Source organism: Mauremys reevesii, linkage group 2 (assembly GCF_016161935.1).
Source record: "Mauremys reevesii isolate NIE-2019 linkage group 2, ASM1616193v1, whole genome shotgun sequence".
Classification (NCBI taxonomy): domain Eukaryota; kingdom Metazoa; phylum Chordata; order Testudines; family Geoemydidae; genus Mauremys; species Mauremys reevesii.
Window position 1 is genome coordinate 164,696,308 of NC_052624.1, and position 72,089 is coordinate 164,768,396.

The following is a 72,089-nucleotide window of genomic DNA, read 5'->3' on the forward strand; positions in this document are numbered from 1 at the left end:
TAAGGTGCATGGCTATATAGAGAAAAGGTAACAAGCCTGATTCTCTTCTTGCTTAAATGGATTTACAACTGTAACTTCACTGACTTCAGAGGAGATACCGTTGTGTAAAATAGAAATAAATGAAAAGAGAATCTGACCCTATGCATTCAGAACTGGTGTGTATGTGAGAGGGAATGGGAGTTATGGGAGTAGTGGACAGTTATTTTTTGTTTGAGCAAGAATAGAGAGCTCACACTATGTTTAAACTGGAACTGGAATAAGAGGAGGAGATATTGGTTCCTGAAGGAGTTTTCAGTTACTACCAACACGGAACAGTGCTTACCCCACACCACAGAGCACTGATTCATGGGCAGTGAAACTAACATTAATATTTCAGCTTGTTGCTGACAGAGCGGCTTCCCCTGGAACTGGGGGCCCTTTTGTAGTTTTTGGTTTGGATGAATAGTCTGAACCAGCCTGGCAATATAAACTTTCAATTTTAGGCTGCAGACATTGTCTCTTGTCTCCAAATGTTCTTGTTTCTTCCCCCAGTATAAATTCTTCATGGAAGAGACCAGACCATCTTTTTGTTATATGTCTGCACAGGGTCTAGCACGATGGAGGTTGGGGCTGCAATGCAAATAACAAATAATAAAATTTGCACCCTTTGCAGTCATTTAGCTGTGCAAAGTGGATGTAAAATGCTATTATTCTAAGTGTAGGTCATATAGCAGTCATGGGATGTGACTGCAGCTGACGTAGACATAGCTGAGCTAGCATTAATCTAGACAGCTTGGGTCTCAGAGTAGTGAAGCTGCTGCATCAGTGTGCACTTCACTGTGGGCTAGCCCCTTGAGCAATTACCCATGGTTCTGGGTGGGTTTGTACAGCATGCACTACAACACCTTTAGTGCTCTGGTACTTGAGCTAGCTGGATTAATACTAGCTCAGATACTACTACTTGAGCTGCAGTCACACCCCATGACTGCAGTGTTTGACATACCCTGAGCATTCTGCATTCCCTTTATATGGTTGTAAACGACTGTCCTGGGGCAAGCCAATGGAGAATCAGGTCCATATTATTATTATTATTTAAAAAAAACAGACTTTTCCAAATACCTCTTCCCTTTGAGTGAACTGCATATCTCTTTCTGTGTGATTTACATTTCATTCCACTAGGATCAAAGTGAACTTTGGAAGTTTCGTTCCTCTTTAATTATCATTACACACTGCCTGCCTGCAAAATAGAAACATGTCCCAAATGTTTTACCTGAAGGAAAACAAAATCACTGAATAATTCAATTGTCTGAGCTGGCAAAAAATTTGAGCTGTTATATTTCAGCAAATAGATAGTCTCCAGGAATAAGTACTTTGTCATGCCTCACAAACCTTTACCAAACATGTACCTTTGTGTATGTTTAATATAGATTCATATATTCATGCTTGGCCCACCCAGGAGAAAGAAATGTGGTAGAAATAGACATCTCTTAACTCTCTCCTTTTCAATTCTGTTGCTTTCACTACAGCCATTTTTAATACCAAACATGAACTGCTGCATATGCCTAAAACAAAATCATGAACTCATGGTTAGGAGTGTTATAAGGAACCTATCATTCCCTTCCTGTTCCTCCTTAATGCTTAATTATGCTGGCCTTACTGTCAGTGGGATGAAAGGTAACAATATTTTTTCTATACAACCAGGCATTAAAAGAAGAGAAATACACAACACTCTCCCACGTGTGTTTTTTTTTTATGGAGCTGCTACTTGGGTTATATTTAGTAGAGACACTTTAGGATGGATTCTTCATCCCTTACTTTGAATAGTATATTATTCTTTCCTGTGAATAAGCACATTGAAGTTAATGGGACAAGCCACAGGAATCAATTACAAAGCATCAATAATGGTTAAAGAACTGGATCCTTTGGTAGAGATTGGACAGGTGGGGGGGGCTATTTTATATATTTTACTTTACAGATTAACACCTGGTCAGTGAAAAATCAGTAGGCTAGTGACAGAGCCTGGACTAGAACCTATGTCTTCTGAGTTTTGGTTTATTTCTCTATCCACTAGGTCACACTATTCTGAAGAAAAGCCAGAAAGATGTAGACTTCTAATAGCTAGACTTCCTGCAACTTTGAGGTCTTCAGACTCTGTCATGAGTGCCTCAGCCCTTCTTTGTTCTATGTTGCTTATTGTGCATGAGATTTTTAAACTTTTTTTTTTTTTTTTTTGCTCTTCATGGACAGTAAAGATCCTATAGCATAGCATTTTTTGTAAGGGCAAAAATTCCCTGCCCCTCCACCAGCATGTATTGTGCCATTTCATTACTCCGTGCATATGGATTGTTATTCACCTTTGGACAAAGGTGTTAAAGTAAACTACACACTTTTATAAATGTAAATTGTTTATAATAAGGGTCTCCTAATTTGTGTTTCTGAGGCAGAAATAAGTACTCTCTGTACTTTCCTTCTCTCTTTTCCTCAGGCATATCAGAAAAGTCATCATGACTCTAATGCAGTAAGAATTTATAAGCGTGTTTCCCTCTCCTCTAATGCTAGATTATTCATCTGTAGGCCAAATATCCCTCAGTGGCTAGTAAAAAGGCTGTTTTAATTTCTGTTGGTGAGTGCTGAACTTGAAATACGAGATATGTTTTCACTGTCAGATTAAATATTTGAATCTTTGTTTGCTTTAGCAGATGGGAGTATGCCAGAGATACTCTACAGTTTCTCAGGTGCAGTTAAGTAATGGTCCACTTCTACTACATGTAGTACTGAGAAAAGGATACTTTGCTGGCTGCTGACCTCGCTCCAGTGAAGCTCTTCACCACAAGAAATAGCCTTACTTTGGAACTGGAAGACCCAAGATACTTGAGGCTTTGGTACAAACAGAGTGGGAAAATCCTGCTTAAGATGCCAGAAAATTCAGGGCTTCCCTATCTAAGCTGAAAGATCATGGCACTCTAGGCTTGATCCTACAAGGATTTGAGCAGCTGCAAGCACTGCTGAGAACTTTCAACTCCTACTGGAAATCATGTTGATTTTATTTCTTGTTTGATAGGGAACTCCATTAGAATACCAGGACATAGAACTTAAGGATGTCCTTGCACAACAAATGTTGTGATGATATTTCCCAGTAATCTACACAGAGTATCTAAAACAAGTAAAAAGGAGTAACTTTTGAATACCGAGTCCTCAAGGAGGACATAGAGAGTGAATGAGTGAATATTGGGGTGTTTTTTGAGTTTGCATTAGGATGGGAGAGTCTGAACTATTGTCTGAGGTTCCCATTACTCTGCCAAGGAGAGAAAAAAACAACAGCATTCATAATACGGAATGTAACAAAAGGCAGTTGAACTCTGTGTATGTGTTTTGAGTTTAGTGTAAATTCTGCAGACTCTAAAGTAGAGCATGAAATTATGCACAACACACATTTTTCCATTGAATTTGGCCCTTTTACACCTACTATTGAACCAAATAACATTTTCCTGAAGTTGTTGGTTGTTCCTGATTGTTCAACAAAGATTGATAGAGCCTACAGAGGATTGCAAACTTTTCCCAGAGGTGTTCCTTTGTCTGTTTCTTGTTCAGAATTAAGTATGTAGTTTGTCATTTAAGTCACATGGTATAGTTTCTGTTTTCTGCCTGGGTACCCTAAATTTTAGATGTAGGATGTGTTCTTGAACAAATCACTGGAGCTTTGAAAAATTCAGAAGAATGACCTTGCTATAGAATGAGAGAGAGGAACTTCTCCTGTTCTCCTTTGTATGAGAAAATGCATTATATTTTGCTACATTGTGGAGCTCAAATGTTATGGTTGCTGGGTTTCTTTCTGAGAAAAGCGGGGGAGGGAGGTAAAAAGATTTCACACTGATTAATTGGCTATATAGCAGACTTTACATTCACTTTTCTCATGTAACTCTGAGACCAAGTAATTGTGAGAGCATATATATCTGTGAGGTGCTATTTCTGAAAGTTAAAGCTAGATCTTTGCGTGGCTCATTTAATTGTTTGAGTACTAGAGATCTGCATTGGTAGAATTTCCGAGCAAATGTCTGTGTATTTCTACATGCAATTTCCAACAACACATCTGCCAAGTGCATGGACTGGAATTCATTGGATTCCATTTCATATTATGCTGTTATTCACCTACCACTCCATCGCTGCAGTCATTATTCAAATTTGTGTGTGATTCTATTTGCAAAGGGTGCATTCACAGCACCTTGTCCATCAAACACTATTAAATATGCTTAGTTTTAGCCAATTCTCTGACCCGTAGTTTTAAGAAGTACCGAAGTGATAGTGTTCTACCCTATAACTACCATATTTCACATATCTGCCAACTGAATCAATTTTAAAATTATTTGTATTTATTTCACATCCTTACTCTTCACAAAAAACTACTTTCTGCCTCCTAACCTACAGAGGGGTTTTTAAATGGCTATGGTGAATATTAGGAGGAATAAAATTTCAAAATATCCACCTCTGATGAACTTTAAAGCAGCTATTGGAAAAATGCGGCAGAAAAACAAATAGGATCCAATGAATGACAGCCAGATGAACTTACTGGTTTTATTCAGTAGGATGTTTTCAGATTCTTTTTTATAATTATCCACGAAGTTCTGCTAAATGGCAAGACCTTTAAGTTACTTATTTAGTATAAATTATGCATACATTAGTCTTATAAATGTGCATAGTTTTCTATATGAAAACAATTTATTTCTTCTCATTTCTTAAGATTCATTTAATGCATCAGAGATAATACTGCACCTTCCACTTCTCCTAGACATTAGCAAGGAACTTTATATAGGCACCAAACTCCCTGAATTTTTAAGCTGTGGCTCAAATGATTTTCAGCTCAATAAAAGGAAAAAAAAGAAAAATGACAGCCATGCAGAGGTTCTAATTCCACACACCAGTTTGTCCCACATTCTACACACCAGCCTGTCCTACTCACTCTGATGCCTGCTGCTTAGGAACAGACATGGAAGAGTAGTGAGTGTTAGCTTTCAGTATAGATGACAGCTTGTGTGTGTGCCCCCCGCACCTCATCCCCAGTTTCTGACTTGCAAGTTCTGTATTCATTAGTTCTGTTGCTGAATATTAGCTCCTACCTAGGCGTGCCTCCACCCAGACTTTAGTTAAGGTTGGCAGGTTTTGGGCCCAACCCTTTTAGTAGCTGATCTGCTGACAACTTATATAATCAGAAAAAAAGAGAAAGTAAAAGCACTAATCTTCAAAGGAGTAGTTTAATTTGAAGATCCAGTAAGTTTTAGGATTTCCTTTCATGCTAGCCTACATCAAAATTAGGCCTGGTCTACAATAAAAAGTTAGGCCGACCCAGCTTTATCTCTGGGGTGTGAAAAAGCCAGTCCAACTCCAGATGTAGGCAGAGCTAGATTGACAGAAGAATTCTTCCATCAATTCTCAGGGTGGTGGATTACCTATGCTGATGGGAAGACTCCTCCCATTGGTGTAGGTATTGTCTACACTGAAGCCCTCTGGTGGCATGGCTGCAGCACTGCAGCTTGCCACTGTAGTGCTTAAAGGGTAGACAAACCCACAGTCTTACAAGGAAAGAAAAGGAAAAGGAACTAACTAGTTGTACTAAAGTCAAGAATTGCATTTGTCCTTGGAATCTCTGGTGATTATATGGTGTGGTATATATTGGGGGGAAAAGGAGCATGGAAAATAAAAGCAAGTTAGTTATCTTTTAAAGTTTACTTTTTAAAAGTGTCTCATAGAGTCATAGATTCTAGAACTGGAAGGGACATCAAGAGGTCATCGAGTCCAGTCCCCTGCCCTCATGGCAGGATCAAATCCCGGATAGACCATCCCGGATAGACATTTATCTAACCTACTCTTAAATATCTCCAGAGATGTAGATTCCACAACCTCCCTAGGCAATTTATTCCAGTCTTTAACCACCCTGACAGTTAGGAACTTTTTCCTAATGTCCAACCTAAACCTCCCTTGCTGCAGTTTAAGCCCATTGCTTCTTGTTCTATCCTTAGAGGCTAAGGTGAACAAGTTTTCTCCCTCCTCCTGATGACACCCTTTTAGATACCTGAAAACTGCTATCATGTCCCCTCTCAGTCTTCTCTTTTCCAAACTAAACAAACCCAATTCTTTCAGCCTTCCTTCACAGGTCATGTTCTCAAGACCTTTAATCATTCGTGTTTCTCTTCTCTGGATCCTCTCTAATTTCTCCACATCTTTTTTGAAATGTGGTGCCCAGAACTGGACACAATACTCTAGTTGAGGCCTAACCAGCGCAGAGTAGAGTGGAAGAATGACTTCTCGTGTCTTGCTCACAACACACCTGTTAATGCATCCCAGAATCATGTTTGCTTTTTTTGCAATAGCATCACACAGTTGAATCATATTAGCTTGTGGTCCACTATAACCCCTAGATCCCTTTCTGCCGTACTCCTTCCTAGACAGTCTCTTCCCATTCTGTATGTGTGAAACTGATTGTTCCTTCCTAAGTGGAGCACTTTGCATTTGTCTTTGTTAAACTTCATCCTGTTTACCTCAGACCATTTCTCCAATTTGTCCAGATCATTTTGAATTATGACCCTATCCTCCAAAGCAGTTGCAATCCCTCCCAGTTTGGTATCATCTGCAAACTTAATAAGCGTACTTTCTATGCCAATATCTAAGTCATTGATGAAGATATTGAACAGACCCAGTCCCAAAACAGACCCCTGTGGAACCCCACTTGTTATACCTTTCCAGCAGGATTGGGAACCATTAATAACTACTCTCTGTGTATGGTTATTCAGCCAGTTATGCACTCACCTTATAGTAGCCCCATCTAAGTTGTATTTGCCTAGATTACTGATAAGAATATCATGCGAGACCGTATCAAATGCCTTACTAAAGTCTATGTATACCACATCCACTGCTTCTCCCTTATCCACAAGACTCATTATCCTATCAAAGATTAGTTTGACATGATTTGTTCTTTACAAATCCATGCTGGCTATTCCATATCACTTTACCACCTTCCACGTGTTTGAAGATGATTTCCTTAATTACTTATTCCATTATCTTCCCTGGCACAGAAGTTAAACTAACTGGTCTGTAGTTTCCTAGGTTGTTCTTATTTCCCTTTTTATAGATGGGCACTATATTTGCCCTTTTCCAATCTTCTGGAATCTCTCCTGTCTCCCATGATTTTCCAAAGATAATAGCTAGAGGCTCAGACACCACCTCTATTAGCTCCTTGAGTAAACTCAGATGCATTTCATCAGGCCCTGGTGACTTGCAGGCATTTAACTTTTCTAAGTGATTTTTAACTTATTTTTTTATTTTATCTTCTAAACCTACCCCCTTCCCATAAGCATTCACTATGTTAGGCATTCCTTCAGACTTCTCGGTGAAGACCGAAACAAAGAAGTCATTAAACATCTCTGCCATTTTCAAGTTTCCTGTTACTGTTTCTCCCTCCTCACTGAGCAGTGGGCCTACCCTATCCTTTGTCTTCCTCTTGCTTCTAATGTATTGATAAAATGTCTTCTTGTTTCCCTTTATTCCTGTAGCTAGTTTGAGCTCATTTTGTGCCTTTGCCTTTCTAATCTTGCCCCTGCATTCCTGTGTTCTTTGCCTATATTCATCCCTTGTAATCTGTCCTAGTTTCTATTTTTATATGACTCATTTAATTATGAGTTCCTTGGTTTAATCAAGAGTTCCTTGGTTTTTAAACTTGTCTACACAGGCATGCACAGGAAAATTAATCTGAATTGTCTTTTAAAGTGGATTAGTCAAATTCCATTAACCCTCTGTGTAGATACCCTTATTCAGAAGCTATACTTCTATTTAGCTTAATTTACTCTGGAAGTGAATTAGACTAAATCAGATTAAGCCCAGTTCTGAATATGAGTATCCACACATGGGTTTAATGTGGTTTAATTAACCCATTTTCAATTCAAACTCTTAAGGGATTTCCCTTCACCCTCCCCTGCTTCTTGTCATGCAGACAGAAAGCAGAAGACCCGAAATGCAGGCAATGCAATGCTTATTGGGGTTAATCAAGCAAGCATATCCATAGCTCTGAATGCCAGTAGAGCCTTTTTTCCCATGTCCCCCTTTCCCCTTCCTTAGAAGGCATAATTATACCTGTAGTGCACACCCTTATTCCAACCCCTTACAATTTATGGCCATGTTCCGTTTTGGAGGGTCTTTGGTCTGGGGTCTTCAGTACCACCTCTTTTGTATCGCATGGGAGGGGTAAGGAGCGAGGTTGTGCTTCGGTCAGGGACAGGCGTTTCTTTGGCTTTTAGTGTTTGCCATACCTTCCCCTCCATCCCCCTCGCCCCTCCTGGCTGGTTGTTTGACCTTCTCTCGGGAGAGGAGTTGAGGCAGGACTTTCTGTCCTTCAAGTGTACACTAGTATATTAAATTCCTACTCTACCCAGCAACACTTTAGCTCTATCTCTTATCTCTTTTCATCCCATCTTTTTGTGGGCAAATATAACACACAGTGTCTTTGTTCTTTGTTCACACTTATTAGTAAGCATTTAAAAATATCCAAAGTCAAATGGGAAAACAAGACCCAAAATTCTATCTCAGGCAAATATACAGGCCTGAATACTGCATTGTCATCACTATCACTCCTAACACAAATCTTTTGTTATTTCGGGTTAACTTTTTTTTGTGTCTCTGTATAGACAAGCCCTTAGATTCTAATAGCTTTTACTCCATTCTTTTGTGTCATCTGACACTTTGGTTCATTATCATTCAGCTTACCAATACCAACAAATGCAAACATAATAGTTTCTCCATACTTTCAGCCCATCTGGTGTGTTATTCCTAGTGGATAATATGTTCAATTATAGTTACACCTAATCAGAGCTGTTACTGATCCTGTTTGTGTTGGAATAATCAAACAGTGGGCTCAATCCTGAGAAGAGTGTTCAGTCCCATTGACAGGACACTCAGCATCTTTCAGGAATACTCACAACTCAGGCTACTGTGTTTAGATGTAAGACTGTTAAGTGCTATATAAATTAGAGCTGTGCAAAAACTGGTTTTCCTATCCCATGAGACTTCATGAGCTTTTTTGAAAACATTTCAAAACATTTTCAGGATGAAAAGCTGAAATCTCAACTGAACTGAACTGACTATCCAAAAAGGAAAAAAGAAATGTGCCAGGTCATTTAAATGTTTTTAATAATTTCAAAATGTTTTACTTCAACTGTGACATTTTTATTTTTACTATTTTCTTACCATACATTAACTTAATTTTTTGAACAAAAAGTAATTTTGACCTCAACAAGTTTTTTTTATTTTTAAAATGGCACAATTTGACAATGTCAATGTTGTTGTTTTTTTTAATTGACATGGGAAATTCATCAAAACTGTCTCTGTCCCATCAGTAGTTTCAGATTTTGACGAACAGACATTTTTCCCAAAGAAAAAAAAATGTTTAAGCAAAAACTTCATGGTCAGCTTTAATATAAATGCCCAAAGGTTTTGGCAGACAGGCTGATTGTCTGGTATATTTCTTGTTGTTATTATCACCTTATCTTCCTTTATTTTTTTTTAAAAAATCAATTTTAGGTTTAAAGACTCATAAAAATAATTTAAAATGATGCAGTTGTTTCTATTCATTATAAAACTTGAGAAACAATAGCTGTATAATCACCATTCACTATGTTTCATTAGCATTAGCCAGTGTTTCCAAGTCTCACAATTGTATCATGAATCTCACAACAGTTGTAGTTTTTCTTCACGCTCATGCTCCTGAAATCATTGTGATTACATGAAAATCAAAGCTTTAATGGGGCGGGGGGTAAATTTCTAACCTTCACAGTTGCAGAGAAAAGCTTTAAAATGTGACCCCTGTATATCCTACTGACTCAGCAAACAAAAAGCAAATTAATTATAATTAAATGTTTTTATTATATTTTTAAATCTCATTATTATTAAACCAGTTTCATGATTTCTGAACAGGTGGTGTTGGGACTACTGAATAAGTGATGCAGGAATCAGGCAGAAATGTAAGAAAGAGAGAACATGATTGAATATGCTGAAAGGTCAGTGTTACATGTCTGTTTGCAGCCAGCCCCAGATTTACATTTGCTACCATGTGGTTCCTTGCCAATATAGAGCCTTTCTAAAATATTAGCCTCTTTCTTCAGTTCCTCTCATCACACAACACCCAAGACTTTTCATTTTATAACCATTTTGTATTTGACCTTAACATTTATTTAAGAGTTTATGGTGCTGATCATTACAAATGACAAATGCAGAACTGCCTGATACATTTTGGTACATTTAATTAACATGAACAAAAACAAGGTTTCCAAAATAAATCTTTCTTCTTTTAAGAAAGTAGATTTTAACCAAGAACCTGGGTGACTTTTCTGGAGTTTCACCCATTGACACCAGCTGAATATCTGTCCTATTGTGTTTGTCATTTCCTTTATATTAAAATGCTGACATCCTGCAAAAATAGCAGATACTTCAACAAGTACTGCAAATAACCAAGCTTTTAAACTGGAATGTTTATTGAATCGTCTCATAAACAAGTGTACAAATAAAAATAAAAATCAGTGAACCCTGGGGTTAGAATTACCTAGTTTGCGATTAGCATTAAGTGATCTGAGATCCTGACTGAAAAACACAGATCTTCAATAAGATTACACTGGGGGATAAATTTGGCCCTTATCATTAAAGTGTGAAATCAAAAAGACTCTAGATACTTTTATATGCATCACTGGGGGAAGAAGTGTACTTTGCACTTTTATCACCCAGTGCTGTGATTCTGTCAGATCTCACAAGCTAAGTATAACTGAACGAGGGCAGCGCTGGATAAGCTGCACCGGTCAACACCTAGGATCTGCAGGAATGGTTTTGCTAGTTTCCTCCAATCCTGATATCAAGGCCACACCCTTCATTATAGAAGCAAGGTAAAATCATTCTAATTTCAAAAGCCTTCCCTAAGATGTGTCTGCTTTTTCCAGTGCTACATCTTTCAAAACAATAAGCTCCTCTCCCGACACGTACTTATTATTCACTGTATGAAGCAGGGGCCTTGCAGGTTGGTTCGGTTCCCCATTGGAGAAGAATTCAGTTATGTGAAGTTGGGGATTTTCATAGTGTAACTTTTACCTGTTCTTGAACTCAAGTGGTCACAAACAATACAGAAACAACACCTCTTTCAGGGATCTCAACCAAAATACCACTACTTGCATCACAAGGAGCAACTCTGACTCAAGAATTGATTCTAAAAAATAAAGGTTAATGTCCTGCTGCTTGTAACATCTCCCCCAAAGAGATTTTTATGTTTCAAAACTAACAGCAGTATTGGTCTTCTTTAAAAACTGTTCACTGCTCACATGCTAAGAAAAATAACTTGTAAGACATTGTGTATACTTGCACCATCTGGTGACTTCTGCCAGAACAAAACCTAGATAGATAAGAGTAATATGTTGCTGGACTTGCCTTTGGAATGCAGCACAAGACAGATTAACTGGTTCACTGACCATTATAATACTTTTTGCATGAGTAGAATTCTTGGCTTTGGTATGCCAGCTAACTTGGTTAATTATTTTCCAACTATTTAAAATCCTTCCTACAGAATCTATTGGATATTATTATTGCTTATTATGCAATTCCTATCTTAAAATATTGTGCACTGTTGCAGAGTTGCCTTATTTTACAAATGTGAATTTATTTCCCTGGTGGAGAACCCTCTGTAAATTCCATGTGTTGTTTTGCTAGTGTGAGAAGAGTTTTCTGAAAAGCTTTTTTTTGGTAAGTTATGGGTGGTCCCACAATTTTGTTTGAAACACAGAATTTCTCATCAGTCCATCCTGAAGATGTGAAAGATTCCAAACTATATTCATATATAATGCAATATCATGAAAGGTGCTTCTCCGTCACCCTGCAGTCTAGGAATGAGAGAACCTGGAGATGTTTTGTGTTGACTAAAATCTGTAGAGCATTTATTAAGTTTGGATTTCACTAATCTGTTTAGAGTTGAGCAAAATATTTTCATCTAATGTTCTTAAGGAATTATTATTTTTCTTTCTCTGTGGTTTAGACATCATAGCCAGTAATGCATATTCTGTAACTGAAATTCAAGTAGCAATTCTGATGATACACAAAACAGAATAGAACAGGCTAACACTCCCTTTGGTCTGTTAGCTAAAACAAGTAAAACAAGTAAAAAGCAATAGAAATCTATTTTACATTGAAGTGATCAAATATAATCCAAGCAGTAGCTCTGTTGACTCAGAAAGTGCCATTTTTACACGGTCACTTCTCTGATTATTATGGTTAAGTATAGACACAGAAAAAAGGAGTTATTGAACGCAAGAGGATACATTGAACTCCAGGAAACTTGTATGCAGTTAGCCTCTGGAAATCAAAATGTGATATATTTATAACCCTGCCATTGCAATAACCTGTATTTTAACTGAAATATTTGGTTCATAGTGGCTTTTACTTTACCCTGAAAACAGCTTGTGTTGGTGTTAATTAAGTCCTCAGTTCATTCCCTAATGAAAGGGTGTCAGAAATGTATGTAGTTTGTTTACAATTTAATTAAAGTAAACCTTTATTAATTTATTCAGACAATTTACTACAGTTTAAGTACAATCAGCATGGGATAATACGAAACAAACAGACAGATTTAAGAAAGAGGAAAAAAAGACCAAAGGAAAAAAATATAAAGAAATAATGAGCAATTAAATTAATACCATAAGCTAAATTCTACTCTCACTCACTGGAATTATCCTGATGTGGCTGAGGTCACAATTTGGCCATATTTCAAGTTCTGACCTCGCTTCTCCCCATCATCACCATCATCATCTCTTCATCACTCCTCCTCCCAAGTACCCTCCTTGAGGTCAGCTCTCAGTTTTGATAAAAGGGCGTCAGAGTCTTTACTGACGGTTTAAGTTTAGTGATGTCCTTCTTTTTCTTATTTTTTTTCTTTCTTTTTTTTCTGGGCAGTTACAAACAGCCATAGAGTTCCTGTTAGTTCATGAAAAACTCACTAGTTATGGGCCTGATGCAAGTCCCATGGAAGTAAATGGGAAGAGTCTCACCTACTTCACTGCGCTTTGGATGAAGGTCTCTTAGGGTATGGCTACACTTGCGAGTTGCAGCACTGGTGGAGGCTTTCCAGCGCTGCAATTAGTAAGTGTCCACACCTGCAGGGCACATCCAGTGCTGCAACTCCCTGGCTGCAGCGCTGGCCGTACACCTGGCTCTGCATGGGGAATAAGTATTGCAGCGCTGGTGCTGCAGCGCTGGTCGTAAAGTGTGGCCACACACCAGCGCTGTTATTGGCCTCCAGGGTATTAGGATATATCCCAGAATGCCTGTTCAGCCACTCTGCTCATCAGCTCAGACTCTACTGCCCTGGCCTCAGGTGACCCGCCCTTTAAATGCCCCGGGAATTTTAAAAATCCACTTCCTGTTTGCTGAGCCAGGTGTGGAGTGCAATCAGTGAATCTTTCCAGGTGACCATGCCTCCACGTGGCAAATGAGCCCCAGCATGGAGCAATGGCGAGCTGATGGACCTCATCAGTGTTTTTGGTGAGGAATCTGTGCAGGCACAGCTGTGCTCTAGCCGTAAGAATTATGATACCTTTGCCCAGGTATCAAAAGACATGCTGGAAAGGGGCCATGACCGGGATTCACTGCAGTGCAGGGTTAAAGTAAAGGAGCTGCGGAGTGCCTATTGCAAAGCATGTGAAGGAAACCGCCGCTCCAGCGCTGCCCCCACGACCTGCCGTTTTTACAAGGAGCTGGACGCAATTTATGGGGGTGACCCCTCTGTAAATCCGAGGACCACGATGGACAGTTCAGAGCAGGGAGAGGAGAGGGAGGGGGAGGGGGAGATTGAAACAGAGAGTGAGGGTACTGTGGTGGGGGGAGACACCCCGGAGTCCCAGGAGGCATGCAGTCAGGAGCTCTTCTCAAGCCAGGAGGAAGCTAGCCAGTCGCAGCACCTGGAACTTGGTGCAGAAGAATCACAGGAGCAGGTCACAGGTAAGCAGCTTTTATTGCAATGCAAATGTTTTGGGAGAGGAGGGGGGAGGGGTATAGCTGCATGCTTGCATGCCTAGACGTGGAATATCCCATTGATGTGGTCTATGATGTCGCAGTAATCGCCCTCTGTAATCTCTTCAAAAGTTTCAGCAAGAGCATAGGCAATGCGCTTGAGCAAGTTTAAAGGGAGAGCCAGTGTGGTCCATGTCCCAGTCAGGCTAACGCGTCCGCGCCACTGTTCCAGGAGGGGTGGGGGTACCATTGCTGCACACAGGCAAGCTGCCTGGGGGCCAGGGCAGAATCCACATTGTTGTAGGAGACCCTCCCTTTCTTCCCAGGTAACCCGCAGCAGGGAGATAGCTTCAAGTTTTAACTCCTGTGGGAAATGGAGGGAGGGACACTGTTTCATTGCAGGTCCCAACAGCAGCTTTCTGCTTTTCCCAAAGCCCACAAACACCAGTGCACCCATGAACCAATAAGCCCCCCTGCCCAGGCAACCCGCAGCAGGAACATGTCTCCCAGGTTTTATTAACTTCTACTCTACTCTCTTCCCCTCACTTACCATATGTCTGCGAGGCTGTGAATTCTCTAGTTGTGTTTGAAATGTCTGACGAATGCTACAGTGTGAGACTTGAAACTAAAGTCACTGAGATTATACACAATGCAGGCTCTCTTAAAATGTATCATTTGCTTTATTTTTTTAGTGTCCTTGACTAGTCCTGGACCGACCTTATCAGAGACTGAAAAAAAGCTTCAAAACCTAAGGAGGAAACCTAAAAAAAGCAAGGAAGACTTGGTGAAGGCAGTTATGAATCAGTGTGCAAGAGACAATAAAATTATGCAGGAATGGAGAGGCAAACTTCAGCACTGGAAGGAAACACAAAGCAGGAGAAAGGAGTTGTCGCTGAAGAAAACCACGAGGCAGCTTATGAACCTCATGGCGCGCCAAACAGACTGTATCCAGTCACTGGTAGCTATGCAGGCAGAGCACTACCGTGCCAACTGCTCCCGCTCCCAAACCTCTTTCCCTTGTGCACCAATGTCAGCTCCAAACCCCGTTCCCCAGCATCCAGGTTCTTACCTACACCACCACCAGCTGCCTCCGACACCTGTACGGTCACCTATGAGCCCAGAGAACTACGACCCTTACCCTCTGCACTCAACCCCCATCAACATGCAGCATTATAATCCTGAAGTGCACAGCACTCCTGGCAGTACATATACAAACCTATGTACAGTTCAACAACCAACCCCCCTGCCCTTTTACTTACATTTTTTTTTTAATAAATGATTTCTTTGATTATGAAACAGTTTTTATTATTGCATAAAGTGAAAGATAACAAACCCCAAGGAAAACACAGGTAACAAACCCCAAGGAAAACACAGGCACTTAAAAGCATTGTAACCAGTGCACTTCACTCCCGGTCAAGGCAAAAACCATTACTGTTGGCTTTCAGCCTCAAATTCCTCCCTCAAGGCATCCCTAATCCTTGTAGCCCTGTTGTGGGCATCTCTAGTAGCCCTGCTCTCTGGCTGTGCAAATTCAGCCTGCAGGACTTGTACCTCGTTGGTCCATGCCTGGCTGAATGTTTCACCCTTCCCTTCACAAATATTATGGAGGGTGCAGCACACGGATATAACCGCAGGGATGCTGCTTTCCCCCAAGTCTAGCTTCCCATAAAGCGCTCGCCAGCGTCCTTTTAAACGCCTGAAAGCACACTCCACAGTCATTCGGCACCGGCTCAGCCTGTAGTTGAAACGGTCCTTGCTCCTGTCCAGCTTCCCTGTATAGGGTTTCATGAGCCACGGCATTACCGGGTAAGCGGGGTCCCCAAGGATCACAATGGGCATTTCAACGTCCCCTACTGTGATCTTCCGGTCTGGGAAAAATGTCCCGTCCTGCAGCTTCCTGAACAGGTCACTGTTCCGAAAGATGTGTGCATCATGCACCTTTCCAGGCCAGCCTATGTAAATGTCAATGAAATGCCCATGGTGATCCACAAGCGCCTGGAGAACCATAGAGAAATACCCCTTCCAATTAATGTACTCGGAGGCTAGGTGGGGTGGTGTCAGAATAGGAATATGAGTCCCATCTATTGCCCCTCCACAGTTAGGGAAACCCATTTCTGCAAAGCCATCCACAATGTCCTGCACGTTCCCCACAGTCACGGTTCTCCTTAGCAGGATGCGATTAATGGCCCTACAAACTTGCATCAAAACGATTCCCACGGTCGACTTTCCCACTCCAAACTGGTTCGCGACTGATCGGTAGCTGTCTGGAGTTGCCAGCTTCCAGATTGCAATAGCCACACGCTTCTCCACCGTCAGGGCAGAACCATGGTTCTCAATCTCGTGTCCTTGCGCCGCAGGGTGGGGGCGAGCTCAGCACACAGTCCCATGAAAGTGGCTTTTCTCATGCGAAAGTTCTGCAGCCATTGCTCGTCATCCCAGACTTCCATGACAATGTGATCCCACCACTCAGTGCTTGTTTCATGAGCCCAAAAGCGGCGTTCCACGGTGCTGAGCATTTCCGTTACCGCCACAAGCAATTTCATGTCACACGCGTCAGGCAAATCCAGATCATCGTCGGACCCCTCACTGTCACTTTGGAGCTGAAGGAATAGCTCAACTGCCAAACGTGATGTGCTGGCGACAGTCATCAGCAAAGTCCTCAGCAGCTCAGGCTCCATTTCACACAGAAAGCGTGCTGCACTCACAATGGCAAGAAACGTGGACGGGAAAACTGTGACTGCTGGGAAGTGAAGCGATGCACCACGGGGTGTTGGGACAGGAAGCGGAATGACCCACACACTTCCTTCCCCTTCCCACAATACTCAGCGCCAAAATGGGATGAGGTGCTCTGTGGGATAGCTGCCCACAATGCACCTCTCACTACAGCGCTTCAAATGCTGTAAATGTGGCCACACTGCAGTGCTGGTAGCTGTCAGTGTGGCCAAACTCCAGCGCTGTCCCTGCACAGCTGGACGACCAGCGCTGCAAACTACCAGCACTGCAACTCGCAAGTGTAGCCATACCCTTAGTTTAGGTCCAGATTCAGCACTGTTGTGATAAATAAAGGGGGGGATAGCTCCGTTTGATGGATAGCCAGCCAGCCAGTTACCTGTAAAATCCCTCTTGGTAGATGTTCTTTATTTGCTTTACCTGTAAAGCAGGGATCGGCAACCTTTGGCATGCAGCCCACCAGAGTAAGCACCCTGGTGGGCCAGGCCAGTTTGTTTACCTGCTGCGTTCGCAGGTTCGGCTGATCACAGCTCCCACTGGCCATGGTTCACCGCTCCAGGCCAATGGGGGAGGTAGGAAGCGGTGGCCAGCAAATTCCTCGGCCTGCGTCGCTTCACACCGCCCCCATTGGCCACATGCCAAAGGTTGCAGATCCCTGCAGTAATGGGTTAAAAAGTCCCCTAGATAAAGAAAAAAAGAAGTGGTCACCTGACCAAAAGAGCCAATGAAAAGGTAGAACTGCTTAAGCCAGGTATGATTGTAATTTATCAGATCATGCCTAGAACTACTTATCTGGGTTCCAAATGTGTAAGTAGATCAGACTGTTTAGCTAGACGCAATTAGGGTTATTTATTTTATTTCTTATTTGTTTGTGGACTCCACTGTGCTAACCCCAGATACTTTTGCTTGCTTGTAACTTTTAAGCTGAACCCCCAAGAAAGCTATTTTGGGTGCTTGATTTTTGGAATTGCTCTTTTAAAATCTAACAAAACCTAAATTCCAGATGTATTTTCTTTCTTTTTGTTTTTAATAAAATTTACCCTTTTTTAAGAACAGGATTGGATTTTTGGTGTCCTAAGAGGTTTGTGCATGTTGTTTGATTAGCTAGTAGCCACAGCTAATTTCCTTTGTTTTCTGTCTCAGCTCTTCCCCAGAGGGGGCGTGAAAAGGCTTGAAGGTACCCCATGGGGAGGAATTCCCAAGTGCTCCTTCCTGGGTTCAAAGGTTTTTTGTTTTGTTGATTGTTGGGTTTTTTTTGCATTTCGGTGGTGGCAGTGTTTACCAAGCCAAGGTCAGAGAAAAGCTGTAACCATCAGAGCCATTTCCACAAATCCAATGAACATTTGACTCTGCATCATTATCATCATTAGAGCTAGTCAAACAATCAAAACAAATATTGAATGAATTATTTGATTAATGAAGAAAATAGCTGAATTACAGAGTCATCAAATAATATTAAACCAGCTTTAGTCATTATCCTCATAATGTCATTATCCTTATTTATTGAGTGCTGTCAATGTGCATAGACCTATATAAAATAGCGAAAGAAAGAGTCTCCCATCCCCAGAGCCGGATTTATACTTTACATGCCCCTAGGCACAGCATCTTCAGCCCCCACCCGACCTTCATGTTTTCTGTAAAAAATGAAATATAAATGATAATTTAAATACAGTAGAACCTCAAAGATATGAACATCAGAGTTGCGGACTTATTGGTCAACAGAACACCCTGTGAAACCGGAAATCTTCAATCAGGCAACAATGCAGGGGAAAAAAAAAAAAAGGAAATACTATACTGCCCTGGGACTTTAGCCATGGTGGGCTGGGGCTGCAGCCACAGCGATGGCGGGGAGGTCAGGGCTCCAGTCTTTGGACTCTCAACAGCACTGGGACTCAGGGCTTTAGAGCGGGGTGGGGAGCACTGGGGCTCAAGGCTTCAGCCCCCATGGCTCTGTTCCCGCCTTCAGCCCCTCATGGGGCTCTGGGGCTTGGGGCTTTAGCTATGAGGGGAGTGCCGGTTTCAGCCCCAGTGCTCCCCCTGTAGCTAAACCGCTGAGCCCTGACGCACCCCCCAACACACTGAAGTAGGGAGCAGAGCCTGTGGGGATCCCTGAGACCCGGTTCCCCCCATGGGACTGAAGCTGGGAGTGGAGCTGTGGGGCTGAAGTCCTGAGCCCCGGCATCCCCTGCAAGGGTGAAACTGGGAGCAGCAGATGCCCCAACCCCAGCACTCCCCCCAGGTCTAAAGTGCTGAGCCCCAGTACTCTCACAGTGCAGAAGCCCTGAGACTCCTGAGACTCCTGCCTATACCTGAGGTTTCCATAACTCTGAGGTTCTACTATATTAACATGGAACTTTTAACCCACTTTTAGGTGCCCCTAGAATGCCCGAACCCCTAGGAACATGCCTACTGTGCCAAATTAGAAATCCGGCCCTGCCCATCCCACAGAGTTTACTTTCTAAAACAGACATTTTCAAATAGAAAAAAGCTAGTCCTCTAACTCAATACATAGTTCTAATGCTGGATGTGAGAATTGAAAGAGGCAGGTAATCTGACCTATCATTGTCCAATCACACAGGATTGCTGGAAATTTCCCAAAAATCCTTGGAAATCATCCAGCAGCATTCAGGTTTGACTGTAAGAAACAGAAGAAATTAGTATGCTTGAAATTGTTTAGGAATCTACTCTAGAACAAGAGAGGTCTTTCTTGTATTAATTCCTTCTTTCTTGATGAGCAGAATCACTTCAGAGAGAGAGAGAGAGAGAGAAATAATTCTCAGCCACACTGCGATTGATTTTGTAAATTTGAATGACACTATATTTAGAAAAATGCATATAAAACTGTTCGGACTACAGTGAGCATGAATCCCTGTAGGATGAATTTATAAAAGTTTTTCAAGCACTCTTCATGTTCTGTAGTAATTGTGGTAAGATAGATTTAAAGACAAAGTGCAGCTGCTTTAAGATATGTTCCTTGAATCAGCACTCCCTGTGCAAATTGTGTACGTGTGTGTTTGTTTGTGAAACTAAAATGGCAATTTGACAAATAGATTCTTCTGTCACATTCACATATTCCCTGACATTCTTCTGCACAAATAGAAAGAAAAAAAGTAAGTAAATGTCATCATTTCTCTCTTGGTCTTTATAGTGAGAATTTGAAGAGAAATACAGAGTAGCAATGGATATCAATAGATTGATTAGCAGGGGGGTGGAAATGTCACATTAATGTTAGTGATATAGGCTTTAAACAGTTGAAGGCTAGGTCCTGATCTCAGATACATAGCATGTATGGTTGTGAATTAAAATGAGGAAAATGCACCTTTAGGATGAGAAATGTATACCTGATAATAGAATCTCTTTCAGGATTTAGAAAAATGGTCTCTTCAGATTTCTTCCTTACTAACATCATACACACCCATATTGAACCTCCTTTCCAGTGCTATAAGATAGAGCATAAGCACGTTAGAATACATTAAAAGAAAAGACCACATCATGTACTGTGTACTTTTCAAAGGATACAAATGCCCTGTCATTGCTATTAATTTCTGATACTTTCCTCTACATCACAGTTTAATAAGGCCTAGAAGTGCCTCACAAAAAATGTGCTTTCCCAGGTCAGCTTGGGAAAGTGGGGGTGTTTCCTTCTCGCTTTCCTTTTGTATGTTGTCCATATTGCCTTAACTTAGTATTAGCTTTATAGGAGAGAATTAGAGCCAGTCACTAAAGGCAACAGTAAATGTGTAATTTATTATTAAAATAGGAATTAAAACAAACAGGTCTAAAGATGGAGGTTAAATTAATTCAGACCATACATAGGTAGTGTACTGTTGTTTGTAGCTTCATTGTGCTCTTGTATTACAGAACAAATAAGACATTTGTATGCTCAGGGTCACAACTATTGTCACATTAACACAGTACATGTAAAAAGCAATGCCCTCAACTTCATCATTTTCAATCCAATAAGCATAATAACCTTTGTATTATTACGATGTTCAATCTAGAATAAAAAGTATCTATGAAAATGGAATATTCTATGAATGCTTCTTTCAATGTGTGTTTATAAATATCCAATGACAACTGCCTCTCATTTGCAAAGCTAAGATATAGTATAGTTATTTCACTCTTCCCTGAGAGAACAGAAGCATGTATAAAATAGTCTTGGCAATAAAAAGTAGCTTGATGCAGATCAGAATCAATATCTGAGATCATTTCCCCCCTCTACTACTTTGCCAAAGTAAGATATTTAGTTAGAGCATATGTCATCCATATTAAGGACAGAAAGAGGGAAAAATATAATTTAATCAGTTTAATTGTTTAATGCCAGTGAGTATCTTTAAAGCAGAAATTAATTCCCTTCACTTGAGATTGTTTGCTTTAATTGGATAGTAATCATCTGCCTAGAGCTTTGCTAAGGTATTCTGCATTTGTTCCTTTTTTGTCTATTGTACTCACCCCATAAGTTGATTTTTTATATATATTCTGTGTCAGTGAAGTGGAAGGTAGAATTGTGTGAAAAGTTTAGGTAGGTGAACAGACCTTCCCGCTTGGCTTCCCATCCCAAAATGTTACTATGGAAACCATTAAATTCTGGCTTTCCACCAAGTACATTAAAAACATCCACTCTTTGCTGGTTTATTTTCAGGGCTCTGCTAGAAGTAAGAAAGTTTCCAGTACACAAAATCCTTTCATTTGGCACAAATTAAACTCAATCAGCAGTGCACAGTGAAGAATGATGGAGAAGAATGGTCAATGGGTAAATTACACTTGCTATAACCCATTGTCCTGAGCTCAGTCTTATACATTTGGGTCAACAGGTTGCTAAATCACAGTCGAACAACTCTGAAAACAAGGGATTTCTTTTTGCACTGCTACGCAAACATTTCTGAGCCCAGGTAAGTAGAAGTGCCCAACCCCCTTTAAACTTTTCTATATATCCCAAATCCCTTTTTATCCCCCATACCAAAACCCTCCACTCCCTTCCCCCTCCCCCTTCAATGAGCTATGGTTACTCTGTATCTGATCTTCTGGGCATAGCAGACTATCCAGCTCTTTCTGGTAGTACACTAGAGCAAACTGATAAGGCTAAACCAACTGAATACTGGAACCAGGAGAAAAAAAATGAATTCACCTTATTACTGTACCAGGAAATTTATCACACAGAAAAAAACATCAGAAATACAGGTATGCAACTCTGATTTTGTCAGGGTCATCACCACTGCTGATGTGATGATCATTAGTAGAATGGCATTCAATTAACTTGAGAGGAGTATTGCTCAATTTCCAGAAATAAACTCGTTGCCCACCTTGTAATTCTGCCTCTCCTTGAAGTCAGAAGGTTAAGACTTTGTGGTAAGATTTTCAAAGGCACAAAGTGTAGTTAGGTGCCCAACTCCCACTGACTTTTAGTTATAGTATGGTATCTAGTTGTCTTTTGGGCCTTTGAAGATCTCCCCCGAAAGCCTGTGCTGAACTATGTTAAGTGTAATGCTTTAGACTAAGGGGCTAACAAGTAGTCTTTACGTAGGCCTTGATTCAGCAAAACATCGAAGCTCATATTTAACTTTAATCTTCCCAATTAAATTGCCTAAATTCTGTTTAAGTGGACTCAAGATATTTCACACATGTATTATGGTGATGGTAGCAATGTTTAAAGTTAAGGTTGCCCAACATTTTCCATTATAAAACCCTGTTTTCAGTTGCTTATAACTTTTGCCAAACAGTTCAGATTGAAGTGTTTTGGAAAATTTCAGCAAAAATGGTTCAGAACAATGCTAGGGAAACAGATGTTGCTTTGCTCATGTTACAAAAGAAAAAGAAAAAAAAATCTTACAACTTTTTAATTGAGGATCTCTAGCTTCCTCAGGTTTGAACCAGAAACTTGAAATTTGGCAGTGAGGTCACTGTGATGTTAAGGATGGACGTTTTATTGTTCCCCTGAATATCCGCCTACATTTTGGCCAGGTTATGAGCATCCAGAAATGTCCTTTTCCACATGCTCAGTACAGACTCATTTGCGTTTGGCAGCTAAATTCTCTGAACATTCTATTGGCACTGTGGATGCTCTATCCCACGGATGCAGGGAATGAGAGAGAATTTCCTTGCAGTTGCTCCTCCCAGCAGCCATGGGCAGTTGTTACATAGGGCAGAGGAACTGAGAGCAGGGAGACTGTCTCAATTGTGTTTTCAGTGCTTACCTTTTGAGGTCAAGCAGCAAGGAGGAGAAAACAGCCCTGCTGTAATTCAGATGAGTGAGGAGCAAGTCTTGGAGAGCTAGTGAGGGGAAGAATGGGACACAAGGCTGAGGAGATGGGGGAGTAAAAGGGAAGATGGGGACAAGGAATGGGGAGGGGTGAAAGTTGGGGGGAGGGACTGGGATTGGTACAAGTCAAGGGAGTAGTAAAAGCTGATGGGACTGGAATAAGGACCACCTAGAAGGACTAGTGGGTCAAGGAGATATGGGCAGAAGGGTGTGTAACTACTAAAGCACCCTCCCCTCAGAACCTGGAATAGAACCCAGAATGCCTGAGTCTCAACATCCCTCTGCTGTCAGCAAATAGTGTGAAACCCACAGGCAAAATGTGTGCCTTATCTGCCTCTATTGGTTGATCCAACTAGAGAATTACAATCTATTACTGCTGTGAGTTACTCTGTTAGTTCAGTGGCATAGGTCTGTGCTGTGGATTTGACAGCTCCAACCCTACTAATGAACCATGTGGAAGTCAATATAATCCACATGATGGAATTTCTGGGTTTTTTTTCCCAGTTTCCTTTTTTAGTAGCCTAGGAAATTACAGATACAAAACTACATTAATCAAATATTAAGGTTACAAAGGTGAGCACTCAAAAGCTAGGACATGTTAGAATTTAGGTTGCATATGCACCCTGAATTCAGCCCAACTATGCAGACATAGTATTATACATTAATTATATGTTCACAAACTATTTTTTTCCATAGGAGCCTAGCTTCATTCACTATCCACAGGATGGATGGTGCTCAAAGCTGTGTAGTTAATGTGGCTGTTCCCTGCTTCATATATTGGAGAAGCTGGGAGGTGTGTAGTGAATGAACTGCTTGAAGAGAAAGGATGTTGAAAGTAGTTGAATGTCACTTGAGTACTGAATTCTATCCCTGTTTTTGCTGCAGAGATTCTGTATGATTCTGGGAAAGTCACTTAAATCAAATATTTCACAGGCGGTGCCTTATTTTCTGGGTACCTGACTTGATACCTTGGTTTATGATTTGTAGAAGTGCTGAACAATCATAACTGAAACTGAGGTTAGTGTTGGCTATGCTCTGAACAAATAAAGTTCTATAAAATGCTACATTCCCTAAAAAATAAAATAAAAAGACATTGGGATCTCAAATTGGGGCCCCAAAACTAGAAGGCTCTTTAACATTAATATCTCTGTTCCTCATTTGCCCATCTGTAAAATGGAAATAATAATGCTATCTTACAGGAGTTTTGGGACCATAAATTCATTAATATTTGTGAAGCACTGAGCTATTACAGTGATGAGTGCCATAGAAAAGCCCATGAACAAATTCATAATTCTGTATTCAGAGCAAGACTTGAGTGGTGAAAAGTAAATAAAACATAGACCATGAATTGAATGATAAGTCTAAAATGAAATGTTGAAGAGCTGCTCATTAAGTGAGCACTGTTCATCATATGCATGGAATGAGGTAGGGGTCTTGTGGGAAAATTGGGATGTGATTAACTAATTAAAGATTGTATGACAATTTAACTTTTGAGTGCTGAACCTTGCAAACTAAATGTTCTTTTAATGTAGTTGCTTGTATGTAATATGTATGAAGGCTGAGCTCATTGTCATGCAAATACATTAAGAACTATGGGCCAAATTTTGACTTCAGGGAACACTCCAAGGGAGTTCAATGAAAGCCAGGTTTGTGCATCTGAGATCAGAATTTGGTCCTAGAGTTCTACAATGCTGTGCTGAGGTGTGCAAAATAAAAATAAATACACAACAAGCTCAGTCCTCTCAAACAAGTTCCCTGACCATAAATAAATAAATTAAATTAAAATAAAAATAGAATTAACAATATGTATGCCAGTGACCAACCCGAGTCTGCTAATTTTACTGTATGTTGCAGTGCATTTGACCAGCTTTCATCTGCTTTGAAGTGCAAGCCTCAAAAGATTTGGAGTTAGGTTTCAGTTCGAAGAAGCATACAAAAATATATTTACTTATCTAAATTGTTGGAGCCCCTGAGTACTGAAAGATTGGGCGCAAATCTTAGAATAGTAGTGGAAAAGCTTGTGTTTCAGCACTTTATGTACTAGTCCTTGTCAGAAGCCATTATTGCAAAGGTAGATAAAACTGGAGAAAGCTAGGTAAATATTTTTATAAATCTCGGGGGAAGGGAATTATTTGCTTTTCTGGAGGCATTATTATTATTTATTTTTTCTGAAGTGTTGCCTCAATGAGGGGGGAAAAGACTTACTTAAAACTTTGTTTTAACTAATACCGGTATTATTTAAATGACCTGGCAGCACTAGGTGCTGTCCCTGGGAGTTTATTTTCACCAATTTGTACATGAAGGAGGATTGGTGGACCAAACTGGATGTGGTTGAGCACTTGTGAGTTTGTTATAAATACATGAGATACTCTGAATTGTTTGAGGTACTCAATTGTTCCCCATGTCCACTGAAGGTAGGACAAGAAGTCATGGGTTCAATCTGCAGCAAGATTGATTTAGATTAGATATAAGGAAAAACTTTGCAACTATATGGGTTATTAAGATCTGGAACAGGCTTTCAAGGGAGGATGTGAAAACTCCATCACTGGGATTTTTTTTCAGAACAGGTTAAACAAATACCTGTCCGGGATAGTTTAAGTGTCCTTGTTCCTACCTTATCACAGTGGGCTGGATTTGGTGACTTCTTGAGGGCCCTTCCATCCCTTCATTTCCATGGTTCTATGAATAAGAAAAAAGGGGCAGTGGAGAGACCAACAGGTGCTTGGGTTAGAGATTTTAAAGAAACATTTGAAACATTTAAAGACACTCTTCAAGTAAGTCTCATGGGGAAAAACATGGGAAAAATAACAAAGACAATTAATTTCAAACCAAAACAAAAAGTACAGCATGTATCCTCCAAAAATAGCCAGGCAATTGTTGCACTTTCACAGAAAATACCAATGCTGTGATATGAGAACTATCAGTGGCAAATAATATATTCATAAATTATTACTGTACAGTATATAATGAAGTTGAGTGGAAGTAGTTTACAATGCAAGAGTAATTGAGTAATAAAAAGATTTAAATATAGAAGGATGAGGGAGAAAGAAAAAATAAAAGCACATTTAGTTTAACAAGAATGCTACAGTTCATGGAGATTGTGTTCTTTGCCCTCCATAATCAAGGTGGTAAATACCTACGCTTCAAAAAATGAAACCTTTATCCATGACCCTTTTCAGACAATGTGAATCTGTTAAAATAATTCCAACACTACAGGAATTTTTCAGTTAAATAACTCAGTAATAAGAATCACTGTGGAAAATCAAGAAATAGTTTTAACTGATCTAGGACAAACTCATTTTGGAGTCCAGGGATGACCTTAATGCCTGGGGGGAGAGATTTTTTAATTTGTGAGAAACATTTCATAATGTGGTGGGATGTCCTATTTGTTGTGCATCGGGCATCTACAAATATATCTGCTATGTTAAAGTACAGAACTACCTACTGCAGTACACAGGGAAAGATAGAAGAAAGGTTAACATAAAGGGGCTCCTCCCCCAAAAGCAACAGGCTTTCTTAGGAGAGTGATAGGAGAGGAGCCTAGATTCCACTTTGGCCCACACTCAACAGCTTCATGGCTAGGCACCCACCTGTTTAGCACGAATGCATCACAGGCTTGGGAAATGCACACACTTCTAGGAAGTATGGTGCAGTGGTTAAGATGCTGGCCTGGGACTTTAGAGACTTGTGTTTAAGCCTCTGCTCTGCAACAGACTTCCTGTGTGACCTTGGGCAAATCACTGTGTCCCTCTGCCTCAGCTCCCATCTATAAAATGGGATAATAGTACTACCCTACCAGAGATGGGTGCTGTGAAATTAAAGATTGTAAGGCATTCAGATACTATGGTAATAGGGGCATATAAACATTAAGATAGTTACACGAATCCTAGCAATATACTCGCCCCCCTCCCACTGGAATATTCCGAGTTGTATGGTGACATTTGTACTGAATACATAGCTCTGTTCTGGCTATGTGGAGAAGTGTTATACACATCTGATGAAGTAGGTTTTAGCCCAAGAAAGCTTATGCCCAAATAAATTTGTTAATCTATAAAGTGCACAAACTCCTTGTTGTTTTTACACATTAAGCAGTACATGGAATCTTCAAATCCCTACCAATAATCCTGTTTAAAGAGGGCCCAGCTGACAACATTGGAAATTTTGCCATTGATTTCAACAAAAGAAGGATTATACCCTAAAGTCCCAATCCTGCAACCACTTAAACACATGTATAACATTATATACATGAGTAATCCCACCAATTTTAATTAGACTACTCATGTGAGTAAAACTATGCATGTACAGAAGCGTTTTCACAATCAAGGTCTTAGTCTTTTATTGTATCTAAAATACTGTTCCCAATCTGGCTGTCATGTTGAAATCTATGCAAGCAGCATAATCTGAGACCAACCAAAAAGGGGAACACGCCAGTTTTTAGTTGATGCTGATTTCTATAACACTGCTAGTCTTGCTTAGTTCAAGATATATATTTTTAAGTACAATATGTAAAAGTTTTCATCTTGGTTTTATTGAAAGACCCTTTCCTTCTTCCGCCCACAAAATTGCCAGTTTGTGTCTACCATATGTATAATCATAACTGTCTATTTACAATCACCTTCTGTCTCCCCCCCTTTGTGCATGCTGATTTTTGTTGTATTCATAATAGCAGCCTTGGATTAAATCTTCTATTATTTTGAGCTTTTTGTTTCTTCCCAGTTAATGTACTGGCAGGAGTGGAAACATTAAAAGTTTCTAGTGACATGTAGTTAGTATAATTTGAATTTCATTTCAAAGTTCTCCTAACAATTTGATACTTAGAGGGGAGTGTAGTACAAAGCAGAGGTTTCCCAATTATTACTTAATAGCTTCATTGTCTTCAGTAATTCATTGGTGTCTTTTGGTGTTAATTAGTTCAGGTGTTAATTTTGTTTTAGCTCTGTTTTGTTAGTAGTAATATTGCAAATTACACTTTGGAGGAGTGCTTTCTCTGAGCTAACAAATAATACAGGAGGCGTATAAAAATAAGATACCTACCAAGTATATCAAGTATTTTAATGGACATAGCATGTTTCACAACTAGTATCGAAAGGTGAAGCTGGTGAAAATGAAAAACAAAAATCCCACGCCCCAGTCATAATGAAACAATTCAAAATAATTAGAGCATAGAAAATGTGGGTATCTTGTGAAAATGGACACATGTCCATTCTAAGCTGGGGGAAGACAGCTTTTCTATGAGGAACTTGACTTCTGTATTGAGAGCCAATGCATTTAAAAAATGAGAAAGGAGTCAGCTTCAAAGTCCCTCATTCAGCAAGATATAAGCACATGCCTAACTTGAAGAACATGATTAGTCCCATAGTAGTGATGGGACATCTCATTTGTTTAAAGTGTACATATGCTTAAGTACCTTGCTAAATCAAGACCCAAAATCCTAAATTTGTCTCATTTCCCTTCACAGTTAGTAACATGTGAAAAGTGATTTCTTTCTTTCTTTCTTTCTTTCTTTCTTTCTTTCTTTCTTTCTTTCTTTCTTTCTTTCTAAACAAGATATTGACAGCTTTTTGATCTGTGGGAAAATTTAGTCATTTTCATCAGTGAAAATGAAGTCTGGCCTATCATAGCAAAATGGCATTTTCTGCCTAAAATAAATGTCTTTTTAAATTAATTCAAAGGAAAAAAATGTATTTCATTTTCTCATGAATCCACAAAAATATTATGTGATGCCAGTGTTCCCTGCATGTGTTAGGTCATTCAATTCTAATTGGGCTTAAAACCTTCTTGGCACATTTTATATCAGACTGTTATGACTTTTTTATAATTAAAATTCTAAAGGAAGTAGACCGTGCAAATTATCAAATACTCCTGCAGGGATGGTTCAGAACTCACTTTTATACACAGAAACACACTCTGAGTATTTTCTTCAGAAATTGTTCTAAATAAGTAAAAGACGGTTACTCACCGTTGTAACTGTTGTTCTTCGAGATGTGTTGCTCATATCCATTCCATGTAGGTGTGCACACGCTGCGTGCACGTTCGTCGGAGACTTTTACCCTAGCAACTCAGTGGGTCGGCTGGGCGCCCCCTGGAGTGGTGTTGCTATGGCCGCGGATATATACCCCAGCCGACCCACCCACTCCTCAGTTCCTTCTTGCCGGCTACTCCGACAGTGGGGAAGGAGGGTGGGTGTGGAATGGATATGAGCAACACATCTCGAAGAACAACAGTTACAATGGTGAGTAACCGTCTTTTCTTCTTCGAGTGATTGCTCGTATCCATTCCATGTAGGTGATTCCCAAGCCTTACCTAGGTGGTGGGGTCGGAGTGAGACGTGGCGAAATGTAAAACTGCCGAGCCGAAGGTGGCATCGTCTCTAGACTGCTGCACCAGAGCGTAGTGCGAGGTAAATGTGTGTACCGATGACCAGGTTGCTGCCCTGCAGATCTCCTGGACCGGCACGTGCACCAGGAAGGCGGCCGAGGAAGCCTGAGCTCTCGTGGAATGGGCCGTGAGGTGGCCCGCCAGAACATGGGCCAAGTCATAGCACGTGTGGACGCATGCTGTCAGCCACGATGAAATCCTCTGAGTAGAGATAGGAAGGCCTTTCATACGGTCCGCTACTGCCACAAAAAGCTGAGGGGACTTACGAAAGGGCCTTGTGCGATCGATGTAAAATGCAAGTGCCCTGCGGACATCTAGGGAATGTAAGCGTTGCTCTCGGGGAGATGAGTGAGACTTTGGGAAGAAGACCGGGAGGAAGATGTCCTGATTGGTATGAAAGGCCGAAACCACCTTAGGCAGAAAAGCGGGATGCGGCCGCAGCTGTACTTTGTCTTTATGAAAGACCGTGTACGGAGGGTCTACAGTCAGGGCCTGAAGCTCGGAGACCCTCTGGGCCGAAGTAATGGCCACCAGAAAAACCGTCTTCCACGACAGGTAGAGAAGAGAACAGGTTACCAGCGGCTCAAAGGGCGGACCCATGAGCCTGCTCAGTACCAGATTGAGGTCCCAGGTAGGGTCGGGGCGACGGACCTGAGGGTAGAGGCGTTCCAGCCCCCTGCGGAACCTAATGACCACCGGGTGAGAAAACACCGAGTGTCCACCTTCGCCAGGGTGGAAAGCGGATATGGCCGCTAAGTGAACCTTCAGGGAAGATATAGCAAGGCCTTGTTGTTTAAGATACCATAGGTAGTCCAGGATGACTGGAACGGGAACCTCAGTGGGTACCAGAGTCCATGACTCACACCATAACGAGAAGCGCTTCCACTTGGCCAAGTACGTCGACCGAGTGGAAGATTTCCTGCTGCTGCGCAAAACGTGCTGCACAGGGGCGGAGCAGCGGAGCTCTGAGGTGTCTAGCCACGCAGGAGCCACGCTGTGAGGTGGAGAGCCGTGAGGTCCGGGTGGCGAAGAGTCCCGTGCTCCTGTGTTATAAGGTCCGGGCAGAGGGGAAGGGTGATCGGTGGGGACACTGAGAGGCTGAGCAACGTGGAGTACCACGGTTGCCTGGGCCATGCTGGGGCAATCAGGATCAGATGAGCCCTGTCCTGCCGGAGCTTCAACAAAACCCTGTGGACTAGGGGGAAAGGAGGGAATGCGTAAAGCAGGCGGTGCGACCACTGGATGAGGAACGCATCCGAGATCGACCCCGGTGAGTGGCCCTGGAACGAGCAGAACGCTTGGCACTTCCTGTTCACACGAGTCGCAAAGATGTCTAGCTGGGGAAAGCCCCACTTGCGGAAGATTGAGTGGATAACGTCCGGTCTTAGGGACCACTCGTGGCACAGGAAGGATCTGCTCAACCGATCCGCGAGAGTGTTCCGAACTCTCAGGAGAAAGGATGCCACCAGGTCAATCGTATGAGTTATGCAAAAGTCCCACAATTGGATGGCCTCTGTGCAAAGAGGGGAGGAACGAGTCCCCCCCTGCTTGTTTATGTAGTACATGACCGTTGTGTTGTCTGTAAAGACGGAGACACAACGGCCAGACAGAGACCTGCGGAACGCCTGGCAGGCTAGGCGAACCGCTCTGAGCTCCCGCACGTTTATGTGGAGGGAGAGCTCCTCTGGTGACCACAGGCCCTGGGTGCGCAGATGGCCTAGGTGGGCTCCCCAGCCGAGAGAAGATGCGTCTGTCGTCAAGGACAGCGTGGGTTGAGGCGGGTGAAAGGGCAACCCCGCACCGACCGTGGAGGGGTTCAGCCACCAGTCGAGGGAACGAAGCGCAGTCGATGGAACGGTGACCAGAGTGTCCATCGAGTCTCTGGCCGGACGGTACACCAAATGTAACTACGTTTGAAAAGGGCGGAGCCAAAGCCTGGCGTACTTGGTGACGTACGTACACGCCGCCATGTGTCCCAGCAGAGCGAGGCAAGTGCGGACCGAGGTCGTGGGGAAGGGCTGAAGGCTGCGAACGACGGATGTCAATGCCAGGAACCTTGGCTGAGGAAGACAGGCCTTGGCCAGAGTGGAGTCCAAGGTCGCTCCTATGAAGTCCAGCCTCTGTATGGGAACCAGGGTGGACTTGTCCACATTGAGCAGCAGGCCGAGGCTTGTGAACAGGCCCGATGCTACCCGCACATGCTCCGCGACCTGTTCCCGGGAGGCCCCCTTGAGGAGCCAATCGTCCAGGTAGGGAAACACGTGGAGCCCTTGGCGACGGAGGTGGGCAGCCACCACTGCCATGCACTTTGTGAATACTCGAGGTGCTGTGGAGAGGCCAAAGGGAAGGACCGCAAACTGGAAATGGCGATGGCCCGCCACGAAGCGGAGGTATCGTCTGTGTGGAGGAAAGATGGCTATATGAAAGTAAGCGTCTTTCATGTTGAGGGCAGCATACCAGTCCCCGGGATCCAAGGAAGGGATAATGGTCCCTAGGGAGACCATGCGGAACTTTAACTTTACTAGGAATTTGTTGAGGCTGCGTAGGTCCAGGATGGGCCTGAGACCCCCTTTTGACTTTGGGATCAGAAAGTAACGGGAGTAAAACCCCTTGCCCCAGTCTTCCCCGGTACCTCCTCTATCGCCCCGATATTGAGGAGCGTCCGGACCGCCTGTAAGAGGAGTTGCTCGTGAGAGGGGTCCCTGAAGAGGGACTGGGAAGGAGGGCGGAAAGGCGGGGTTGAAGCAAACTGGAGGTGGTATCCATGCTTCACAGTGCGTAGAACCCAGACATCTGAGGTCAAGAGGGACCACGCTGGGAAAAAATAAGAGAGGTGGTTGGAGAACTGGGGGGAAGGATCCGAGACAGGGAAAGGTATGCTGTCCCCGGGCGCGCCTTCAAAAGGACGACTTGGGGTCCGACTGCGACTTAGAGGAGCCGCGATTCTGTCCGGACAGAGGGCCCGAATATCTCTCTCTCTCTCTCTCTCTCTCTCTGTATATATATATATATATATATATATATATATATATATATATACAGAGGGGGGGGATATCATAAAGGCATAATTAGAGAGAGAGAGAGAGAGAGAGATCCTAAAGGCATGAAACATACCTGGAAAAACATTCATTGAGCATAGTGTCCATCTGCGATGAGTCAACTTCAAAAGGTTCTGTTCAGATCAACTCCTAAAAGAGCTGGAGCTAAGGGACAAGTAACAGAAGGATATAGAAGCAGGTTGAGTAGTTTTTCAGATAAGCCAATAATATAGTAGGATTTTGAGTATTTGGCACAATATATATATATATAGAGAGAGAGGGGGATATCCTGCTTCTATATCCTTCTGTTACTTGTCCCTTAGCTCCAGCTCTTTTAGGAGTTGATCTGAACAGAACCACAGAACCTTTTGAAGTTGACTCATCGCAGATGGACACTATGCTCAATGAATGTTTTTCCAGGTATGTTTCATGCCTTTAGGATCTCTCTCTCTCTCTCTCTCTCTCTCTCTCTCTCTCTCTCTCTCTCTCTAATTTTATACATATATATATATATATATATATGCCTTTAGGATATCCCCCCCCTCTCTCTCTCTCTCCGAGAGAGAGAGAGAGGGGGAGGATATCCTAAAGGCATAATGATATATCTATATCTATATCTATATCTATATAATTAGAGAGGGGGGGAATATCCTAAAGGCATAATGATTTTATATATATATATATATATATATATATATATATATATATATAAAATTAGAGAGAGAGAGAGAGAGGGATATCCTAAAGGCATAATGAGATATATATATAAAATTATGAAAGTGCACTTTAGTCTGTGGAAATGTGACTATCTTGATATTTAGGAAAATCTGGATATCTTGGTATTTTTCAATGTTTTAATGTGCTTTATTTTGCCTCTAATATCCATTTGTTGGGCGCAAATAAAATGAGATCTGTTTTTCTCCCAGTATAACCACCATCCAAATACTGAGACATCTTGAGATCACCAGATCTTGCATAATTCTGGCCACATCAGTAGCTCCCCGAGACCTTTTTATATGTGTGGAAAACAAACACTAATACTAGACCCCACACACCGCTAGCTGTGACTAACCTAACTGATTATTGAATGTTGTCAGTTCTCCACACCGATGCAGATGAAAGAGTTATCTAATTAGAAAGCTGAATAAGGAACTTTGTGGTTTGACTGTGGAAGTTTGGGGTGGTTCAGCACTATAGGAAATGCCTTTCAGATTTTAAAATGAGGGTCATGCCACAAGCATTTACCCACAAGCATTTCCCGCTAGTGTAACTTCACCTTTTCAGGGAAATCAATAGACTTTCTTCCTACAGACAATCCATTCCTGTGAAGACTATAGGGTTTGTGCCATTCATTTTAGCTGCATTGCTGTGTTTGAAACCACAAACTGGATTATTTTGGTAGCTATAAAACACAACATGTTGGGTGAAGTGCCGTTTGGCAGTAGTGCAGTCCTGTAAGGGTATTTGCCCCTCCCCTTCCCTCCCCTCTCTCTCTCTCTCGCTGTCTTTTGGGAAAGTAAAGTGGAATCCAGACATCGAAATATCCTCAGGCTTTTCAAGAACCCTTTCTAGGTTTACTACCTGTGCCCTCTGTAATATTCCCTCTCCATTCCATTTTTAACTTACTAAGCAAACAAATCCAGTAAGAAACTGTGTTCAGCTAAATCTCTAAATGAAAACGTCTGTTATAGGAAAATTCATCCTTGTGTATTTTATCTTGTCTATCAACTTTGAAAACTAATTGGCTCTTAATGATTTCTGTGGGTAAATATACTTTGTTAAGTGGTCTCTGTTCACTGGCATATAGACCTGGGTGAATGCTACAAGAAATATGTGTGAACATGCTCTACATTTTCAAACAATTTTTCTTTGACTGCATTTATAGCCCTTTTGTTCTGACTTGCCATGAATATTTTAGCAAATGGGCTTACAGTCAGAAAATACACTAAAATCATGAATTTTAAGTAGGGCTGTCGATTAATCACAGTTAACGCATGCGCTTAACTCAAAAAAGTTAATTGTGATTTAAAAAATTAATTGTGATTAATCAGAGTTTAATTGCAAATTGTAAATAACAGAACGCCAATTGAAATTGATTACATTTGTTTGGATATTTTTTTCTTCATTTTCAAATATATTGATTTCAATTACAATGCAGAATACAACGTGTACAGAGCTCATTTTATATTATTCATTTGTATTACAAATATTTGTACAGTAAAAATGATAAACAAAATAAATAGTATTTTTCAAATCACCTCATACAAATACTGTAGGGCAGTGGTTCCCAAACTTGTTCCGCCGCTTGTGCAGGGAAAGCCCTTGGCGGGCCAGGCTGGTTTGTGTACCTGCCACGTCCGCAGGTTCAGCCGATCGCGGCTCCCAGTGGCTGCGGTTCGCTGCTCCAGGCCAATGGGAGCTGCTGGAAGAGGCGGCCAGTATGTCCCTCGTTTTTGGGAACCACTGCTGTAGTGCAATCTCTTTATTGTGAAAGCACAACTTAAAAATTTAGATTTTTTTAAATGTTTTTTGCTACATAACTGCACTCAAAAACTGAACAATGTAAAACTTTAGAGCTTACAAGTCCACTCAGTCCTACTTCTTGTTCAGCCAACCGCTAAGACAAATAAGTTTGTTTACATTTATAGGAGATAATGCTGCCCAACTTCTTATTTACAATGTAACCTGAAAGTGAGAACAGGCATTCACAAAGCACTTTTGTAGCCAGCAGTGCAAGGTATTTACGTGCCAGATATGCTAAACATTCGTAAGGCCCTTCATGTTTCAGCCACTGTTCCAGAGGACATGATTCCATGCTGATGACACTCATTAAAAAAAATGTGTTAATTAAATTTGTGACTGAACTACTTGGGGGAGAAATGTATGTCTCCTGCTCTGTGTTTGACTTGCATTCTGCCATGTATTTCATGTCATAGCAGTCTTGGATGATGACCCAGCACATGTTGTTTGTTTTAAGAACACTTTCACTGCAGATTTAACAAAATGCAAAGAAGGTAACAATGTGAGATTTCTAAAGATAGCTACAGCACCTGAACTACCAAAAAAGAAAAATCAACCTTCTGCTGATGGCATCTGACTCAGATGATGAAAATGAACATGTGTCAGTCCCCACTGCTTTGGATCATTATCAAGCAGAACCCATCATCAGCGTGGACACATATCCTCCGGAATTGTGGTTGAAGAATGAAGGAACCTATGAATCTTTAGTTCATCTGTTACATAAATATCTTGTGACGCCAGCAACAACAGTGCCATGCAAATGCCTGTTCTCACTTTCAGGTGACTTTGTAAATAAGAAGTGAGCAGCATTATCTCCCTTAAATATAAACAAACTTGTTTGTCTGAGTGATTGGCTGAACAAGAAGTAGGACTCAGTGGACTTTTAGGCTCCAAAGTTTTACATTGTTTTATTTTTGAGTACAGTTTTTTTTGTACATAATTCTAAATTTGTAAATTCAACTTTCAGGATAAAGAGATTGCTCTACAGTACTTGTATTAGGTGAACTGGAAAATACTATTTCTTTTGTTTTTACAGTTCAAATATTTGTAATAAAAATAAATATAAAGTGAGCATTTTACACTTTGTATTCTGTGTTATAATTGAAATCAATATATTTGAAAATGTGGAAAACACCATTTTTTGAAATATTTTTGGATATTTGATTATTGTTTAATAGTACAATTAATCATGATTAATTTTTAATTGCTTGACAGCTGTAATTTAAAGCAAATATTGCATAAAGATTCCTTAAAAGTAAGGCCTCAGACCTGCAAACCTCTCTGTAAAGGTATCCCCCCTAATGTTAATGAAGCTCCCAGACAGATTCTCTTGCAAGATCAGGCTCTACATTTTGAATTTGTAATGTATATTTCAATAACCACTGTGAACATTTAGTCTGACCTCCTGCATAACACAAGCTGTAGGACTTCCCTGAGTTAATTCCTATTTGAGCTAGAGCGTAACTTCTAGAAATACATCCAATTTTGATTTAAAATTCAACTTGATGGGGAGAATCCACTACAATGATTGTTTAGTTGTTCCAATAATTAATTACCCTCGCTGCTAAAGATTTGAATCTTATTTCTAGTCTGAACTTATCTAGCTTTAAATTAAATTGGAATCTAGTTTTGTCTACTAGACTGAAGATCCAACTGGTAACATTTTTGTTCCCTTGGTAGGTACTAGATTGAGATCCTTGAATCTATCATTATAAAATACATTTTCCAATCCTTTAATCATTGTTGAGTTTCTTCTCTGAACCCTCTTGAATGTAACTATCTTCTTGAATTGTGGACAAGAATAGACATAGTATTCCAGCAGTGACTTGGTACACCGATACTAAATACAGAGGTAAAATCACCTCTCTTCTCCTACTCAAGATTCCCCCAATTGTGCATCCACATTAGTGCTTTTGGCCACAGCATTACACTGAGATTTCATGTTCAGCTGATTATCCACCATGACCACAAAATCTTTTTCAAAGTCTCTACTTTTCAGGATAGAGTCTCCCATTCTGTACGTATGGCCTACATCCTTTGTTCCCAGATGTATACATATACATTTACATTTAGCCATATAAAAGCACATATTGTTTGCTTGTGCCAAGCTTATTAAGTGATCCAGTCTGCTCTGTATCAGCGAACTGTCCTCTTCATTATTTGAGATGTGTAAATATATATGAAGAGAAAGGGTTTCTGTGCAACTTTAGAAGTGTGGTACACCCTATACCCATCCCCTACACTTGAGTCTGATCATCTCAGCATAGTATTGCTGTACGCCAGATGAAGGAATCTGAGTGCTGAAATCTGGAGTCTGAGCATTTTGGATCCCAGAGAACTGGAGGAAGTGTTCTCCTAGAACTGGACAAGGTGTTCTGGATAAGCTGAGAGGGAAAGCTCTTGGAGGGAATCCTAACAATAAGTGAATGAGAAATAAAAAATGATAATTCATTATTCTACATAAATGGCCCCAAACATTACAGTATCCCTTGTGTAGAACTTTATTATTACTGCAGAATATTTGTTTAGTAATGCCATTTCCCCCTTCATATACAGCAGAATGAAATGTAAAATGCCAGATCTCCTTTTAAGCTCCTAATCACTTTATCCATGAGGTATTGGCATGCAACAAAATCTGATACTTGGCAAATTAACTTCCTCTGGAACTGAGCTCCAAAACATCACCACAATGTACTAGGTACAGTACACTGCAGTCTTTGCACAAAATGTGCCGGTAGTTACATGGGATAGAGTGATGGCCCACTTCACTTTCATAATCTCTCTATCTGTTCCTTCCACTAGGTTTGTGGGATGGGATGCTAGTTAAACTAAAACATTTTAAGCAAGATTGAAAGCAAAACAATATTTCTATTTGAGCTCTTTCCAGCTCCCAGGATTAGTTGAGGTTTAGTTTTATTACCTTTTCAATCAATCTCTCTTTTTATTTCTCTTTCTAGTGTACGTTTACATTCCTGTCCCAGTTTTCTCTATTTTCATTGACTCCTAGCCATTCTTAATTTGCCCTCTGTCTACATTCCTTTTTGACTCATCAGCACCTATTCAATTATAACATCTTACTTAATGGACTTATCCATTCTTGCCTTCCCTCCCTTAGGTGTTTCACTTTCTTCATTGTTCAGCATTTGCTTCCTGTCACTGCCTTTCTGATGCTTATACTTAGTCTCTTTCTCCCTTTAATAGTTCTATATTCTCCTTTCCCACAATTGTTTGCTTCAGGCTTTTCTTCTTTAAATATTGTTCTGGAAGGCATGATTGAAGCTGTCATCTCCATGTGGCTTGAGATACCCATTAGTAGAAGCAGAAAAGGTTATGTCTGAGTATTCAAAGAGGCAAGATAATTAAACAGAAAAGAAATAGAATGGTGGAAAAAATGAAGTTAACTTAGTAGCTCTGTCATTGATCAGCTTTGTGTAATAAACAAATGCTATGAGACTAGTCCTCAACATCTAGATGGCTAATTTTGACTACAGTAATATAAATCCTGCTAGCAGAAGAATACTATTTTTTTCACAGGATTTTTTAAATTGGATAGGTTTTTTCCCTTGCTGTAGTTAATCCACCCCCTTGAGAGACAGTAGCTATCTTCTGTTGATGTAGCTACGGCTACAGTGGAGAGTGGGGGGTTAGGTAAGCCTATGTGACACAGGGCATGAAATTTTTCAAACCCATGTAGCTAGCTTAACTTAAGTTTTAGGTGTAGACCAGGCCTCTGACACATAAATTATTCTATTTTTAAGTGCTATGCCTGTGTAGATGTGAGATCAGATTAAAATTCTAGTGTCTATCATTCTTTTCTTTGTGGTACAGTAATGGTTTCTTCTGGATAGATTTCACTATAGTTTCATTGCATGGTTATTGAATAACCTTCTCTAAATTACTGGCTGGTTGTCGGCTTATTTAATTACTATTCTGAAAGACATTTTAGTGCTTGGCATTAACATTGTAAATAGCAGAAACACTGAATTGTGTGATATTGTATATCACTTGCATCCCAGAATTGTAATTATGGTATAATGTGGAGGATTTGCAACTCAGGTGGTCAGGTAATAAAAGCACATTTGTTCACAACACAAAAGCTTAATTCTCTGGCTCACTTTGTTCTGTATTTAAAAGAAATAATTGAGAAGCTTCATGTTCTTGCTGATCTCTCTGAATAAATATTAGACATACATTTGTTAATTAGGACAATGAATTGCCTTCCTGATGGCAGGATGGGGGAAGGCTGTCTGGTCAACAATAATAAACAAACAAAAACAACAAATTTGGATTTCTTTCACAGTCTCTTACATACTAGTGAATGAGATTTTTAACAGACAGCTATCAAGAAAAACAAGGAGAATTCAATCTCTGCAAGCAAGTTATTATAGTAGTAGTAATTACTTTGAACTGTATATAGCACCTTTCATTCACAGATCTCGGATCGCTATACTAACTTTTCCAGTATCATCTACATTGGGCTTGGAACAAATACATTGAGATTATACTGTGTCATCCCTTATCTAACACTGCAGGGTAGGTTAGTTTTGAGCAGAAGAAAACATTGAGAAAAAAGGCTTCCTCATCTTTAAAAAAAAAAAAAAGAAGAAGCTAGCTAGCTCTTGGCACAGAGAGAGTATTTTAATGTTTCTGACTAACAGTAACATCTAACTAGAGTAAAACCAGGTTAGGCAGAACCATATTTAAAAATAGTTTATGCTAGAAATTTGCTGAAACTTATTTAAAACCCAGTGCTCAAAAAAGCAGCCTTATGGCTGTCTTCAGGGGCACGCACAAGGGGATGGAGGGAGAAGGGGCACAGACCCTCTCAAAAAGTCGTGGGGGCACAGAGCTCCTCTGGCCCCAGGGCTGGGGCGGGGAAAGAGAGAGAGCTCCTGGGGCTGGAACAGTTCTATGCCCCAGCCATAGCCAAGTACTTGTGGATACATTTATTCATATGGATCCAAGGCGCATGAATTTTCACTGAAATGGTGAGTATACTTCTGGTTGTTTCTATGCATATTGTGTGCATGTGTTGATACAGTTTAATGTGTATAATATGTGTGTATTTAATGTGACCCTCCAAAAGCAGTCAAACTTAAATTCCTGTGCGTATCCCTGGTGGTCTTCCACAGTACCTGTGTGTGATGGGTTCGGTCACAGAGACCCCCTTGGGACTGTCACCTGACGTGCTGAAACTACCTCTGAACCTGTTTTCTTTGATGGCTTGGAACTCCAGAACCCTGTCTTGTTGAGCCAGACATGCTAACCTGCTGCAACACAGACCCAGGGTCTGAACCATACCCCGAAAGCTGCAGAGTTAACTGAAAACAGCTCAGCAAGTACTCCTGTCTCCAGCACCCAGACACCCAGCTCCCAATGGGATCCAAACACCAAATAAATCCATTTTACTCTGTATAAAGCTTATATAGGGTAAACTCATAAATTCTCCACCCTCTATAACACTGATAGAGAGATATGCACAGCTGTTTGCTCCCCCAGGTATTAATCACTTATTCCGGGTTAATTAATAAACAAAAGTGATTTTATTAAGTATAAAAAGTAGGATATAAGTGGTTTCAAGCAATAACAGACAGAACAAAGTACGTTACCAAGCAAAATAAAACAAAACACACAAGTCTAAGCCTAATACATTAAGAAACTGAATACAGGTAAATCTCACCCTCAGAGATGTTCCAATAAGCTTCTTTCACAGACTGGACTCCTTCCCAGTCCTTTCCCCTGGTACAGTCCTTGTCAGTTCCAGCTCAGGTGCTAAATAGGGGATTTCTCATGACTGGCAGCCCCTCTTGTTCTGTTCCAACCCCTTTTATAGCTTTGGTCCAAGATGGAATCTTTTGTCTCTGTGGGTCCTCACCCCTCCTCCTAAATGGAAAAGCCCCAGGTTTAAGATGGTCACATGTCACTGTAAGACTTCATTCTTCATTACCCATGTCCATGTCACGTACACAGGAAGGCTTGCAGGCATTCACAACCAACTGTCCTAATCAATGGGAGCCATCAAGATCCTTAGCCACCATTAATGGCCCACACTTTGCATAATTATAATAGGACCTCAGAATAATACTTCATATTTCTAGTTTCAGATACAAGAATGATACATTCATACAAATAGGATGAATAAATTCAGTAGGTTATAACCTTCATAATGATACCTTACAAGAGACCTTTTGCATAAAGCATATTCCAGTTACATCATATTGACATTCATCAAGCATATGGACTGAAACATCACACTGTGCAAAGGAAATCCTCCTCACTTTATGCTGCTTTGGCTGTCTTCCAGGACATTCAAAAAAAACCTGAAGAATGGATGAGGAGCTCACCTTGGTTTATTGTGGACAAAGAGGCTGGAAGATTGGAATCCAAATTTCAACCAGTTTCTAAGTACAGACCTCTACTACAGGAGTAAAACAAGTAACACTAATAGTTGGTAGCAGTAGTAGATTCTTATCTTCTGCGTGGACTGTCTCTGGGAGGGGAACACCACACAGACACAACCAGCATGAAAATGTCCATAAAAACTTAACTCCATATGTTTCCATTTCCTTTTCTGTGCAGCTGTTGATAGAAATGAGTGCAGGCTTGGTACTTGACTGTAGCTTAGTCACAGTATATGATTATTAAATACTATTTTATGCTCAACATTTTTGGTAATGGGTGGTTAGTAGGCTATCTAATAGATCAGGGGTCAGCAACCTTTGCCATGTGGCTCGCCTGGGTAAGCACCCTGGCAGGCCGGGCCGGTTTGTTTACCTGCTGGGTCCGCAGGTTCGGCCGATCATGGCTCCCACTGGCCACGGTTCACCGCTCCAGCCCAATGGGGGAGGTAGGAAGCGGTGGCCAGCAAATCCCTCGGCCTGTGTCGCTTCCTTCAGCCCCCATTAGCCTGGAACGGCGAACCGTGGCCAGTGGGAGCCACGATTGGCTGAACCTGCGGACGCAGCATTCTAATCAAACAGGCCTGGCCTGCCAGGATGCTTACTCTGGAGAGCTGTGTGCCAAAGGTTGCTGACTCCTGTAATAGATAGACTTTTTTTTCCTGGCTGTCTTTTTCTAGTTAGCCAAAAAATCTAAGTAGTGTGTAATAAAGCCTTTTGTTTTGAAAGAGGAATTTCCAATGAGCCTAACTTGGACATGGCACATTTGTAATAAAGGTAATAATTGGAGATATACCAATCTCCTAGAACTGGAAGGGACCTTGAAAGGTCATTGAGTCCAGCCCCCTGCCTTCACTAGCAGGACCAATTTTTACCCCAGATCTCTAAGTGGCCGCCTCAAGGATTGAACTCACAACCCTGGGTTTAGCAGGCCAATGCTCAAACCACTGAGCTATCCCTCCCCCTGTGTTGTTGTTGTTGTTGTTTTTGTTTTTTTTAAGTGAAGGTCCATGGTAAATGGAACAGAAAGCAGAGCTGAGCAAATAACACAAAAACTGTTAAGTTAAAAATTCCACCTTGATTCTGCTGTTTCTGTGCCCTTTTGTTTACTTTCTGTTAAAATGTTTGGTTTTCATTAATCTTCTTGTGAATATCTGTCTAGCAAAAATTTTTTATAGAAAGCACAAACTTTTTAAATAATATTAGAGGAAGGCAAATTTCATCCTGAAATGTATATATTTGCATGAGATACCAGATTCTTAGTGTTTTACTCAACTGTTTATGTAACAGAAACAATACTGTGTCCGGTCAAAACTAATGATCAATATCATTTGAATTTAAAATATTCACAATTTAAAAAAGCATAAACCAACAATTAATCATTAGAAAAAGCAAAAATTCACTAAAATTGCAGTCTGTAAGCAGACAATTCACAAAATGTGGGAAGGGGGCAACTAAATTAATTGAATTATCTGCCTTGAAGAAACAGGAATGATTGCATAAGGTTCAACATATATATGTATGTCTTTGCAGGATTGGGGGTTTAGTTTAGGCTTAAGTGTCCAGTCCCTTTGACTTTTTTTTTAGTATCTACAAACATCAAACCACTTGGAGACATTAATGAAGGGAACCCTAGGCCTGGTCCACACTAGGACTTTAATTCGAATTTAGCAGCGTTAATTCGAATTAACCGCGCACCCGTCCACACCAGGAAGCCATTTAATTCGACATAGAGGGCTCTTTAGTTCGAATTCGGTACTCCACCCCGACGAGGGGAGTAGCGCTAAATTCGACATGGCTATGTCAAATTAGGCTAGGTGTGGATGCAAATCGAACTTAGTAGCTCCGGGAGCTATCCCACACTGCACCACTCTGTTGACGCTCTGGACAGCAGTCCGAGCTCAGATGTTCTGATCAGCCATACAGGAAAAGCCCCGGGAAAATTTGAATTCCTTTTCCTGTCTGGCCATTTTGAATCTCAGTTCCTGGTTGGACATCGGGGTGAGCTCAGCAGCACCAGCAGCGATGCAGAGCTCGCCAGCAGAGGAGTCCATGCAATCTCAGAGTAGAAAGAGGGCCCCAGCATGGACTGACCGGGAAGTCTTGGATCTGATCGCTGTTTGGGGCGATGAGTCTGTGCTTTCGGAGCTGCGCTCCAAAAAACGGAATGCAAAGACCTACGAGAAGGTCTCCAAAGCCATGGCACTCAGAGGATACAGCCGGGATGCAACGCAGTGCCACGTGAAAATCAAGGACCTGAGACAAGGCTACCAAACAATCAAAGCGGCAAACGGACGCTCCGGAGCCCAGCCCCAGACATGCCGCTTCTACGAGGCACTGCATGCCATTCTCGGTGGGTCTGCCACCACTGCCCCACCAGTGACCGTGGACTCTGAGGATGGGATAGTGTCGACGGGCAGTTTCTCGGCGATGTTCGCGGATGGGGAAGATGAGGAAGGGTTTCTGGAGGACGAGGCAGGCGACAGCGCTTACAATACTGCTTTCCCCGACAGCCAGGATCTCTTCATCAGCCTCACAGAGATCCCCTACCAACCCTCCCCGGCCGTTAACCCGGACTCTGAATCAGGAGAAGGATCAGTCGGTAAGTGCTATAAACATGTAAACATTTATTTTTTTAAAAACAGGAATAAAAACTATATGAAAAGAAGGTCAATACATATAGGGATCGAACAGAAATCCTCTTGGGACAGTTCCACGAAGCTCTCATAGAGGTACTCGAAAAGACAGGGGAGCAGTGTCTTATTGGGTGCTCTGTGGAAGCACACTCTTCCTGAGGTACAGTGGGAGCATTGCCTCGACCAGCATGGCAGCATAGGGCCCTGGTCTGTGCAGGGATTCACGCAGCATGCGCTCTCTGTCTCTCCTAGTGACCCGCCTCAGGGTGATCTCGCTCGGCGACTGCTGCATCTAATTAGGGGAATTACTGTAATGTTACTATTGTGAATGCTTGACTTTTCCTTTGCATAACAATGACCGTCGTTTAACAGCCACGTGGTGGAGGCTGCAGAGGGAAAGCATACAGGGATCTTTCCCGGGGACAGCCGCGAGGGGCTGGAACAGGGTCAGACTTTATGCTTTCCAGATTGCCTGCAGCAGGAGGGCACTGCTATCCATTAACTGTTAAGCAGCCTAAAGTTTACGGCTTACCAGGCCTGGCTGCTACACGGATTCTGCTGTCCTGCCCCGCTTGTCTGATCTCCAGTGCAAGACCCCAGGCAATGAAAGTGTATTCCGAAATCTCAAACTTGTCCTGAGAGCTCGTGAGACTAGGTTCCGTGTATGGTCTTGTTCACAGAAACTGAGTAGACTGTGTTCAGTGTTCGCAAACATGTATCTTTGCAAGGAAATCACTTCCTTTTTCCCATCACACAGCTGCGGCTCTTTCCCGAACTGCCCCGGCATCCCCCTCACAGAGGCTGGTGCAGATTAGGTGGTGAAAGAAAAAGACTCAGGACGAGATGTTCGCTGAACTGATGGCCTGCTCCAGAGCCGAGGCGGCCCAGCAGAGCCAGTGGAGGGAGACCCTCTCTCAGCAGCAGCGCTCACACAGCGAACGGGAGGACAGGTGGTGGCAGGAAGACCAGCAGGCGACTCAAACGCTGCTTGGACTAATGAGGGAGCAAACGGACACGCTCCGGCGCCTTATGGATGTTCTGCAGGACCGCAGGCAGGAGCAGAGAGCCCCCCTGAACTGTATCTGCAACCGCCCTCCCCCGCCACAAAGTCCTGTCCCCCCCCACCCAAAATCACAAGAAGGAGGGGCGCTAGGGGCCGTGAAAACTGTCACTCCACCCCAGCAGAGCGCTCATGTAACAAACAGCTCTCATTCCCTAAAGTATGAGAATTGCTTCCCTTCCTGGCTCACCCAATCCAAAATCCCAGTTTCATCCCCCAACTGTGTAGTTGAGTATTAAAAATAGTTTGCTGTTCATTACTGTTTCCGTCATGTTTCTTTGCAGAAGACTTTGTGTGAAGGGGAGATAGGGGTTTGTTAATTGCATAGGACAGCCACCATTAACAGGGTACAGACATGGGGGCAGGATCAACAGCAGGTCACACACAGAGTGCAGTCACTAGGCACCCGGGTCACTCTGGGAGGTGTCTGCTGCCCCAGGTCAGTCTGGGAGGTGTATGCTGCCCCAGGGTCCGAGCACCTGGCATCCACAAATGGCAAGGCAGGCTGCCCTTACCATGCCCTTCCACCCTAGCCATGAACCTCTCCGATGCCCTGAGCCCCAGCCAGAGCCATCATCCCCCTGCACCTACTCACCTTTCCCACACACCCCTCACCCCTTCCTGCAAACCCACCCCTTCCTGCACACCCTCCTGTAACCGTCCTCCCCCCAGAGACCGCTGTAGGAGCAGGAGCCTGTCAGTCCTCGAGTGTAGAAGCGGTCTGTACATCACTGCACACCGTACCCACCACAGTCTGCGTCCCTGTTTGAACCCTTTAACGCGAATTTGTTAGTAAAGAAAATTTTGTTAATTAAAAATGTTCCAATAACTTTATTTTTAAATGTCTGTTGGAAAGGGGGAAACCTGGTGAACGGGGTATGTAACCGCTGAAAAAAGTCAATAGTAACTGAAACAGGGGCAGGTTCAGCTTCTCTGTAAAGAGACTGGACAGTCATAGGTTACCCTGCTCTATGAGGAACCTAGCTTTCAAAGCCTCCCGGATGCACAGCGCTTCCCGCTGGGCTCTTCTAATCACACGGGTGTCTGGCTGAGCGTAATCAGCAGCCAGGCGATTTGCCTCAACCTCCCATCCCACCATAAAGGTCTCCCCCTTGCTCTCACAGAGATTGTGGAGCACACAGCAAGCTGCAATAACAATGGGGATATTGGTTTTGCTGAGATCCAAGCGAGTCAGTAAGCTCCTCCATCTCCCCTTGAGACGTCCGAAAGCACACTCCACCACCATTCTGCACTTGCGCAGCCGGTAGTTGAAGAGCTCCTTGTCACTGTCCAGGGCGCCTGTATAGGGCTTCATGAGCCAGGGCATTAGCGGGTAGGCTGGGTCCCCGAGGATCACTGTAGGCATCTCCACATCCCCAACACTTATTTTGTGGTCCGGGAAGAAACTACCTTCCTGCAGGCGTCTAAACAGACAAGAGTTCCTGAAAACACGCGCGTCATGAACCTTGCCCGGCCACCCGACGTTGATGTTGGTAAAACGTCCCCTATGGTCCACCAGTGCTTGCAGCATCATTGAAAAGTAGCCCTTTCGGTTAATATACTGGCTGGCCTGGTGGGCCGGTCCCAGGATAGGGATGTGAGTGCCATCTATAGCCCCACCGCAGTTTGGGAATCCCATCGTGGCGAAGCCATCTATGACGACCTGGACGTTTCCCAGGGTCACTACCTTTGAGAGCAGTAGGTCAACGATTGCGTGGGCTACTTGCATCACAGCAACCCCCACGGTAGATTTGCCCACACCAAAGTGGTTCGCTACTGACCGGTAGCTGTCTGGCGTTGCAAGTTTCCAGAGGGCTATGGCCACTCGCTTCTGCACACTCAGGGCTGCTCGCATCCGTGTGTCCTGGCGCTTCATGGCAGGGGCCAGCAACTCACACAGTTCAAGGAAAGTGCCCTTACGCATCCTGAAGTTTCGCAGCCACTGTGATTCATCCCAGACCTGCAGCACTATGCGGTCCCACCAGTCCGTGCTTGTTTCCCGGGCCCAGAATCGCCATCCCATAGCATGAACGTGACCCATTGCCACCATGATCTCCGCGGCGTGGGATCCCGTGCTTTGTGAGAGGTCTGTGCCACTCTGACACTTCATGTCCTCACCGCGCTGCCGGAGCCTCCTCGCCCGATTTCTCAGCAGCTGACTGTGGAAGAGGTGGATGATAAGGTTCGAGGAGTTGACAACGGCCATAAGTGCAGCGATGATCGCAGCGGGCTCCATGCTCGCAGTGCTGTGGCGTCCGCGCTGTCACTGACCAGAAAAGTGCGGTAACAGATTTCCCGCCGGCGCTTTCAGGGAGAGAGGGCGGGAGTGACGGTTGAATGACGACAGTTACCCAAAACCACCCTCGACACATTTTTCCCCCAGCAGGCATTGGGGGCTCTACCCAGCATTCCAATGGGAAGCGGGGACTGCAGGAACTGTGGGATAGCCAGGGGCGGCTCTAGAAAATAGGCTGCCCCAGGCAGCGCGGTGTGCTGCGCTGCCCTTCCTCGGTCCCGCGGCGGGTCCCCTCTTCCCGCGGCTCCGGTTGAGCTCCCGCGGCAGGTCCACCGGAGTCCCGGGACGAGCGGACCTGCCGCAGGCATGACTGCGGGAGCTCCACCGGAGCCGCGGGAACAGCGGACCTCCCGCGGGCACGGCTGCGGACGGTTCGCGGGTCCGGCGGCTCCGCTTGAGCTGCCGCAGTCATGCCTGCGGGAGGTCCAGCCGAGCCGCGGGCCGCGCGCCCCCGCCGCCGTCTGGCCTGCGGCCGGGCCGGGCAGCCGCGGCTCCGGTGGACCTCCCGCAGGCATGACTGCGGCAGGTCCACCGGCCCAGCCTGCCGCCCCCTAGATTTGGCCGCCCCACGCAACAGCTTGGTTTGCTGGTGCCTAGAGCCGCCCCTGGGGATAGCTGCCCAGAATGCACCGCTTCCAATGTCAACGCTTGCCCCGTTAGTGTGGACTCACAAAGTCGAATTAGTGTCCTTAGTGTGGATACACAAATTCGAATTCATAAGGTCGAATCCACAAATTCGACCTAAGTTAAATCAAACTACTCTTGTAGTGTAGACATACCCCTAGTGATTTTCCCACACACTAGTCTCTTTTGAAGAGTGCAATATCACTAAGTCTCATTGTGAGGTATGTTTATTATGAGAGAGACCTTGAATATCACTGCACTCTATTGTTCCCTCAAAAGAATGTAAAAAACAAACAGTGCCAAACAAGGAATTACTAGGTCTTACGGTTGCCACCAGCTTATTCAGTTCAGGATAGTCAGCCACCCGATATATTATTTACTTGCATAATTGATTCATTCAACAGCTACATCTTCCTGATCATGTTTGTTTATGTTTTCCATTGGTGCATTTCTTTCTGCATCTGGAGAGTTTTTAAGGATATCTATCTTCACCTTTGTAGTAACCAACCTTTGTCATTACCTATTTATATATCCAGAGTAATATTTGCACTAAGCGTTCTGATGAATGAGCAGGTGAGGTGTGTGAAATCTAATGTTCTGCCTGAATGAATATTTAATGCCTGCACATTTTTCTGTATTTGTTGAAAGTAAAATTTCAGATTCGTTACAATGTCTATTAAATATGGGTATAATGAGAACTGGGGGGAGGATTGTCAGACATAAGCTGTTCCTCTAAAATACTTAATCTGCAGTAACATTTTAATAGAGTTTTCATCATGACTAGTCTAAATTTTCTCACATTAATAAAATCTATTCATTTAAAAATATGATCTCTGCCGACAAAGATTTATGGCATTCTATATATATCCCATAAAGAGTAATCCATCTGTTAAAAAATATTTACTTAAAAATTAGAGCTGGAGCGTAAGTGGCTGGTGTGTCTCCCCGCTGCTTTCCTTTAACAAAAATAACCTAACACTATGTGAAACATCTACAACCTGAGCCCTGGGACTTTAGGAAACTCTTTGCAGTGGATTTCTAATATAAATATTTAATAAAGGTGTGGGGAGGAACAAAGGCCACATATTTGATATTATGGCAGATACTTTAAGAAGCTTGCTATAAATTTACTTGCTATTTGTTGAAATAGCACCAATTGTGAATTCATTTTCAATTAATTAAATATTTGTATTCATTTCCCAATCTCTCTTTGCTCTATAAATTAGTATAACGGTGCTATCGCTTTCAAGGAAGGATCTTCTTCCAGGCCCTGCTCAAATGAGAATCAGAGCACTACCATAAATTCATTATGAGAATAGCAATTTTTTTCACCTTGAGATGGAAATGCAAATGTACCCTAGCCAGTTGCTTTAAAACCTGCTGAACTCAAATATTGCAAAGGTGGTTTGGGAGATTACCTTACTATATTGTTGTCACTCGCATTGCACAACATAAAATCAGAACACATTTCAGCATGCCTATAGTCTTCTCCTTTGATAAAGAAGAGACAGGATTCTGATATAATCCATATTTTTTACATTGTCTACAGCCAAGCTCTAAGATACAACTGCATTTGCTCCAATTCCTCAGACAGAGACAAACACCTATAAGATCTCTATCAAGCATTCTGAAAACTACAATACTCACTTGATGAAGTGAAAAAACAGATTGACAGAGCCAGAAGAGTACCCAGAAGTCACCTACTATGGGACAGGCCCAACAAAGAAAATAACAGAACCCCACGAGCCATCACCTTCAGCCCCCAACTAAAACCTCTCCAGCGCATCATCAAAGATCTACAACCTACCCTGAAAGATGATCCCTCACTCTCACAGAACTTGGAGACAGACCAGTCCTCTCTTAGAGACAGCCCCACAACCTGAACTAAATACCAGCAACCGCACACCATCAGGGGCGGCTCTAGTAATTGCGCAGCCCCAAGCAGGGTGGCACGACGCGGGGGGGGGGCGCTCTGGTGGTCGCCGGTCCCGCGGCTCCGGTGCACCTCCCGCAGCCACGCCTGCGGGAGGTCCACCGGAGCCGCAGGACCAACGGACCCTCTGCAGGCATGCCTGCGGGAGGTCCACCGGAGCCGCCTGCCGCCCTCCCGCGGCACGCTGCCCCAAGTGCATGCTTGGCGCGCTGGGGTCTGGAGCCGGCCCCGCACACCATACAACATAAACACTAACCTAGGAACCTATCCTTGCAACAAAGCCCAATGCCAACTCTGTCCACATATCTATTCAAGTGACACCATCACAGGACCTAATCACATCAGTCACACCATCAGAGGCTCAGTCACCTGCACATCTACCAACGTGATATATGCCATCATGTGCCAGCAATGCCCCTCTGCCATATATATTGGCCAAACTGGACAGTCTCTACACAAAAGAATAAATGGACACAAATCTGATATCAGGAATCATAATATTCAAAAAACAGTGGGAGAACACTTCAATCTCTCTAATCACTCAGTAACAGACTTGAAGGTGGCAATTTTACAACAAAAAAAACTTCAAAAACAGACTCCAAAGAGAGACTGCTGAACTGGAATTAATATGCAAATTAGATAAATTAACTTAGGTTTGAACAGAGACTGGGAATGGTTGGGCCATTACACTAATTGAATCTATTTCCCGATGTGAAGTATCCTCACACCTTCTATGGGTCATCTCGATTATCACTTCTAAATTTTTTTTTTCTCCTGCTGATGATAGCTCCTCTCAGTTGATTGGCCTCTTACATCTGGCATGGCTACTTCCACCTTTCATGTTCTCTGTATGTATAAATATCTTCTTGCTGTATGTTCCAGTCTATGCATCCGATGAAGTGGGCTGTAGCCCACAAAAGCTTATGCTCAAATAAATTTTTTAGTCTCTAAGGTGCTACAGTACTCCTGTTCTTTTTACTTTTTACACTGTAAAAGTGAGTGCAAAGACAAGAACGTGTAGTTTTCTTCGGCTCTCATATGGCCTCAGTCTGTGCGCCAAGTGTTATCACACAGGACCTCCTTAAGTCCTGGCCTGGACTCAGCAGTGTAGCATAGTCAGCAGCCATGTTTGTACAGCCATCTCAAAAAAAACCCCAACATTGAGCACCAACAGTCCATTCCACAAGGAGTTTGAGTTCATCAAATTTTGCATTCAACAACCAAAGCTGAACTGAATTGTTCTGGGTTTGTCAAGCCCAATATGAATCCCATTAGTTACTTCCTACTTCTAAATGACCAAAAATAAAATGCATTCCTTGACCTGGAAAGCAGCTGACTTATCGAAAATAGACAACAATACAACAGGTCAACCAGCAGGAGACAACAAATGCCCATCAATCTCCTTTGTGGAACCTAAACCATGTCACATCCAATGACACTGCCGAGTTTCAGAAGCTGAATGAGCAAGCACAGTTACAAGCATCTGAAATGTTTTCCTAGTGACAATTCTTCATATAAGCTTGGGGCTGTGTGTGCATTCAGGTGATTGTTATCGTAAATATGATTATCAGGACTTCTACAGCTTTCTTTCTATTTGGGAGACAAGTGAGGTGTAAGGAGGTCCAGATAAACTTCCACAAGTTTAGATGCTTAGATGCTTATCTGTAGATGCAAACGTTCTTCGCAAACCTCTTCCCTCTCTAAAAACCCCTCCAGTATCTTTAGGGAAAGACTTCACTTATGTTCAGCTATGGAAGGACAGCAGCCCTGTTCTTTCTATGCTGTCCCCTTCTCTCTTTCTGGAAGATGGAGTGTGTGGATACTCTCCCCTACTTGTGTAGAAGATTTCACATTTCTCTTATCTCTCTGTCTCCTTCTCCATCATTGTCTCCCCTTTTTCCTATTCTTCCTGTCTTCCCTTCCCATTTCTGAAATGACTAACTGGAAGGAGATGGCTAGAAATGGGTGATATATACATCATTGTACCATAAGTCTCTGCAACAGCTTTCTGCTGCTGTCTGCTTCTCAGTTATCAGAGCCTCTAGTCTAGAGGTCAAAGTGACTGAAGTAGGGGGACAGGAAGCTGCCATGGGACTTTTGTCTTCTATCTCCACAGTGGCATTAGATTAAATATTGTTGGTGACCTAAACCATCTGACCATGATTTTGGCTGAGACTACAGACACGCTAGAAAGAATTTAAAAACCTGGGGTGTGGCCAACATGTGACAGCTGGAAAGTATGTGTAAGATAAACTTCTGTTGCTTCCAAACATTACCCCAGCAGTATATAATGCTGCACTTACTACATTAGACAAGTTAATTAGATTAAGTGGGAGGGATTGTAGAGTTACTGTATACTTTCTATCAGTTAAAAGCCTCACTTCATTCTGTTATTTCCTTCAGTACTTCTTTCTAGCTCATGCAAGTGTAAATGCATCATATTTTTTTCGAGTAAAACAGGAAATATATAAAAATGCAGGTAAATGTCTGGCCTGGCAGTTTATTGGCAATAAAACTGAATTCAAATCCTGAGCTCTTTGGCTGGCAGGGTCACTAATCTCCTGTTATCCCCATTCCCAAGATTTCCCTGGCTCTGGAAAGGCTTTAAATTAAGGGTTTTAACTGAAAACATGTGCTGCTCATTAGCACTGCCTCTGGCACACCTGTGCTGCTTTATCTGTTTAACTGTCCTGTGCTCAGGCTGGACCAGTGGATTTCATTGTGTCTGCTGTTGCCACAGCAACTGTGAAGGGTGGCCTTTTATTTCTTCTCTCCCTGCCTTCTTTAAAGGGACATAGAGGGTTTAGAGGAAAAGAAGCCAACTGGGAGAAGAATAAAGGAAAGGAGAAAATGTTTGTTGATTTGCAGGGGGCAGAGAGGGGGAATTGAAAATTTATTTTTATACAAATTAATCTAGCTGCCAAATATTCCCTTCAAGTGGGTTTCACCTCTGAAAGGTGCTATGAAAATGGGGTTGTGTGGTGCTCTCTTTCCTGCTTTTCAAGGGCTTCTAGATTAAAGGCTATTACCTTACAATTTAGAGTCATAGATTTTAATGTCAGAAGAGACCACAGTTCATCTTGTATGACCTCCTGTATATTACAAGACACCACCACAACCCAGCACCTGCAAACTAAACCCAACAACTGAAATTAGACCAAAGTATTACAATCCACAGGTGACTAGACTATTATGTGTTATAGGCAGCGAATAGGAGGGACTGAGGTGCACTAATACCTGAAACCCTTGCAATGGCAGGGAATTGATTAAATGAGATATACCCAGATAATCCGAGCAATTGACCTTCATCCCACGCTGCAGAGGAAGGTGAAAAATACAGTCATTGCCAATCTGGCCTAAGAGAAAATTCCTTTCCAACCTCACATATGGCAATCAGTTAGACCCTGAGCATGTGAGCAAGAACTAGCCAGCAAAGCACGTGGGAGACAGAATGTTCAGTGCCACTTCAGAGCACTGGTCCACCCTGTCCAGTGTCTCATCTTCAGCTGTTGCCATTCCCAAGGCTTCAAAGGAAAGAGAAGAAACAAGAAAAGAAACAGAGTACATTTCCTCAGGGATTCCCTTCCTCACCCTTGCAGATGACCAGATGAAACCCTGAAGCATGAAATTTTAAGACCATAAAACATAAGTCTGGAGGGATTTGAGGGCTACAAACCCTGCCCCTCACCATCACGAACAACCCCATCAGACGATCCCACTAATACATTTGTCTAGCTCTTTGTTAAAAATAATTCTTTGTCATTCTGATAGTTAGAAAACTTCTTCTGATTTGTTCATTGGCAGTTTATATATAAAACAAGGCTCAGAGGGGATATGAGTGCTTTCTGTACACGCATTTTCTTCCTTGGTGCTTACTCCCCTGAAGCATGTACAGAGAGCACTCATATGCCCTCTGAGCCTTGTTTTTGCTAGGTGAAACAAGACAAGCTCTTCTAGCTTCTCTCGTAAAATAGGTCCTCTGTTCCTCTGATCATCCTAGTATCTCTTCCCTGCACCTCTTCCAATTTGAATTAATCTTTCCTGAACTATGCACAGTATTCCAAATAACACCTTACCAGTTCCTTGTACAATGTCATTAATGCTTCTCTAGCTCTACTGGAAATCCCTCACCTGATAGAGCCTGGGATAACATTTGACTTTTTTGCAGCCACATCTCATTTATGGCTCATAGTCAGCCTGTGATTGACCAATACATTCTGGCCTTTCTCCCAGCTTGTAGCATAAATTCTTATGATTACACCATTGCACATTACATCCCCTTTCAAGGTCACCTAGAACTTCCTGTATAATATTCTGATCCTCTTTTGTATTGACAATGACTCCTGACTTTGTATCACAGCAAATATCATTAGCACCACATACTTTTTGTGCCAATGTCATTAATAAAAATATATAATAAGATTGGCTCTAAGATCAATCCTTGAGGGACTCCACTAGCAACTTTCCTCAAGTCCAATAATTCACCTTTCAGCACAATCTGCTGTATATTCCTAGATAGCCAGTTTCTTTGCCACCTTATAATTCATGTACTAAACCCCATCTTCTCTACTTTAACTAATAATTTTCCATGTGGCACCATGTCAAATGCTTTGCAGAAGTCCAAGTATATTAAATCTACTGTGTTTTCCTCATCTAAAAAATATCAGTTATTTTCTCAAAGGTAATCAGGTTAGACTGGCACAATCTACCTTTGATAAACCCATGTTGCATTGCATTCCCTTTTCTATTTACCTTCATGAATGTAATTATTCTTTTCTTCACAATTTGTTCTAAAGCTTTGTGTACTACTGAGGTCAGACTAACAGGTCTATAATTGCCCAGATCGCCTTCCACCCCCCCGCCCCCCGGCTTTCTTAAATATTCTCATGTTATACAGTATTGCCCCCAAATAAATAGGTTTGTTAAAAATCCTTGTTACCGAACTAGCAAACTCATGTGTTAGTTCTTTTGGTATTCTGGAATGGCATTCATCTGATTCCCCCCTGATTTGAGTGCATTACGCTCTTTTGAGTTTTTCTTTCACCTCAGCCTTGGGCATTTCCATTTTATACATTCATTTCCATCAGCCTTCCTGCCCATGTCTCATATTATCTTCCTTACTGAAAACCAAGGAAAAACATTTACTTAGTTTTTGGGGCAAACCTAGATTATCTTTAAACTATGTTTTAACTAATCGCCAGCAGCAAACTTGGTGTTTAGGAATTTGAAGATCAAGCTCTGGGTTCTTTCTGGCTTGGACAAGGATCACCAGTAATACTGTCTCAAATGAAGTGTAGATGAAGTAAATTGAGGTGTACACCATGACATAAAGATCTTTGTATAAGGGAAAAACTAGACACAACTGGAAACTAGGAATTCTTCCTGTGAGAATTTTTTTGGGACCTGGGAAAACAGTAACAAAGCATGAAAAGTGTTTTTACTCTCATTTTGAATGTGTTGAGTATTTTCTAGCTCCAAAAGATACAATGTTACATTCTGTCTCACTTAAACAGTACAAATGTGTTATTTTAAGAACGAAATATTACATCTTCTCTAGCTCCTCTACACAGGCTACTTTTTTGGGGTGGGGGTGGGGGTGGAGGGGTTTGAAACAAAAACAGAGGGTAAGCATTTTCCCAGAATTTCGAACAGAAAAATGTCAAAAATCCTGAAATGTATTTTCTTCTAAATTATGTTTTTTAAATTCTTTAATTATCTGGAGTGACATTTTCTATGCCAGGTGACTGTCTCAGGCTGATATTAACATTTATTATTATTTATGTAAAACTCAGCAAAAACAGTTCAGCCTTTGCTGAGAATGAGGCTAAAGAAAAATGTTTTGCCCATGTTCAAAAATTGTGGTAACCTTTTCTTTGAGAAGCTCAGGCAGTCCCCAAGTTTTGGATCAGGGGCTTGAAATTTGGCAAAGTGACAGAGGGGTAACCTGTCTATCAGAGATGTCTTTTCACATCCTGGTGACAACCTACCCAAATTTGGCCAAGTTTATAAGCCTTTGAAAAATTGTAATTCAATATGCTCAGTAGAGACTTGCTATACTGTTGCTTCTTAAATCCCTAAAGATTCTGTCCTCACAGTTCATACATTAGCCTGGGGCTTCAGAGGAGCTTGAAGAGGAGTTTCCTTGTAATTGCAGCTCCTGGATGCTTTGGGTACCCAAAGAGAGAGCAGAGCCTGCCTTTTCTAAACTCTAAATGCCTCCTTTCTGGTGCTCAGGCATTGTATGTAGCTAGGAGGGAGAAGCACAGGTTACAGGAGGGAAGAGTTTGGAGGAGGTGTGACATTTATGACAATTTCCTGAGGTATCCTGGACAAACCTTATTGAATTAAGTTTAAGGATTTTAGGAGTTCATTGTATTAAAAATGAAAATATTTTGTGTTTTATTGTGAGATTATATGTGACTTCTTTAGGAAGAAGACAGTATTAATACAATCTCTGGGAAGTATTGTGAGTGTCAAAAGACCATGTTGAACAATGCAACATGATACATGATCTTTTGGGATAATATGTGTGAAGTGGAATTCCTAGGAATTACTTGGGAAGAGGGCATGGGCCAACTCTTACCTAGGGACTCAGGCTTTGAAACTTCTTACTGAGGGGGGCTTCTTTTATTTGCTGGCCACCTGTTACATAAGCACAGTTCAAGACCTGTATAATGCAGTAACTGACTGACTCAGATTTATATAGACAATATGATATTTTTTTGTTTTATTATCTACCCCTTTGCTAATGGTTCCTAGCATTCTGTTAGCGTTTTTGATTGCCACTGCACATTGAGCAGATGTTTTCTGAGAACTATCCACAATGACTCCAAGATATCTTTCTTGAGTGGTAACCGCATATTTAGACTTCTTCATTTTGTATGTCTAGTTGAGATTATGTTTTCTAATATGTATTACATTGCACTTACCAACACTGAATTTCATCTGCCATTTTGTTGCCCCATCACCCAGTTTTATGAGATCCCTTTGTAACTCTTCACAGTCAACTTTCGACTTAACTACCTTGAATAATTTGGTATCATCTGAAAATTTTGCCACCTCACTGTTCATCTCTTTTTCCAGATCATTTCTGAATATGTAAAACAGAACAGGTCCCAGTGCAGATCCTTGGGAGACCTGCTATTTACCTCTTTCCATTGTAAAAACTGACCACGTATTCTAACCCTTTGTTTCCTATCTTTTAACCAGTTATTGATCCATTGTATGTCTACATCTTGAATACTGCATGCAGTTCTGGTTGCTAATCTGAAAAAAAAATGTATTAGAACTGGAAAATGTACAGAAAAGGGCAACAAATATGATTAGGGGTATGGAAAAACTTATGTTCTTATGTGTAATCATATACAATGACTATTCTCCCCAGTTTAACATACGTTCCAGTAGAAAAAGTTAAACCTACAACAAATATCCCATCCTCTCCCTAAATGGCTAGGAATAAAGATGGGTCATGCAGCAGTTCCTGAAGGTAAACAGATTTGAGCTGTGACAAATTAAGCAGGGGTGCAAATCCCAAAGCAGATGATTCTCATAAAGAATGCTTTGATGACAGCAATTCCATATTGCAGCCAGGGGCGGCTCTAGGCATTTTGTCGCCCCAAGCATGGCAGGGGTCTATGCACTAGCTATTCATCTCCAAATGTGGTAGTGGCTGGCCATTAAATCTTGTGTGCAAAGTGCTATAGTATAGTTTTTAGAATTTTTAAGAGAGGTTTGTAACCTTCAATACTATGCTAACAATCTTTTTTCTCTACTGCCAACATTCCTGTAACTATGAAAAATAAATAGTTCACTTTCTGTGACTGACTTCAGCAGAGAGAATGACCCTCTGTATGCACAGAATTAAGATCTAACTGTGAATTTTATTGTACGTACTTTCTAGAATCTAGCCAAGCTTTCAGTTGAATTCTTAGAGCACTAAGCACAACTATATTTACTTAAGAAAGAGGGTGGAAAAAAATCTTCTCAGTGCATCTATTCTACTCCCTCTTGTCTTCAGAAACCTGTGCGCCTCTTACCCACCTTTTCTCTGCCATAGCTCCATCTTCCCATTCTTTCAATCTGTCAGCTCTTTACTTATTCAGATGGACACCTTCCCGCTTCCTGACTCAACTGCAAGAGCATCATCATCAAGTATTCACAGTAAGAGCTGGATCACACTTGGAATGTACAGAAGGAACAATACACACTGGAGTATATGGATATTCTCCTCTGTCATGTGGCAGGGGCATTAACCTTTGTAACCCAGATATATGTTGGCTGACTGGGGCCAGGAAATAAATATGAGCATCTTACCAGCGTTCATACCTTTATTATAGGGAGGAACTGTGGGAAGGGAGTGGGGAAGGGTTACTAATATTAAATCCTCCTAAGAGTCCAAACCCTGCCTGCCTTCCCAGTGGTCACTCTCGTTCCCTACTGCCTGACCTAAAGCCCCCCGCATTGGTCACATTCTGTATTTTTGACAACTAAGTGAAACATTTAGTCCTTCTGTGGGGGAAATATCCATTTGAAATTGCTCCTGAATCTGCAACCAGAAAGACCAGGACAGTAGCTCAAATGGAACAATGAGAATTTCCTCCCATCCATATGCATTGGGTATTAACTTTCAAATATAATTATCAGGGACAGCAGCAGTGACCACCTGCATTCACATAATACAATGGGCCATGAGAATTTTAATTACCAGCATAATAAATGCTATTTCTCATATTGTTCTTGGAGCAGGGGGAATGAACTTAGATCAAGAGACTCCATCTGATCATTACATCTCTGCTTTCCTAGGTGACTGTTTAATTCACTGTCCTCTCCATAGTCCTCCCTTCCAAAAATATATTTAAAACACTCTCCAAGTACTACTCCTCCCTCTAACAACTGAGACTGCAGACCTTATGTTCGCCTTCACCTTCACTACCCTTTCTGATGGCTCCCACTGAGGTAGGTGGTCCTGCTGCATCCCTGATGGACTTTATCTTATCCCTAGGAAAGCAGAGATGTAACGATCCTAATTAACCTCAGGTAGCTCCATCTCAGCTGATTCTAATTGATACCTTGGTAACCCCTTCTCAGCTGAACCTGATTGACCCGTAGTTACTCCCCAGTTGATAGGGAGGAGGGCCTTTTAACCCTCTGAGACTGATTTCTACCCCTCCCTCGCAGCTGTCTGTCCTGAGTTTATCATACAGTCTTTTCTTGATAAAAACTTAACTCTGAATACAAGTGTGTTGTGACTATTGTGGATACCGATTGTACAAGATATCAATTAAAAAACAACAAAAACAAAAACAAAACAAGGAAAGCTTTTGTTCTGAAGGAAGCATTAAACATGCTAATTAAATTGCACAGATGTTCAGCTGTTTTGGCAGGAATTTATAAGTGGCTTCAGTTATTTTGAGAGAAGTAACAGTGCTTTCTTGGCCAGGTTGCAGAAGGCGTTTAAAGGCCAAGACTAAAGCAATGAGAATTCACATGTCTGAGAAAGTTACTTGGATAGCATCAGAATACGATACATCCATGAGGGCTTAGGTATGACTAAACTTTTGAGAACCCCATAAACCTCTGATTTGAGATTCAGACAGTGATTGTATGTCCCAAAACTGCTGTTGTTTTTTCTTTCCCCACTAGTGAATCCCTCTAAAGAAGCAATGGCAAAATTAATATAATCTGGCTTGTACTTTAACTTTTGTTTTGTCTTTTATTTTCAGTCCCTGAGATTTCCGGTGCCAGGAATAGGCAGGCAGGAGGTGGCTAGCGCTTCAGTGAAGATTGACTTGACTCACAGGAATGCCATCTCCTGCTGTTTTATTTTCCTATTGGTTGGCTATTATTAAAGATAACTAGGCAACAATAGAAAACCAATAGGAAGCCCTAGCTGGAAGTCAATTTTTCTTTGTCAGCTCAAATTCCTCTGGTTTAAGATTCAGACAGTGATTGTATGTCCCATACCTGCTGTTATGTTTCTTTCCTCCACTAATGAATCCCTGCAAAGAAGCAGTGGTAAAATTAATGGATTTCCTGCGTGTGCTCTAGGTTTTGCTACCATATTTAAGATGTCTATTGTATGGGATGCAGTGTTTCTTTGCTATATGTTTTACTGGCATAGCTTTAACCAGCTTCGATTAAGAATTTCTATTTTAAATACACACACACACTGCATTTCTATGCTAGTAACTGGTAGAAAGGGGGATTATAGGTCAGGTTTTTGCTAATTTAATCTAAAAAGTTCTGGGGTGGGGAAAAAAACTTTTTTGAAGATGGCAGTGGAACTTTCACACAGCAATAACAGGATGAAATAATGAGCATTAATATGAAAAATGTCAAAACCTTCTACATAGTTCTGTCTTTGCAGGTTTCTGTATAATTCAGTGTACTCCTGGCATAAGTGTTCTGTGCTGGATGGATTTGTTTTAGTCTGAAAGCATACTTAAAAATAGGAGCTCTACTGTCATTTTAAATCACATATCTTATCCATGTAGCTTAGAGCTTTTATATATGTTGTGGCTTAATGAGGCAGTAGTGTCTGATGGTTAGAACAGGGAACTAGGAGTTGGGACTTGACAGATTTACATGCCTGATTCTGTCATTGACTTACTGTGTGACCTTGGGCAAGTCCTCGAACCCCCTAATGCCTCACTTTCCCTCTTATAGCATGGAGATAAAAATAACTAACTAGCCAAGGGTGTTTCTTGTGAGACTCAATTATTTGTAAAGTGCTAGAAGATGTTTTGATGATATGACATTCCCTGCGTTGTGCCTTATTTTTAATTGAAAAATAATATAAGAAGCCCTTTATGTTAGGAAAGTTGTTCTCTCTCGTCTCCCTCCCCGCTAAAACAAATAATAGGAATAAAGGAGAAAATAGTTTTGTGCAGCCAGAAGCAGACTTAGGATACGTCCAGACTACCCGCCATATCAGTGGGTAGCGATCGATTTTTCAGGGATCGATATATCGCATCTCATCTAGACGCGATATATTGATCCCCAAATGCGCTCCCGTCGACTCCGGAACTCCACCGGAGCGAGAGACAGTAGTGGAATCGACACGTGGAGCCGCGGACGTTGATCCCGTGCCGTGAGGACCTGAGGTAAATCGATCTAAGATACTTTGACTTCAGCTACGCTATTCATCTAGCTGAAGTTGCGTATCTTAGACTGATACCCCCCCCAATGTAGACCAGACCTTAGCTATTTTGCTGGCCAGGGTGCAAAAAAGTTTTTGGTGAATACCTCCCAGCCAACTCGGAGCAGAGCTAAAAACAAGCAAAACAAGATTGACTAATCGGGAGTGGGGGAGGGGAGGAGCCAAATCACACAGCTGTGTGGTGCCAGGGTAGTCACCCTGCTCTCTCAACCCTAGAACCAGTCCTGGGTGCAGTTTTGCTAACTGTACTATAATTAAAAGTGTATGTGTAGGGGTGAGGGTGGGGTGAATATATCACCTAATGTCAGAGAAGTCTTGTCTTTTACTGATAGATTAGGAAGCTTCCATAAACACAGCCATTTGTCTGTTTCTATTTGCAAAACTAAAATGAGGTAAAGGGTAGTATTTACAAATCCTCTGTTTGATCTTTAACATGAATATTATTTCAATTAACCGATCAATTTGAGTTTGCACTATTTCCAATGAAAATACTGTAGGAGGCATTAGCTACCTTAGAAACAAAAAAAGACAACAGAAAAATAGGGGAAGCTAAAAGAATCAAAAAGAACTGGAACAGGCTGAATGAGACAGTTTGATTTGAAAAGAAAGGGAGACTGCATTATAAAAATGGAAAGCATAAATTTAAAATAGAGTGAAATGGGGAAAACAGGAAATCTGATGATGCAGAGATTGGTGGAAAATATCCAGTGCTTGTTCAGATTCACTTGATTCTTGGTCTCTCATCAGTGATGAATCACTCAGAATGTATGTTTAGACTTGTCACTCTAAGAAGGACAAAAAATAGGAATGGTGCAAGGCAAAGAGCTATGGGAAAGTGAAAGAAGAGAGAAAAGAAGCCCCTAGGCCTTGTCAGCAAGTCAAGGGACAGTAAAGTGAACAAAAATAGCTTAAAACTAAGAGCAAGCAAAAAGGGAGATGAAAAAAGCAGGTCAAAGTGGTAGCAGGGGACGGGAACCTAAAAAAGGAAAAAGACCCCAATATTTGCACAGATGACTCATTCTATATCATAAATAAAATGATCTTGCTATCTCACGCACGAGTTACAGTCACAGTGCCCAGTGCGTAGTGCTCGTGAACTAATTAAAAGAGGCAGCAATGTGGATTATTCTGTGTTCTTCAGCTATATGATTATTCCTTCAATTAGACACATCACCTAGTTTATAGACACTTGGATGTGTGACTTTAGGAACGTCTCAATGCCTGCTGGCAAGGGTTCACTGTTCTCTAACAGCAACATCCATCAGGCCTGAAAAACGCATTACGCCCAACTAGCTGCTTTCATAGTATTTATCCATAAAGAGTTGTATAAAATAAAAGCCTATATCATATTGATCTTCATAATAGTTGTGAGATGCATACACAGATGATATTTAAGAAGTTGAGTGTATGTACTAAACATATGTGTTAAAACCTATCTCCCATGCAGAGCTGACAGTTAGGTTTCTCCCAGGAGATAAGCTTTGTATATCTCTGTATATAAATTAAGCATTGTAAGTCAACGCGTACAGAAAAAAAGAGGAGCAGGGGAAGACCCCTTTGAGCCAGTACCCCAGGAAGGGAACCACAGGGTTCATCTTGACTCTCGGGACAAAACAATGAATTTGGGGATATATTAGAAGAAGCAAAAAGACATTTTGTTACTCTTCACTGAGGAAGTAAAAAGGACATCACTTTTTGCATTCATGAAGGTTGGATCTTGACTGGGGGGGCTGTAGAATAGCGAGCCTGGTGATTACCATGAGTGTCTAGCGTCAGGGGCCGCACACTAAAAGGGAACACAACCAAAGAGTTCAGGGACTCAGGTACATACAGGAGATTGGATAGCTAACAGAATGAGGATGTCAGGTATCTGACACCCAGTTTGGCACCAGCAATTCTCTCTCTTGCTGATGTAGGTGGGTGACATTGTGACTCAAACTCCTGGACACCCCAAGAAAGTGTTACAGCATGAAAATAGGATCTTTCTGTTAAAACCAAGTAGCACAATTTCAGGTTAACCACACCATGATCTGATCCATAAAGGTCCCCTTCATGTCTCAGGCCTCTGGCTGTCACCTCTCCTAATTGGCAGGGACCAATCCCTCTCTCTCTTTCTCTCCCCCCCAGAACAGGGTTTTAGTCTTGCAGTCCCCCTATAATTCATTGTGACTATCCCAACAGATCTGACCATAGTCCAGCAACTGATGTTCTGCTCTCTCCCAGGGGCTATGACAATGTTTACCAATGACGAGCCATTTTTCATAAAGCACAGTACATTCATTTTAGGGCAGAAGCATTACCAAAAAAACATACAATAAGCAGTCTAAACACATCTGAATGCTTACCAGCTGGCACCCATCTTCCACATGGAGACCCTGGCATGTTCCAGTCCTTCAGGCCCTTTCATCAGAGTTTTGCCCTCTTGGTTACAATCTCATGTTAGTTTTTATATCAAAATGAGGGAGCTGTTATCCAGTTCATTCTGGCTCTTTATACCTCAAGCTCTTTCCTTGGCTCCTAGGCCTCTTGCAGCTGGTCTGAACCAGCATGTATGCAATTCTCCCCATGGGGTGGTACTTCTTGGGAGTTGTTTACCTGTTCCAGGAGCTGTAGGGAGATGGATAGCTCAGTAGTTTGAGCATTGACCTGCTAAATCCAGCATTGTGAGTTCAAACCTTGAAGGGGCCACTTAGGAAACTGGGGCAAAATCAGTACTTGTTCCTGCTAGTGAAGACAGGGGGCTGGACTCAATGACTTTTCAGGGTCCCTTCCAGTTCTATGAGATAGGTATATATTTACAATCCTAGGTCCCAAAGATACGGATAGCATTTACAGATACAAAAGCCTGTCACTAATCCCAGTGCTTATTGTGTCTAGCATATTTCAATATAATAGTCTTTTGGAGTTTCCAGGCTTCCAAGGTCTTGCATCTGTGACAAAGTGTTCATTTATTCCTGCTGTATTTATTATATAAGGGCATAAGGGCAAATCCTCAAGTCTTGTAATGCAGGACTGGGGAGTGGTCCAGTCCTGGACTGGTTGTTCAGTTCTTGGCACAATTTATAGCAACCCTTAGGCTGCTCTAAATTATGCCTGGCTGTATATAATCCCAGGCATATAATCCCAAGGGGTTGTTGCAGCAACCAAGTATTGTGAAAGTATAGGATTACTTTAAATTTTCCTTCTGTCCCTTGATCATTTCCCCCTATGCCAAGGAGTCGGAGGGGCAAAAAGCCACTGCATCAGCTATATGTCATCAGGGATTTCCTTCATGTGAGAGGAACTCCCAGTTAGTCAAATCTGGCAAAAGGCATAATCCTTCCAAGAGCTACTAGTCAGCAGATAGTGCCTCTTTACCTTCTCCATCTCTCTGCTTGTGGATTTGCATCGAACATGTCGCATTACTGATCTTCTAATTACCAGTGTTGCCCAGTATATATTGTAGGAGGGACTTAAAGTGAGGGACTTCTGAGTATGCACCTGGAATCTATCTGCTCAAACTAGTTTCTGAATTCAGACACTACAGTGCAGACAATAACTTAAAGCCCCATATACTATAACTCTAAACTAAGGACTATGTATTACTCTATGATAATATTTGGGACTATAACCTTATAATTGAAAGTGAAGCTGTAATTCTAGAGTATAGGAGGAAGAAGAAAGGGATCCATATATAGTCAACAAACCTTGCAAAAAAAAGAGAGAGAGAGAGGAGGTATAAAAAATATGATACTTTCAAAATACTAGGGAAGGGGACTTTACAATTTTGCCCCACTGCTTTAGTTTTTTTTACTATAAATCGTTATTCATATTGGAAGGATAAATTGGATATTACTGTTTCACCAGGTATTTGTTTAAAAGATGTGTTAATAAAAGTATGAAAATTAAACACAAATAATATATCCTTGGATACCAATAAACCACAAGAGGGTGTCATTAGTAGGTAAGTATTCTACTTCCTGTTAGATGAACTCATCAATAGTCTGTTAATGACATTCCCTCATGGTATATTGATTTTTAACATTCAGTCCCAGTTTATCATTATTTTGAGTAAAACTGATTGAATCTTTTCTCACTAAACATTTTTTGTCAAAAAGACCTTTTTTATAATAAAAAGTAACTTTTTATGAAAAACTGTTTAAATGAATTTTTTTGCAACGTTTTAAATAGATTAATTGAAATGTTATCAAAGTCATTTTTGAAACTTTTCCTTCACCAACAGCCTGGTTCCAGTAATGAAATGCAATTTTCAGTAAACAATTTAGAAAAAATATCAAACAATTTCAGTGAAAAAAATTGATTTAAAAATTGGTATGGGTTATTTCAGAAAAAAGATAAAAGGGTCTATTTCAAGGTTTTGAATAAAAAAAATCGTTACATTATTTTCCTGTTTTTCCAACCAACTTCCTTCACAATTTGTTTTTGGAAAACTTTAATTTCACCACAGTTGTTCATACTTTTGTCACTTCCCATGTGAACTACTACAATACCTTTGAAGCTAATAGAATAGTCTGCCACATGAGGAGATGGATGTTACAGTCTGTGCAGGACTTGGGGCTGATCAGTTATGAGTACTGAATCTGACAATGATATAGTTACTGCATAGCTGTACTGGTTTATTGGAATGTTTACTCTATTAGTAGGTTGATTTATTTCAACCGCAAGGCTGGAGTATCTCTACGTAGCCCACAGTAGCAAGTCTCTACGCCCGGGTTGACAGACTTGCACTCGTGCTAATGAACTAAAAACGGATGTGTAGATGTTGTGACTTGGGCTCTGAAGTCTAGGGTGGGGGTAGGCTTCAGAGCCTGAGATCCAGCCTGAGCAAAAATGTTTACATGGCTATTTTTAGCATGGTAGCACAAGTGAGAGTCTGTCAGCCCAGGCTCGGAGACTCACTACTGTCGGCTGCCACTTGCTGTGCAGACATACTCATGGAGACCTAGCAGGAAGGCAAAATAATGTCTCAAGATAAGTAACCTCTCAGTAAACACAGCAGTAGTCATTAACAAACAAAGACTGAACAATTAAGCTCTGGAGATGCTACTTTCAAGCCCCAGCAAATTATAAAACTTAATTTCCCACTTGGCAAAACAACAGATTAAAAGGACACAAAATGGTTAACAAGTCATTCTCCAGAGGGAGGGTGAGGCACTTTTCAGGTGCTATTCCCAAAGAACAAGCTGACACACACAGGCCCTGTGGAGGGGTCTGAGGCAGTTAGATCTTCCTAAGATGTGTTCCTCCTGTAAAGGTGCTGTGTTCCGTCTTTAAAGATTAAACAATACTTGGTTTTAAGAAAGTGATTTGGTCACTGTATCAACCTCTTGTCACAGCTCCTGAAGGGAAAACTTGCAGGTGCCAAGCCCCATCAGACATGCTGAGCAATCACGGTAGTCAGGGAGTTGTAGCCCGAGATCTGACCTAGGAGTGGAAGAATTGTGGGATTCTAGCTCAGGACAAGTGAAGACAAGAGGCCTAACACCTTGAAGGAGTGCACTTACAAAGATCAAAGTGGAAACATAGGAGCAGCTAGACCACGTTGAGCAAACTACGGCCCGCGGGCTGGATCCGGCCTGTCAGGGCTTTGGATCCGACTCATGGGATTGCCCCCTGTGGTGCTGTGGGCCCCACACTGCTCTCAGAAGCAGCCAGCTTCACGTCTGTGCGTTGCCCTTGCCTTCAGGCACCGCCCCCCACAGCGCCCATTGACTGGGAATGGGAAACCGCGCCCAATGGGAGCTTTGGGGGAGGTACCTGGAGGCACGGCAAGGGCAGCGCGTGCAGAGCCCTCCCCACCCCCCAAGGGCCACAGCACTCCTTGGAGTGGCACGGGGCTAGGGACAGGGCAAGCATGCAGGGAGCCTGCCCTGGCCCCGGTGCACGCTGCTGCCACCCCAAAGCCACTTTGGGTAAGCGGCGCCGGGCTGCAGCCTGAACCCCTCCTTCACCCTGCCCGCCAACTCCCTGCCCTAAGCCCCCTGCCTGCACCCCGCACCTCTCCTGCACCCTGCCCTGAGCCCCCTCCCGTACTCCACACTCCCTCCTGCACCCCAAACCCCTGCCCAGGCCCTGCCTACAACTTCCCCACCCAGATGTAGCCCTCGGCCCAAAAAGTTTGCCCACCCCTGAGCTAACCCCATAACCATGAACCAAACATAGGATAACAGTGCTCTGTGCTATTCACCTATTTGCTTCTAAATAGTCAATTCAGAATTCTTGTTATTATTTTTAAGGCCCTACCTGAAAGGCTCTTTCCCTCCATCCTGCCACTCAACTAAGACTGGCTAAAGCATGTTTGCTGTTGGTTCCTGGAGTCACTATTCCAAGACCAGTGGGACAGCATTCTCAGTAGAGGGCCATAATCTCTGGAATCTGAACTTTATCATGGTCCAGACAAAGGCCAAATTTGGTAACTCTCAGGGCACAATGTAAGGTTTACGTGTTTTACTGGGCTTTTAAGTAATTACTATCCAACTAGCATGAGAACCAGTGGTAGGCAGCAACTTTGTTGACCTTTGGATACCACAGGGCCAAATCTCGCAGTCCTGCTTATTCACAATTTCCAATGAGTTTGTTTTTGACCGTCAGCTTTGACAGGACCCTCACCTATTTTGTACTTGTACTGCAACCAGAGGCTGCAGAATGGATGCTGTAGAAACACTGAAATACAGTCATCACCAAAACTCTTGTCTGAATGGTTCCTTGCATACTTCATTAATGCTCAATGTTAATTAAAGTCTGTAACACCAAGAAGAAAATTACACAATGTTGCATATTTTATTTGTGTAGTTAATGTTTAGTCAATACCTCATTCAGCAACATGTTTTTATAGTTGTTTTCATAATAAGGTCTTAAAACACACAAAGGGAATTAGATTAGTACACAAGAAAATCATTAATTAGTTAATCAGCAGTCAGATAAAAGCAAAAATCTTTTCAGACTTTACTAAACAATAGCACATATCTGATCAATTGTGAAAAATCCTCTCGTGTTTCCCTTGTTATTTTGCAAGCTATTCTGCTAGATGGTTGCATCATGTCACAGTCCCTTGATATAATGTGGTGCTATAGGAACTTGTATCAATGCTGAAAATACGCTATTCCAAAGCTGCTACTATCTAGAGCTGTGTGAAACGTTTACAACAGAATTGAAAATGCATAATTCGATTGTGTCACAAAATTAAAAAAGCCTGATTTTTGCAAAAAGATATTAATTTTCTCAGTGTTAATTTCAGGGTAATTAAATAATGTAAAGGTGGGCTAACAATGAAACACCATTTTTTTTAATGAAGGAAAAATTCATGACATTTCCTGGAAAAAAAAATCATGGACAAAAAGTTATGAAATTATGAAAATGTCCTAAATCCATATTTAACAGTAATCTAGAAAAATCATTTCAAAGGTAAAGCAAAGAAGAAATGGATCCGTATATTTTTTCTGCAATAATGAGAAAAACAGGTTTTCATGTTCCTTCAAAATAATTAGGAGTAGGCCATTTGAAGAGAAACTCACTTATGTGCAGAGAATCAGCAAAAGGCTTCTGTATACCTTAGGTACTGCCTAAGACCTCATAATAGGATTTGGGGGACATATATCTTTTGCTGGTTCTCTGCAAAGAGGTGAATTTAATCCTTAGAGAATAGGAGAAAGCACACCTTTCCACCAGACTCATAACTAAATTGCCAGCAAAATTTGTATTATAATCTAAAGTCTATCTGAAAATCTTTAATCTTAACACTGCCTTTCTGTTAAACAAAAGGTCAACTATTGTTTCCGCTGACATTCTTAAAATAGTAATATTTCACAGCTAGTAATTTTCAGCTTGTGATAGCCAGAGGTGTTTTTGTAAGCGAATTTAGGGCATTTTAGCACTTGTGAAAGTGAGAGACTGATAACACTGAAAATGTATACTGGTACACACAGCTCAGTCCAATTCACCAAACCCCTTAGTATTCTAGAACTCTGTTTTTCCAGAGCCAAGATTGTGCCTGATCACATGGTGGATTCTGATAAAGGACCCATAACAATTGATGCTAACTAAATTCATTTCGCTTGTGACTTCTGCCAGATTTAAACCATAGTTCCCAGAACCCAATACTTACCCACTCTGGGGAATATTTATTTTGAGATTTTTCTACAATTATTGTAATTATTTTGGCAGAGCTTTATCTGTGGGGTCTCTCTGGTCCTTTATCTGTGCAAAACATTTTATGTTCAGATACTCATGTTCTGAGACTTCAGTGTTGGAACAGAAGCCAATGGCACAGAGTGGGCAACATGTTTGCAGTAAATAAAATTGGTCAAAAAAGATAAGGATTAAAATGGGGGAAATGACAACCATGTTTACAATGAGCATCTGTGGATTTACAAATCCATACTGCAAGACTATCTAAAATTGATATTAAGGGAGGCCATCTCTGGAAAATGATGAATTGCCAACATGGTAATTTCCAAACTTGAAAATTTTATTATGTGTGTAACATTTTCACTGAACTGTAATGGATCAGGAGATGGCACAAAAATGATTTCACAAATTCTCTTTCAACAGAGAATATGGCATTATTTGGGGCAGAATATAGTAGAGTGTGGAATGAGCTGCAAAGATCTGGATCCAAACTTTCCCAAAGTTTGGTGTTCCAGTTAAGACTCATTTTGTAGAGACTAAGGAAGGGATCGGCAACCTTTGGCACGCGGCCCACCAGAGTAAGCACCCTGGTGGGCCGGGTCAGTTTGGTTACCTGCCATGTCTGCAGGTTCAGACGATCGCGGCTCCCACTGGCAGTGGTTTGCCGTCCCAGGCCAATGGGGGCGGCGGGAAGCAGCGCGGGTCAAGGGATATGCTGGCTGCTGCTTCCTGCCGTCCCCATTGGCCTGGGACAGCGACCCACAGCCAGTGGGAGCCGCGATTGGCTGGACCTGTGGACGCGGCAGGTAAACAAACCGGCCCAGCCCACTAGGGTGCTTACCCTGGTGGGCCGTGGGCCAAAGGTTGCTGATCTCTGGTCACATTGGAAGTCTGCATGGGTATATGGATCCCTCTGATCAGAGCACATTGCAGGATTGGGGCCTAAAAGTGAGCTCCATTTTTCACCTTTAATCATTGATCCATTGGTAAAGAAGCATTTCTAAATTTTAAAGTGTGAATGCAAATAAGAAGAAGTAATATAATTTATTTCAGCATTCTGTATTTTGTGTTGAAAATTGAAGGAACTAACTTTCAATACTCGGTACTGGTTAAAATAAAGGTGCTTTTTGTTTTTCTCTCAAAAGATTAGCATTTCATGAATGTGATTAAAGAGATTTGAAGTAAACAAATACTCTCTTGGATGATAAATTTACATAGTTTCAGATATTGTTGCCTGTTACATTGTTATTTGTTGCTTTCTGACACACTAAGCAAGATAAAGACTCAGAGTCTCAGGGAATTATATTGAGGTATTTTGCATTAATGACATTAGAGAAGCTGACTGCTGTGGGAGGTTACTAGTAAAGCAAAGCATATCGTCTCCATTACCCAGGGAAGCCATGTGTGAGAGAGAAAATAGGAGAAAAACATGCAATATTTGCCACGATAGGAAAAAGTACAGTAGCATTTTTATGATGCCTCATTTATAAAGATAGAATTTTCATTTGTGTGCAGATACTGCTGACTGAATACTTTCCACTGTGCTAAAAAAACAACCAAACACACAAAAACCCAAACATGCCTGGAAGCTTAAGATTTGTAAGCCAAAATTGCAGAGAATTTAGTTGTACTGTAGGTAAATTCCTGTCCCAATGAGGGTATGATCTCTGAGATGAAGCATCCATTGGAATAAAATAAGTTTTTCTCAGGATGACAAAGAGAGAGAAAAACTATCAGCAGGAAAGGAACAAAATCTGTTTGTACCCTGAGTACATTTTTGTTATAAATTTGATCTATTTATGCTTCTAAAAGGTTGTTAAAAAGCCTAATTAGCAACCGGAAATCAGAAGGACATCAATAGCAATCTATTGTTTTGTTTAATGTGGAATGTGATGTGAATCTAGCCCAACGCCTCCAAGTCAGCAATAGGAAAGCTGCTTGTTCTATACAGAATAAAGTGAAATGTCTGTTGCCCTCAAACTTTTTTCCCCTCCACCCCTCCGCCCAAGTCTTTACATTAAAGAACTAATTTGAACTAGACAGAATTAATTCATTTTACTTAACTGTAGCTCAGAGGAAGTGAGGTAAAAGGGATAAGAACTGCATCTGGAAATCTGGAATGGTTATTTATACAAAGAGTGCCAAAGCAAAACTCTTCTTAATAAATGTAGATAGTGCTAGACAGTGGTAAATCCTAGAGGTTATACCTACTGTATTTAAGTAGGTTAACATACACTATCATCTTAAATCACATTAAAGTAACATTGAATAACTGCGTAAAAAGACATTAACTCCTGCAAAAGCTGCAGACATCAGGGTGGGGTTTATATACTAGTTTTGTTGAGGATTTGATTAATAAATTAGATTTGGAAGGGAGAGTGCAGTATTCTAGTGTAGAGTGCTTCAACATTTATTCCAGCTCTAGTTAATTGACTACCTAATGAATCACTTCTAAATTCATCAAAGAAAAAGAATTCCCATAGATATTTATGGATTTCTTGGTCCTGGCCACTGAACTGAAGTCTTAGAAATGTGTATATGATATTGAGGTACTGAAAATTCTAGTGACCAGGAAAATGAATGTCAATGGGAGACAAGAGAAGCTAGCCCTTAACATTTATTCTATGCCATAAATCTGTCCCTTCACTCCACGTGAGCTTTCTCAGAACAAAGAGATAGGAAGTGCTCTCAATATGGCCCAAGTCAGTAATCAGGAGTAGACAAGATGGATTGACAGTAATATTAATTATGAAATTGTTAGGAAAAAGTTATTGGGTTATTTACATAATCTAAAATCTTTTTAGGGTTCTGAAAACACTTATACATGTGCATATACACTTAAAGTTTATTCTCCTAATTATTAATTACACGTTGCATGAATTATTTTCTGTCACCCTAAGATTCCCCTGCATTGTTGTGATCCTAGATAAA